The sequence below is a fragment of the Sardina pilchardus genome, chromosome 9 (assembly GCF_963854185.1).
Source record: "Sardina pilchardus chromosome 9, fSarPil1.1, whole genome shotgun sequence".
In the NCBI taxonomy this organism is placed as follows: Eukaryota; Metazoa; Chordata; class Actinopteri; order Clupeiformes; family Clupeidae; genus Sardina; species Sardina pilchardus.
In genome coordinates this window covers 7,126,206-7,198,294 of record NC_085002.1, presented here as the reverse complement: position 1 = coordinate 7,198,294, position 72,089 = coordinate 7,126,206, and the positions used below count along the sequence as shown (strand labels likewise).

Below are 72,089 nucleotides of genomic sequence, written 5' to 3'. Positions count from 1 at the left end.
CCATGGCCAGCTAGCACTGCTCTTCTATGCCCACATCCACCATTGAAGTGCCCTTGAGCAAGGCACCTAACCCCTCACTGCTCCCCTAGCACCATTGTAGCAAGACAGCTCACTACTCCGGCTTAGTGTGTAAATTCCTCACAAGTATACCTGGCCTGGAAGCCTGATATAAGCCTTTTTGTCTAGTTTTAAGGCACATTATGATTTTTCAGTGGCTACACTTTATTGTTTTTGCATGACCACAAATACGTCAGCTGCGTTACCTGTCTGTTTTTATTTCGGCACCCATGCAGGTTAGGGCGTGCACACTGCGTGGCACACAGACACGGCTCGAGGCACGCTGAAAACGTGTACGTACTTGAAATAAGACTGGTGCCTATTTTTCACGCGTCACAAGTGTTTCCATTCAAAACAGACAATTTTCAATCCAACTCATGCAAATAGTGATGAGCCAATTGTCTTTCAGATTCCCTCGCCACGCAATAGGATAGCGCTAAACAAATCATCTTCTTGTTTTCAAGTACCAGGATGCTTAATGGTCGCAACTTCTGGTTGCATGTCAGTCATTATGGGCCGCCCACCTACTCTATACACAATGTGATTGGTCCGGTGATTTAGCCAAAGCCCAGCTCTACAGAGAGTTGCTAGACTGACCCGGGCAGCAAATTAGATTTGCTGCCGCAAGGGGTGTCTAGATTTCTAGGCTATTTAACTTAGACTAGACACTAGCTGGGTAGACTGAGACCCATGTCTATATCACTGGGCTATTAATGCATGGGCCTACGTTATAATATCTATTTAAGGACATGTAAAAGATAGGCCTGTGACAGAACTGTACGCTCAAATTCAAAATAAACTTTTGAAGCCTACCTCAATAGCCTAAAGCATTTTTGCAACGGTAATTGTGTTGCATATACCTATGCATATACCATATTTATCTGATTTGTTTTGACTTGTTTTATTTCTTATTTTATTATTTGTGTTATTTTAATTTATTGTATTACTTTTATCCTGTTTATTTTTTCTACTGTTCTACTGTTGTCATTATTGTTGTGTTGTACAGCACTTTGGAAACCCTGTGTTTGCTTAAATTGTGCTATATAAATAAAGTGGATTGGATTGGATTGGAGTGGAATCAAATATCTATGCGCATTACACATTTTATTGCGCATTTCACGTGTTTCCAACCGGGATTTCTTATTCGAATAGTTGAAATGTGCATTAGATAGTTGGATGGAAACACAACAGTGAGGGCAGACTGGCCGCAGCAGTGGCGCATCAGAGACGTTGCTGGTCTGAATGCATAATACATACAGTATATTGTCTGGTTTGAATCAATGCACACATAAAATGCTGTTTTAGACTTTGCCACTCAGATAACTGCAAAACTTCATGGTTAAAGAGGCAGGCATTCCCCTGGTCAAAAATCTAAATATTTGTTATATCTGGTCATTGCACAACTTGGAGAATGGGAATCACAGCAATTGGCTTTAAAATAACAAAACAAGTTTTTTTTTCTACTCCGCACCCACCTGTGACGGTCACACCTGGAGACCAAAAAAAGTTGAGAAACAAAACATACTGCCGAGCAGCAAAAACGAAAGGAAAGGGGAGAAGTAGTATCACAATGGAGGAACATAACTGATGGAGTAGGGTTACACATGAAGAAAGAAATGTCTTGTCATGATGAGATTAATCTCAACTTCAAACTCGAAATTTGGAGAGGGAAGTTGAAATATAATGTTGACTTTAATCTCAACGAGTCAAGGTTAAAGAATGATGAGACGTGTTGAGAATAAAGTTGAAATATTATGTGATATTTTACAACTTAAAAACATGACTAAAACAATGTTAAGCCATTTTTGAGAGGAAAGGTTCGGGACTGTTCCACTGTCAGGAACTCAAAAACAGGACCCAAGCGCAAGACTCAATATAACAGACACATTTATTAATCCCAAAACTACAGACTTAAGCACAGATACGAGCAGACAAAGCGGCGAACCGGCAAAGGACTTGGGTGGGACCTACAAAGGGATAAACACCGCCGGTGACGGTTTAGGGTGAAACTCGTGTGTGTTCACGCACATGGTACAATAAAATATAAGCATTATGAAAAGAAGCATGGGAGTGTGGTTTTTCCTGTTATTTTGATAGTCCTGCAGAAATGCAGTTTCCGTCTAACCAAGTGCAAAAAAGTGCAATGTGATACACAAGTAGACAGGTGGTGCATACAGTATAAGAAATATAGTGCTGTGTATAGTATACAGTTGGTTTACAGAAGGTGGTTTAATAAATCAAATATATTTTATGTGCAGTGTAGCAATACGAGCAAAACAAATATGTCTGTCATCTGAACAATGAACAGCATGTAGATATGTGCAATGTAGTACCATTAGTAGCCTAGTAAGGACTAGAAAAGCACTCCGAGAACGCAGACCTCTGCCAAGCGAAAACATAACCGCTTCCTGGATCCAGACGGTAATACGGATCACTCCCAAAATGTAATTGTTTCTTCCGTGGGTCATTTCAGACCTTCCAGAATTTCGTCAAAATCCATCCATAACTTTTTGAGCTATCTTGCAGACAGACAGACAGACAGACAGACAAACCCCTATGAAAACATCCTGGCAGAGCTAATAAGATGCAGTGTATACAGAATATAGCATAAAAAGAATAAATATGGATATTCAGTACCATATATAGACAATTATGCATATGTGCTATAAGGTCGAAAATAAGTTGCATCTTACTTTAAAATGACATTTAAAAATCTGGTTGGGTGTGGTAGAACTTGGTAGGCTATCAATTTGTTTTAAAACAATTCACACGTGTGATTAAATGTTTATTCCTTTGTAGTGATTTGTTGAACAAATGTTGAAATAGCACGTCATCACAGAACAAATTCATGGTTGGCAGCACATATGCTTATGACATGTGTGGGCATGCACATTTTTCAGGAAGAACTTTCATTGTGGTCATGGGTTATTAATAGATCATGTTCATGTTTGCAATCTGAGTGAGTGAGTCAGGGTTGTCATTACTCCACAAGTACTGACAATCCTGGCAGAGATTGTGAAATATTGGATAGATAGATAGATAGATAGATAGATAGATACTTTGTTGATCCCCAAGGGGAAATTCAAGACAAATATCAAAAGATATTATGACAATAATATAAAACAATAATACTTTGTTGCACATCTTCTAGCTTTTATGGCGGCTTGGCTTCTCTGAGGCATATCCATTCATATATCCAACCTTTTGGTGTATTAGCTGGTGTACTACCAACATTACCCTTATGGTAGGCAAGGTAGGCAGCTCTGTCAGCAAGATATGCATCAGCACGTGGTGAAAGCAACACCTTAGATTGTGATTCTGATGATAGAGTTTTGGTTTTAAGGCTAAATTTAGCCTTGACTTGGTTACACAAAAGAGATGACACTTAAGTTACCATGGGGATTTATTCTGTGCATCTAGCCTGGCCTCGACCAGCTGGCTTAATTCTAATTTTAAATGTGTTGTCTTATTGGTTCAGACCTCCATGTGATTTGTTTTTTAAAGAAATGTAATTTTCATTGTGCCCATTAGTTTTTTGGGGTTTTTTTGGTCATTCAGAATTGCCTGTAGAGGCGTTTTGGTAGCATTGTACGAGGTAAGCCCATTAAAAAAGCATGAAAATAAAGTTTACAAATTATATTCTTTTCATCTCATGTACCCCTTAGAAGCAGCTTGCGTATCACCGGAGGTACCCGTACCAGTTTGGGAATCCCTGTGATAGATGCCTGAGCCATAAAAACATAAACTGACGACACGAGACGCACATTGACATGTTTGGGAGAGTTTCAATTGTACGGGAGGGAGGATGAAGGAGTAGTGAGGACCTTTAAGATGAGAGATATTTGCTTCCAGAATGCTAACATTTGGGCCTTCCCAATATATACATACCGTACATATTGCATAAATAACCCATAATGACAAAACATAGTAATTTGCATAATATAGTGTGATGTTTTCTGGAAGTAAAGATAAAATCTGTGAACAAATTTGAAATGTATTAATTGGTGATTAGGGTTTTTGGAACTGTCCTGCAGATCTTCTCAATATCTCCATATGAATCTATTCCTCATTCAAAGAAGATAGATCCCTACCATTGGAGAAGATACATATGAGGTTCAGAAATAAGTCTGTTAAAGCAACACTAAAGAGTTTTTTGTATACCTTAAAATAATGTTTCCAAAATCATTTCAGCGGTTCATCAACTTGTAACAGGGTGAACAGCACTTCTGCTTTCACTTCGCGGCCCTCTATCGGCTATAACGGCACTATGTAACTTCACGAGGTGGGGTACAGTATCTGTAGTTCGATAAAATGAGACATCAGAAACTACAAATTTGACTTGCTTCGATGTCGCAAAACATCATACTTTCATAAAATCATGCAACATATTCTACCTTGTCTGTTATTTGCTGAATAGACAAATAGCGTGTGTGCGACAGAGGAAAAGTGCTTTAGTGTTGCTTTAAGTTTAGATACTGTAAGGATCGGAAGTGACGTCTTTACAATACCATCTTGTCCGGTGAAGTTAAAAGGTTATTTTGGAAGTGCTAATCCTCATGGGATACCATAGATGGTCATGTAAAGGCTAAATTTGCCTTTCATGTTGTTCTACAGTTGTGTATGACTTTAAACAGTGTGGGTTTCAACATAAGCATTCATTCTAGATCATTCAGCTCGAATGCTAATGTGTTGACAAGCACACCAATTTTGCCTACAGCCTACCTTGTTCTTGCCCATCTGAAATAACTCCTCTAGCCTTACTGCCTCCATCCTTTCTGGTATTGTTGTTTTCGAAAATGATATCCAATGACCTTGAAGTCTTGAGTTAATGAATTAGCTTCACATCGTGTAGTGGTAACCAGCAACAAAGTAACCTACACATTTTGTAATCCTAGCCTGCGTGCACTGTCATTCTTTTTCCTGCCCCAAAAAGGTCTTCATGCTTATAGTTCTGGCTTAAAGGTTGGGTACGGAATTAGCAAAACGGACGGCAGAGTTTGAACATATACAACCTCAAGTCCCGCCCTCCATGCACGAGCGACAATTCAAATGCGCAGCGCGAGAGCGAGCCAGGCTAAATGAAATGCCAGCCTGGCGTCTACAGCACTATGAGCTCTAGTCTCCATACAATCACTCACATCAACTTCCCCAATTACATTCTTTATTCACCTCCAAAGGGTTGTAGTACATATGGTTCAGTAGCCATAGGTGTGTATATTTGAACAGAATCTGGTTTGTTCTTACCAGGGCGATTATCTCCTGAAATATCCAAGTTTAGTGCTGGCCCGTTGGTTCGCCTATTCCACCGTAGCTCCAAGCTGTTAAGTTTCGATTTCATGTTTACAGCACTCTTTGTGTCACGGTAAAATGTAATTTTTGCTACATAGCTTATTTATTGCGTGGGTGATTGAGTTTCCGTAGATATCCGCTGCCTTAGTTAGTTTGTATAGAAATGAAGTGACACATACAACAAGAGGGGAACATGTACGTGCAGCAGCAGCAGGCAGTTGGTTTCGTTTCAGCACTGACTCGCGGTCACCAGCTTTCGAAAGGGTCGCGCGCGGTGGGGAGGAGGAAGAGGAGTAAGACGTTAGATTGACGAACGAGCTGTGAAATGATGGTATGGGGTGAGGAATTCTATTGGCTGGAGTTTTTCGAGCCCTGCCCGTTCCGCAGATGATTGACGTGTTTAATTTACATTTCAGTGCTTCCAACTTAGTGGCTATAAGTGGGTTAGGAATAGGATTTCAAGTGATTTTGCAAAAATGGCCAACAAAGCTCATTCCATACCCTACCTTTAAGTTGATTTTGTTTTACAGAAAAATGAGAATAGAATAGAATAGAATAGAATAGAATAGCCTTTATTGTCATTGTATGTTGTACAACGAGATTTGAATGCCACTCCTCTGGTGCAATCTGCATGCAATATAAATATAACATTTTTAAAAAAATATAACATTTTTAAAACATTTTAAAATAAATATTAACAGTATGCGGCAGTTTGTATGATCAATATGATCAGTATATGTATATGTGTCCCAATGTATGAGTGAGTGTGCAGGTAATCTATTTTTGTTTCATGTTATTTGTCTCTGTGATGGCTCTGGGGAAGAAGCTGTCCCTGAGCCTGCTTGTCCTGGCTCTATGTGACCTGTACCGCCTGCCGGAGGGTAACAGGTCAAACAGGTGGTTTGCGGGGTGGGAGGAGTCCTTGATGATATTTCCAGCTCTGCTGCGGTAGCGAGAGCTGGCAATAGCTTCCAGGCTAGGCAGAGAGCAGCCGGTGATCTTCTGGGCTGTGTTGATGACCCTTTGCAGCGCTCTCCTGTCTGCTGCAGAACACCCTGCAAACCACGCTGTGATGCAGTAAGTCAGGATGCTCTCTATGGTGGCGTTGTAGAAGGTCACTAGCAGCCTCTCCTCCAGGTTGTTCCTCCTGAGCACTCTCAGGAAATGGAGACGCTGCTGAGCCTTCTTCACCACCGCCGTGGTGTTGACAGTCCAGGAGAGGTCGTCGGAGATCTGCACGCCCAGGAACCTGATGGAGTGGACTCTTTCCACTAAGTCCCCATTTATGTGCAGTGGGGACGGGGCTGCTCTGCCCTTTCTGAAGTCCAGAATAATTTCCTTGGTTTTGGTGGTGTTCAGTTTGAGGTTGTTAACTGAACACCATGCTGTCAGTCTGTTGACCTCATCTCTGTAGTCAGACTCGTCTCCAGCTGATATGAGCCCGACTACGGTGGTATCATCCGCAAACTTTATGATGCTGTTTGAGAGATGGGTCGGGGAGCAGTCGTGGGTGTAGAGAGTGAAGAGGAGGGGACTCAATACACATCCTTGTGGGGAGCCGGTGCTGAGTGTGATGGTGCTGGATAGGTGTGGGCCGAGTCTGACAGACTGTGGACGATCAGACAGGAAGTCCTTGATCCAGAGGCAAATGGGGTCGGAGAGGCCCAGGTGTGAGAGCTTCTGGACCAGGATCTCCGGCAGGATGTAGTTGAAGGCTGAGCTGAAGTCCAGGAAGAGCATTCTGACATAGCTCTCCCGGTGCTCCAGGTGACTCAGCGCGGTGTGGAGCGCTATGGTGATAGCGTCCTCTGTGGATCGGTTTGCCCTGTAGGCAAACTGGTGTGGGTCCAGTGTGGGAGGCAGACAAGCCTTGATGTGCTGTGAGACCAGTCTCTCAAAGCACTTCATGACTACAGGCGTGAGTGCAACAGGTCTGTAGTCATTGAGGTTGTCCGCTGCTGTCTTCTTGGGAACGGGTATTAATGTAGATGTTTTGAGGCAGGGTGGGATGATGGCCTGCTCCAGAGATAGGCTAGGCTGCTGTCATGTCACTGTGCAGCGTTCAAGAGTTAGGATAGGCCAACTTGGTGTGAATACACACTTGAGCATTGTGGACTTGGAGGTGCTCAGATGCAGCTCTGGGGGGATCTTCCAAGTTTGGTGACAAACCTGGGTAAGTTAAAGGAACCGTATGTACTGTAGGATTTTTGGGTATAACTTAGAGTAAGAGGTAAACGTCCTATAATAACAAGGCATAATATGGCATTGTTTTGCTAGTAGAATGAATCCATTCCGCTCTTCTATTAGGAGGTTTACTACTCAGGTTTATCACTAAACCACGTACTTGGAATACCCCCCAGATGACAACATTATGTACATACCTACAGTAAACCAAAAGCCATGTGTGGCCTAAATAACGCCATCCGTGACCGTGATGCCCTGAGTAAACGCACGTATAGCCTACAACTCCCTGCATACAATCCATAGACAGTAAAAGATACAATCTGAGGAATGAGAAATGGCGGCAACACAAGTATCTCCATGGAGAAAGTGGCTCTGTTAGCCTTCTCAAGTCATAACTTGTTGTCAATGTAGTGGGAGGTGTCAACCCACCTTGTTGAGTCAGAGAAAAGGGAGAACCTGGTGAATAAAATCATGCTGAGGCAGCGTGAGCATTGTAAAGTCTTGAGGATTTTGAGAGGCAACATCAGTAAACATTATAGGCTAGCCTACAGATTGACTGGTAGCTGATTCTGAGATGAGGATGTTTTTCTCAGACTGCTGTGAACACCACTCTGCTTTAAGGGTAATCTTTCTTTCTTTCTTTCTTTCTTTCTTTCTTTCTTTCTTTCTTTCTTTCTGTCTTTCTTTCCTTTATTCCCTCCTTTAACCAATGTCTCCTTTGATAGGTGTGCATGTTGCTGATAGTTTCTAACACTCTGGGTGAAAACCTGCCATGCAATGACTGTGAGAAAGGTGAGTGCCAATTTCAAGCCACTTACCTTTCTATGCTTCTGGTCATTTCAAACGTTACCTAAAAGAACATTTGTCAATAATGGCAATGCGTGTTGAGGGTTTACCACCTTGTGTCTCCTGTAGGTCTTTTCATAAAAAGAACCTGCATCGCGACCAAATACGAAATTCAAGGAACCCAATGTGAGCTGTGCTCAAAGTGTGATGGTAAGTTTGTCTTCTTCTTCTTCTTCTTTCTCCCTGGTAAAGCATAGCAGTAGACTTAAGCCTACGCACGCAGACTGCATTACATGTGTCGTAATAGTGACGCTGGTAAGATGATTGATTTTGTCCAAAATCTGTCCGAGGGAAACCAATTATTAACTGGTGTTCCGATCTTGAGACATTGGTGCCATGGCTCACATGAGGAGACATGCAAAGTAATGTAAACTTGCCAAATGATGTTCGGATATGAATAAGTAGTCTTAAGTCTATGTACTCTTCGTTCTTTGTGTTTCATAATGTTGTTCTCCACACTGTATTTTTAGTCTGAGAGCTCAGACCAGTTGCACATTTTGATTTTGTTATTTATCATAAAGGCTGGCTAAAAACCGGAATGCGTCAACATTGTGTTACGTTTTTATGTGTCGGATGCCGGTGGGGGTACACAAGTCCTGATTTGATACTGTCTATTGGATGAAAAGACTTAATTTGCAATATTTTGGAAACCACCCTTTGTTTTCCTCATTCACTGGTTATGGCTACACTCTGCTACCTCTACAATTACACCACAAATTTCAAAGCTCAGTTTGAGTTTTCTGTTGAACATTTGATAGGCTATGTATCCTTTCCTTTCTATTTTCTGAAGACAACGTCAGACAAATATTGTATCCTTTGTTGTAAAAATAAATTAGTTTGTCTTCATTTCAACAGTCCTTTCTGAATGCCTTCACAGGAGAGGGCCAGAGAATATTGGCAAACTGCACCCGTGATTCTGATACACGGTGTGGCTGTGAAGAGGGCTATGTCCAAACAACAAATTCTAGTTGTCAAAAAGGTGAAACTCATCAATTGTTTGTTTTTGCCTTTTTAAGCGATTGCTAAGTGGACAATGTATGCAATGCGATGCAACATAACGATTGATCAATGGAAAGATTGCCCTTTATAAAGTATGGTCGAGATGGTGTTTTTGTGCTGCATTTATAAGTAACTGATGTCAGTATTCAATAATACCAACAAACATAATGCCAAACTCTATACTTACTTTCTGTGTTTAATATTAAGGTTTAATTTTAAGCTGTGACCTAAGCAATGGTGATTTGACCTGTACTGTATCCATTGTGTGATGAAGTTTAGTGCATGTTGGACTTGTCACATGAATTGTGCAATAACGCACAGCTGATGTGTTTTTTCTTTTCTTTTTAAAGAGATGACTGCTCCAACAAGTACAGTCGTAACACCCATGTTGACGCAGCGTAGCATATACATGTAAGTCTTTTACAGTGTCTACCTACCACTACTTATGGCATCATCTGTTTCTAAAGATTGCTTATAAATAGTGATTGCACAAATGTGTTACATTTTCTTGTTTGGTTCTTAGGATTGCTGCTGTTCCTGTCATCATTGTCTTTTTAATAGTTTTGGCTGTGTCTGTGCTGTTTGGTGCACGTGTTTCATTAAAATCAGGTAAACAAATCTGAACATCCTTTGCAGAATCCTAGTTCAATATTTTACTTTATTGCTCTTTAGCAACTGTACAACTTTTGAATGGTAACATTTTAGCTTGTTGCAACCTAAAACCAACCTAACCTTTTTATTATGATTTTAGGTGAGAAATTGCTGGAGAATTCGGCCACGGCCACATCTGATATCATTTGACAACAGTCAACTCTTCTCTACCTCTGGACATTAATCTCCATCTCTGTTACTTTTTCATTCCTGTCATTTTTTTAAAAAAACGTGTTGGTCTGTGAGCATCTTTGTTTTGTTATCACTTTCATTTTCTCCATGTTGACATGTGCATACTTTGCAGCTAGTGCAATGTGAACATGCAATTGAAAAGTCATCCTAACATGTTTTTTTTTTTGTATTCATGTTTTAACGTGTAGCCAGTTTATTGGTTTAACTGCGAAAGCCACGGAGTCTTAACTATAGAAAAGATTTTTAGAAAAATACTTTTTTATTTTTTATGATGCTATGTGTCATTTAGTTTTTTTTTATGAAAAATAGTGGCCTGTACAAGACTGGAGTTTTTGTAAGTCTAGACAGTAAGTCACGTTTGAGTTCTACTCATTTAAACAACTGAATCTGGTTGTAAGTATCTGGTCATTCGATTAGCTTATTATCCATTTGACTTGTAAGCAACAGTAAGTCCAAGTTTTCAAATAAAACCAATTGGAGTTGTAACGTACTGTGCAGTATGTTTTGCATACTTAAAAATGTCTTCTGTTTCTAAAAAGAAAGTGTCAGTGGTAGCCTGAGTCTACAGTACTGTGACATGTCAATGTGATATGTTTAGGCTATACTGTAGGCTCACATTTTTTTTTTAAACAAACAAACAAACAAACAAAAAAAACATTGTAGTTAGTGCTTAAGTTGATTAGCAAAATGTGAAATGCAGCACTTGTTTTAAAAATATATTTTTGTTACTTTTTTCATGCATTTTATTTAATTTAGTGAAGCTCAGTGTTTTTATTTTCATAAGAAAAGTTTGAAAACATCTCATTAAAATGTTGGGAATGCCTTTGTTGTCCAGTGTCCACATTGACTGCCATGCATCAATTGAATTGGAGATATGCATATAGTCGCTGTCCGATGAAAACGTGTCTCCACTTCTGATGATTTTGACTTTTTAGTCTGAATAGAGTGTGCACCTTTTCCTCTGTCTAGTTGGCTTTGGGTATCTAAATGACCTATGAAAATTAGGGCTGTGAAAATTAACACGTTAATCGCGGCTATTCATTTTGAAATTCATATTGTTTTGCAAAATATTAAAAGAATTAACACATTTTGTTTACTTTCTTTGTGGAGGGCCGACATCACATAACGGTCGGAAGCCATGAAACCTGTAGCCGCCAGCCTGATAGATAGATAGCTTAAAATGGAGACGAACGGTGAGGGACTGGTTGGCGGAAAGTTTCGATTTAAAAAGTTGCTGGTTGGAACTATTATTAAAAACACAGTGGTATTTACAATTTGCAAAGTGAAATTTATTTTCCAAGCTCAACATCTTTGAGATATCATCTCAATTTGAAACATCCTCTCCAAAATCCTGGCATTGCACACCAGTCCACAATTCCAGAATTGTGTGGGCCAATAACTAAACCTGTGAGTGGCACAGCAGATGTTTTTCTAGTGCTAATAAACTTCTTGGTGCATAAACAAATGGCTCTTTACTGGCCCCAGTGTTCTTTCTAAACGTAGTTCTTTATGATGCAGTATTGTAATAGAAATCCTTTGTGGTTACTCATTGATTTGGTGATTTAATTTGTATTTAATATGCCCTTTAAGAAGCTTTAGTCTGTGTTTGTGTCGGATGTGCATGTGGAATGAATGTTGTGCAAAAATGCGAGTGGGTGCAAAGGTACAGAAAGTACAGTGTCAGGATGGTCCATGGGTTCCTGTCAACTGATCGCAGATGGGAAGAAAGAGTGGAGTCTTAGTAATCCTTTCGGCATTCTTAACCACTCTCTGCAGGCGACTGCGATCCGCAGCAGTATAGTGCTGTCGTACCACGCTGTGATGCAGCTGGTTAAGGTGCTCTCAGCAATGCAGCTGTAGAAGTTGCCGAGGATCTTGGGTGACATGCCAAACTTCCTCAGCCTCCTCAGGAAATATAGCCGTTGTTGGGCATTCTAACCGTTCACTGTCCAGGTGAGGTCTTCGCTGATGTGTACACCTAAGTATTTGAAACTGCTCACCCCCTCCACTTCAAGTTCCCGGATAAACAGTGGTTGATGGGGTCTCCTCTCCTTCCTAATGTCCACTATCATCTCCTTTGTCCTGTCTGTGTTGAGGGATATTGTCCTCACACCATTTGTTGGGCCGGTTTGCGTATTACAGGAGGTCCAGTGTGTCTGGTATGCTGCTCTGAATGTGGGTGTTGTTTAATCACGATTAATCACGATTAATTCATTTCAAAATGTAGTTATTTTTTTAAACCCTCCACTAGTAGCAGTGTTGAGTATTTAATTGTTCATAGGCTACTTCATTCAACTGCAGCTGAAGCTGCTACCAAAAGGCTGCTATGGATTGAACTAGCCACACAGTTTGAACTATGACATTGTTTGAAAATCACTTCAATGCTAAATAAAAGAATGTTTAAATAAGTAGGTATGCAGCGTTTTCTAGATAGGCAAGATATTAACTTCCTGAATTTTGTCAGAGGCATGAGACGTAGGCCTAAGAGTGGGTAAGAGTGCAGGGACGCTAAAGGATAAGGTTGGATAAGTGCAGTTGAGAAGTAATTGTAAGCTGAACGCAGCAGGTTAAAACAATGTACGCTAATGTTCTTAATCTTTTACATTTTTGTAAAACGTGAATAATTCTATGACAGAAGCAAGAGAATGATTATTAAATAGACAGTAAAGCCTACTGATCTTACCGATGTGCAATTATTTTGAAACTTTTTTTTTTCCATTTCCTGAAAAGTAACGATTTTGGACAAATGTGTTATTTATCAGACAGTGACATATGAATTTGAATAAACATTTTTATGAATAAAAGCCATTTTTTCAATAAAAGTCTTTTTCATTATGAAACATCCATTCATTGGCAATGGAGATGGAATTGTTGATTAAAACGTACAAAACGGTATGCATATTCAATTGTCTGTTAAGTTTAGAATGTGATTTAAATAGTCTTAATTTGTATGACTGATAATGATCAATGATTTAAACTCAATATAGATATCCTACACATAAATATAAAAAATGACCATGTTTATTTGTGCCCTATAAAGCCAAAGTGCAGTATCTGCAAAAATTCCAAACTGAAAAGCTGCCTTTTCCTTTTATTTTGCCAATTGTAAACATCAAATAGCAAATAACTTTCCATGATTGATGTGATGATGGGGAAGTGAGTTTCAAACGTGTTGTATTTTGACACCCATGGTGATCTTGGCAGATTTACAACAGATACTGCACTTTGCCTTTGGTGCAGTAAGATCAAATGGTCATGCAGTCATAATTTGTGCTGAGTAAACATTTTCGGGGAATAAATTATTACATTTTAATGTAAATAAAGGACATTTACAATATTTTCAGTCATGGCAAAACAATCTTCTATAGGCCTTTATCTGAACATTAGGAAGCCTATAGACAAGCTTTTTGATTAATGGGACAATGGTCTATCTATGTCATTATGAATGAATTATGTATTCAAAATGTTATCTCATTGCAAATGCAATTGTTAAAGGTGCACGGCCAGCCACATAAAAACGTTTTTTTACTTAGGCTATATTTTGTTTTTTCAATGTGATAGGTCCATAAGCTATGTGTTTGTTTTTTTTTTTTTTTGTTGTGAATGTGAAAATTAACTTCTACCACCTCTGTCAGCTCTAGCCTCTGAAAAGAATTAGCGGAGAAATCAGGCCAATTAAAAAAGATGGTCATGCTGACGTGGAAATGTCCGAGGTCATACTATTCATGAGCTCTCCCAGTTAAGACTGCACCCACAGAATTCATGTAGCCCATGTGACGGACTTGTGCCCTATGCAGCAATAGAGGCTCAACAATGCACTAGGAATTGCAATTGGAACATGCCACAACAGGATCTTTCAAAATTAGTTAATCTGTTAATATGAGCCCTAAGCTGTTTTAAGGGCATTTTCACTACCTCTAGTTAGAAGTATTTATCCTGGTCATTGTAAGTGCCATTCACACATGCTACATATTGTTTTTTTCACCACAGTCTAGGCTATCCAGATCTGCCACAATATCATGTATAAATACTTGCCTTGATTTGATTTAGATTTTTAAATAATAAAAAGTTGAAAAGCGTACTATACAAATTCTTACATTTTGATGTGTATCTCACCACAGCAAGCTCACATCTCGACAAAACTTACATGGTTATGTAGGCCTGCCTGTCCTGAACACGGCAATATAAGTACCATGGTGGAGGTACACTTTGGGGCTGAGCAATTTACAGAAATATGTGGTGTGTGCCTTCCAGAAATAAATGACAATTTTTATTTAGTGATGAAAAAATGACTTTTTGGCACTTTTTGCACTCCATATTTGTGACACTAGCTGATCTGACATGACTTGTTTGCGGTAGCACACATGACGTGCACAGATGATGATTCTCTATAATAGTTGTTTTAATGCATTGCAATGAACAAAGTAAAGACAAAAAGTGTTTATTTGTCAAACAAATTTGGATGCAATATGAGTCTTGAATTGGATACCATACAGGAGTGTGCTAGGATCTCAAAACCGTTTTATGAACGTGACTTGTCATAGAGAAACACATGATAACATTGGATTATGAACATAGGCCATTCCACACAAAAACACGAGGTAAGTGGAGCTAAATGAAGTTATTATTTTGCTGTCACTTCGTCTGTTTTATGGCCTAGAAGGTTGTATTTGGTATCTGTGGATAGCTCTAGCTCTCCTCTTTCATCTGACATGCGTGCCAAATCTTTTTGATCGCGATTTCACGAGGAAATCAAACGAGAGTAAAGGTAGCCAAAGCTATATGACATTATTATTTGTTTGTAACTTTGTCTGATTTTGTCATACGAAATGATCGATGTATTTGGTATCAATGCAAAGCTCTGCTTCTCCTCTTTCATTTGATATGCGTGTCATGTCTGTGCGATGCGTGGTCCGCGAGTAATTTAAGCGAGAGTTCTGGATGCGCCGGTGAACGCAGAGCAATATAGACTGTAAATATGATATACTTTGATTTAACTTCATCATTTTATTTTATTTTCATACTTGATCGTACAGACAAGTGTCTAGTATCGTTGGAAAGCCCCGGTTCTGCTCTTTCCTGCAATATAAGTTTCATCTCGCTGTGACTAATAATAGCGGAGCAATGTAACAAAGAAAATGTGTGCGTTTTTTGACGCACTTTGCGTCATAGGGTTAAGCCTGGAGCAGTATCATTGCTGCAGTCTACGGCCAGTGCCCAACTCAAAACGCTATTGTCAACTCAAGGAAATGCTACATGTTTCATGCACTCACTAGGCTACAGCAGGTGTTATGTTCATTTGGACAATGCTAGCGCTCGCTAACCAAGCTAAGTTCATGCCAGTTGATAACAGCTGTTGCCAAGCTGTCATGTTATGGACAAAACGAGACAGTGTCCACAGAATTCCTATAGCCTTCGTCTACAAGGATGGCTGAACATCAACTGGCTTGTGCGCTACACAGTAGGCTACGAATAGAGCTTCAACAATGCACATGTTGCCCAAGCAGATTCAAGCAGAGCTCGTTGAATATTAATGAGAACTGAGACAAATCAAGCTGAGTCTTCTTCAATACCATAGAATGGCTTGAAACAAAGAAGCCAAGGTAGAAGGTAGTACATGGTAGAACTTCAGACTACCACAAAGCCATGAAATATGTGTGGCAGGACACCTAAATATACTGGTATTTGAAGAGGGCTAAATAGAGTTACTGTTTCCTTTGGTTTCACACTGTGTTTTAGCAGGTAGGCTACTGCCAAATGAAAACCCCTATATCTCCAGGAAATTATGCAATGTGATTGTAATAGATTGATCAGAGGCATTGTGCAGATAACTATAACGGGGTGGGAACACTCTTTGATGATGCTGCCTGCCTTATGCAAGCAATGCTTACCCTGGATGGCTTTGATGGAGTCAGGAACCAGCGATGCATTGAGCAGTTTTCATCACCCTCAGTGCTTTTTGGTCGTGAATCGTGGGCAGAGCACTTGCAATTCCAAATTGTGACACAGTTGGTGAGCGATAGAAGTTCACCAGGATCGGAGAAGATAAGTTGACCTTTTCAACACTTGGTGTTGAGAGGTTGTTGTCAGTGCACCACAATGTTAGGTGCTGGACCTCCTCCCTGTAGGCTGCCTCATCTTTGTTGCTGATGAGACCAATCACCGTAGTGCCGTCTGCAAACTTGACAATGGTGTTAGAGCCATGTACAGATGTGCATTCAAGGACACAAAAGGATTGAAAGCAAAGGATACTGTTAAAAATCTTGGTGTATTAATCGACAGTGATCTAAATTTCAACAGCCACATGAAAATGATTACTAAATCAGCTTTTTACCACCTCAAAAATATTGCCAAACTGAGAGGGCTAATGTCAAAACATGATTTAGAAAAACTCATTCATGCATTTATCTCTAGCAGGGTTGATTACTGCAATGAACTGTTCACAGGCCTTCCTAAAAAGACTATCAAACAGCTTCAGGTGATTCAAAATGCAGCAGCTAGGGTTCTCACAAAAACTAAAGGAACTGATACATTACTCCAATTCTTAAATCTCTGCACTGGCTTCCAGTAAGTCACAGCATTGACTTTAAAGCACTACTTGTCTATAAATCAGTAAATGGAACAGGACCTAAATACCTATCAGATATGTTTCAGCAGTACACACCTTCTCGTCTTCTCAGGTCTCAGGAGAAAAACCTATTAGTAAAACCCGCTGTTAGAACTAAACATGGTGAAGCAGCTTTTAGCTGCTATGCAGCTCAGCTTTGGAACCAACTTCCGGATGACATTAAATTGAAAAGGCCAGCCAGTTTTAAATCTAGTCTTAAGACCAAATTGTTCTCAGATGCTTTCTGCAAAATGTCTTTTAATTATTCCACCTTGAGTCTTATGCTTTTAAATCTTTATTTTTAAATAATGTTATGCTTTCCTTTTAAGTTTTATTATGTTTTGGAAATTGAAACCTGATGTGTGTAATCCCTCAACATGCCGGAGAGTTGCACTCATGGTGAGTAGTACTGGTTTGTTCCTTTTAAGTACTACTTTCTGCCCTTGGTTGGGCAAAGGGAGATTCAGGTGAGGGGCTCCTGTCTTTCTTAACAGAATAGACAGTTTGTTTGGGGATAGTTTTTGTTGGGTGGTAGTCAGCGTCGGTGATGCTGAGCTATCGGCCCTGGACATTAAGGTCTCCCCAGTAAGAAAGGAAATATTGTGTGCACACACAGATGGGACTACGTCAACGAATCTCCAAAGAGTGGCAAGAGCTCTGGGTGTTTGAGAAGGATCATATCACTGGTTTGCTAAATTAAACTCTGGCAAAGTCTATCTGTATCTGTATCTGTAGACCTGTATCTGTCTTCTAATTTTTCCACCTTAAGTTCTTTACATTATTCTTTAATGCTTTCTTTTCCATTTTTTTTAAATTGATTTTATTATTACTACTATTATTATTATTATTACTCTTTGCCCATCTATGCTTTTATCTAGGCTACTATTCCTGTTTGTTTTTTGTTTATGTAAAGCACATTGAATGACCTCTGTGTATGAAATGCGCTATAAATAAACTTGACTTGGCTTGACTTGACTTGACTTGACTTGACTTGACTTCAAGGGTTAAGAGGGAGTAAAGAAGAGAGCTCAGTATACATTCAGAGTGATGGTTGCGGAGGTGTGATTATCACACTGAGATCTGTTGGTTAGGAAGTCCAGATCCAGTGTTCTTTATAGATCAGTGGGAATGAGCCGGAGAACCGAGGAAGGAAGGAAGGGAGGATAGATAAAAAAGACAAATGAGAAGAGTCCTTTGGGCCAGGACCAGCCTCTCAAAGCACAACCAGATGATGGGCGTGGTCCGGAAGTCTGGAATCAGTAAAAATTGGTCATATTATCCAATTGCGTGCAGTGAGAGGTTCAAATGAATGCTTGGTTCTGCCCCTCGAGTTGGGCCATTACATTATTCGTAATGTATTCAACTATTCATAATTCTTTCTAGATTACCAAGGTCTGGATTTTCAGGCTAGGGTGTGAGTGCAACTGGACAGAGGTCATTAAGGCTTGTTCACTTCAAATGACTTCCCCACCGCTGCACAACTCCAGCTCCCGTGTATCTGAGGACTCAGCAATGACGGAAAGTACAGTAGAGTGTCTCCATGGAGAAAGTGACTCTGTTTGACAACAGACAAGCCCAGAGTGCACGTTAGTGGGAGGCGTCAAGAAACCACCTGGCCACTCCCGCAGCAGCCATTCTGGTTTCGTCAGAGCTGCACATAAAGTGTGTTGTGAGCATTGCAAAGTCCTTCTATTGAGAGAAGTCGTCAGCTCACCAAGTAGCTATACAGATCGGCTGGTGGCTGATTCTGAAATGGGGAAGTTTATCCCGGACTGCTGTGAACATCACTCCGTATTGAAGGTAATCTTATGTCTTTTTCTTTCTTTCTTCTTTCTTTCTTGATTTTCATTTCTTTCGTTCCTTCATTTCCTACTTTAACCAATTTCTCCTTTGGCTAGGTGTGCATGTTGCTGTTGATAGTCTCTAAGACTCTGTGTGTGAGCCTGAAATGCAATGACTGTGACAAAGGTGAGTGATAGGTGGATCAGGGAAAGCAATTTCAAACCACTTACCTTTCTATGCTATTGGTGTTTTCAAACGTTTGCTTAAAGAACATTTGTCAATAATGGCAATGGGATGTAGTGAATGTTAATCACCATATTATCTGTGTCACCTGTAGGTTATTTCATTTCAAGAAACTGCACTCAGGTGTCCTCAAATGAATGGCTTGGGACCAAATGTCTGCCATGCTCAAAGTGTGGTACGTTTTCTAGTAAAACATAATGTAGCAACTTTGTGTACACAGACTATATTGCCATTGCATGTGTCCTACTGTGACTGACTATTGCCATTGCATGTGTCCTAATTGTGGCTACATTCTTCTCTACAATTACACCACAAGTTTCAAAGTTCAGTTAGTCATAATAGAATAGCTCATGAACATTGGCTGACCATTAACCCACACTGTATTTTGTTCGTATGTCTGTTGTACATTTGACAGGCTGTCTCTCTTCCATTTTCTGAAGACATTAGCCAAATTTTGTATCCTTTGTTGTAAAAATAAATAAGTTTGTCTTCATTTCAACAGTCCTTTCTGAATGCCTTCACAGGGGAAGGCGAGAAAATACTGGCAAACTGCACCCGTGTTTCTAACACTCTCTGTGGCTGGGAAGATGTCAAAACACCAAGTCCCACTTGTCAAAATGGTAATGTGAAACTCTCATCAGTTGTTTGTTTTTGCCTTTTTTAGCGATTGCTAAGCACATTGCAGTTCAATGCAATGCAACATAAACAAGGTAGTGATAGATCAATAGAAAGATTGCCCTTTAAGTATGGTAGGGATGTTGTTTTTGTGCTGCATTTGAGTAACTCATGACAGTGTTTGATAATACCAATAAGCATAATGCCAAACTCTACTTTATTTCTCTATTTGATATTAAGGTTTGATTTTAGGCTTAGGCCTGAACAATAGTGATGTGCCCTGTACCGTATTTGTTGTGTGTTGAAGTTTAGTGTGTGTTTTGGCTTGTCAAGTGAATTGTGCAATAGCACGCATAGTAAGCTGATGCATTCTTCTTTTTTCTTTCCTTTTTTTAAGTGACTACTTCAGCAGATCCAGTCGTAGTAACACCCAGGACGAACCTGCGTAGAATAGGCATGTAAGTCTTGTGCAGTGTCACTGAAGTAGAAGGACTTCAATGGCATCATCTTTTTATATGATTGGAATGAATCACAATTGAGTTAAAGATTGCTTAGTGATTGCAATGTGTTATATTTTCTTGTTTGGCTAGGATGGCTGCTGCTCCTGTCTTCCTTGCTGTCTTCTTAATAGTGTTGGCTGTGGCTGTACTGTTTGGTGCACGTGCTTCATTTAAATCAGGTAAATACAAATCTGAACATCCTACTGAATTCTGTTTGACATTTTCCTTTATCGCTCTTTAACAACTGTTAAGATAGATACATGTATAGATAGATAGATAGATAGATAGATAGATAGATAGATACTTTATTGATCCCCAAGGGGAAAATCAAGAAACATTAAACGGGTAATATTTTAGCCTTTCTCAACCTAAAATATATATTTTTAATCTTGATCATAGGTGGGAAATTGCTAAAGAATTCTTTCATCACAACATCGTGTCATCCTGACATCGTCTAACTTTTGACAGAACAACAAGGACCTTACAGTCAACTCTTCTCTATCTCTACCTCTGGATATACATCATATCTGTTCCTTGTGTTATCTTTTAAACGTGTTGATCTGTGAACATCTTTGGTTTGTTTTAAGAAATCACTTTCATTCTCTCCCTGCATACGTTGACTAGAACTTGTTATATAGGCACGTCTACTCTAGTTGTATTGACAGATGCAGTGGTACCTAGGCCTATATCTTATATAGTCTCCTCGGCACTAGTTATTAAACGTTATTCTAATGCTGTAGTCTGTAGTTGAAATGTTTCAATGTGATTTTTTTTTTTTTTTTTAATTAATTTTAAACATGAAGCCAGATTATTGGTTTAACTGTGAAAGCCTGCATGGAGTTTTAACTACAGAAAGAGTTTTTGAAAAAAAAAACTTGTTTTTTTGTGATGCTATGTATCATTTAGTTGTTATTTATGATAAATCGTGGCTAGATTTTTTCTAAGAAGTCTAAAAAGTTAGCCACATTTGAGTTGTTCTACTCATTTAAACAGCTGAATCTGGATGTAGCCTAAGTATCCGGTCATTCACATTCACAGGCAGTTTGCTTATTATCTTGTAAGCATCAGTAATTCCAGGTTTTCAAACGAAACCTAGTTGTAGCCTGTACTATTGTATGTTTTGCATACTCATGAAAATGGTGTTCTGTTTACTGAAAGAATGTGTCAGTAGTAGCCTATGTCTACTGTAAAATGTCAATGTCAGTTTATAGGCTATAGATCACATTTAAAAACCATTGACCAAAGTGATGTAGCCTCGTTGACAGGTGATTAGCAAAATGTGAAATGGAGCAATTGTTTTATTTTATTTTATTTTATTTGATCCTATTCTATTTCATTGTATTTCAGTTACTTTTTACATGTGTTAATTTATTTATTTTTTAAATAGCGTATTATTTCATTTAGTGTGGCTTAGTGTTTTTATTTTCATCATTTACGAAAGCCTGATGTCCAGTGTTCACATGGACTGTCATGCATCAAATGTGTATTAACATGCATAGTGAATTTGAATAAACATTTTAATAATAACACAGCCTGTGTTTTTCCTTTTTCGGTATTAAACATGCATTCATTTTTGACTGATCATCTGTAAAAAAAAAATAGGCCTAGGCCTACTTAATATTGGACTACCATGCAGTTGTCTCGTGCGAACAGTAGGTGGAACTAGCACCGCACTAATTCGGCTCTGATATCATTCTAGATCACGTTCACCTGTGGCTCAAAGGGCCAGGGTTGTCTAGTCCAGAAACCTTGAACTAAAAATTCAGAGTTGGTAAGTCTACTGTGTTAAGGACTGGGTCACAATAGCAACTCGGATTATTTTATTTAAGTAGATGAAACGCAGGGCCCATTTTTAGATTACAGTTGTTTAAGTCTGACATTTTGCTGTCCCGCCCATGTATCGAGCCCGAATCAAGGCGCGGGAGGCGAAATCAAAACTGTCATCATGTTAGCGACTGGTATGAACGTGTGAAAGATGGATAGCTATTCTACGCAACTTCGTCTACTTTGCGCTACTCCCTAGACTGTGAGGAAGAAGTGAATCCTACTGCTTCAACAATATTGTGCACCTGTTCAAGTAAGTTTACACAGTTCAACTCGACGGTGCTGAAAATGAATATTACATCAGTTAAATTGATTCTGGGGTAACATTAACAACTCGCCTCCTTTTGACATGCTGTGTGATGTTAGGAATATGGTAATGTTTTTGTGCTGTAAATGTCTGACTGATTGGATCGCAGTCATCGCATCCCGTCCTGTTTGAGCGTCCAGAGCACTTAATTTAACACTTAATCGAGTCATCGAAAATAAGGTAGGTTACGGTGTCTGCCATTTGCCGCTTAACGTTAGCAGCCTTATTAGCGAAGTTGCATTCTGCTGTTCACGCGAAACCTTTCGGCTTCAAGGACCTGCAACGTTAATGGGCTACTCTTTTTTAAACCGTGCAAATAGTTTTCTACCTTTGTTATACGTTGGTCGTCCTGGCAGTGGTCTGAAGTGTTGTTTGAATGCAAATCTCACACTATTTTATTCGATGACTCATTGTTCAGATGACAGGCATGATGTCAGGTCTTGGCCTTCCTTCCATAAACGTAGGCTAAGTGAAGCTTTTGTCCAAACAATGGTAGTCGTGCTTTACCCATATGGGTTACAGTCTATGGGTTTACCCCAGCAAATTGGCCATAGCATTTCTTTAATTGGCGTGATGGTTCAACCCTGTCAACCAGGTATCTGCGGTTACACCAAAAGTAAGTAAAAAGTTGTTCACAGCTATTTGATTTAATCAGTGTAACCTGTGTAGGTATGGCTGTTAGAAACCATGTATTCTGTTGGTGGGAGGGGTGGCTGTTTTGCCATCATATCGAAACACGGGACTGGAAACCTCAGCCATTATTGATATTCCACCCCCTGTAAGATTGCATTCATCAAAGGTTCTACACCTTTGCTACTAGCTAGCCCCCTTTCTTAGGCCATTTATTTATTTATTTATTTATCTATCACCAGGCTAAATAAGTACACCTCACTGATGTTGAGTCCAACCTGTCAGTGCTCCCCAGTCTTTTCCCAGTACTTGCTGAGCAAGTTCTTCTGGCAAAAAAGCTGAGACTCACCCTTCGAGGTATTGCACTACATACGCATCAACACACCCAGCCATGAAACACCTGGCGGGATGAATTGGAACTTGTCTGGTTATTGGTGCAAAGAGTGTCACATGAGCTCTCCTTCCTCCCATGTCGGGCTTGCTCCTCCCACCTCAGGTTCGGTAGAGGGGACACACTTATACACACTAAGAGTCGGATGACGTGCTTCTAGGAAGACAGGGGCTTCAGAGGTGCTTTATGATCAGATCGAAACTGGATTGGGGTTGATGCAATAGAAGACTAGCAAAGATATTGAGAAAGTGACTTCGCAGTGAAACTGACCCTAAGACCGTCGAGGTGAGTGAGCTAAAACTGGATTGACGCTTTGTTTGGTCATCCTGGTCCCCTTAAAATATGGCCTTTCACCTGGATGTAGGTCCAAGAGAAGAAGAAGTGCTTCTGAGTATTTGTTGACACACTTTTCTCTGCAAATGGTATCTTTAATGTAAATTCTGACATACTTTATGTGCTTCTTGATATTAGTGAAGCTTGTTCTTTCATTAATAACCTTCTCATGTCTGTATTGTGTCACGGAAGCACTCAGGTCTGAGTACACTCTCCTGTCAACAGGTGTGAGACACAGGCTACGCTGTGTGAGGGTGGGTGTCGAGGCACCTGATCTGCTGCCTTGGGGGAAGAGTCAGGTCACCTTTCAGAGAGAGAGCGAGAGAGCTTTGTATTGCTCAAGAATGCTGGCAACATTCAAGTACCCATTGAGTTGGAACAATGCCATCCTTATTTGTTGTGGTTGTCTGACATTCCCAAATCTAAAAAAAGAATGATTATCACTTTGAAATAAAAAAAAAAAAAAGAAAACAACTCTCGGTACTCTGGTGCCCCTTCTAACATGGTTTGTGGGCAGCTGAATAGTCTCTGGGAGAGAGGCGGGATTGTTCAAACGAACTGTGTTTGTATTTCCCCATCCATGGCTCTGTGCTAGATTTGCTGGTGCAATCAGCCAGAGTAATCGTAATGCTTTTGTTGTTGCAGTTGAGTTGACGATGACGTGGTTGAAATTGCACTCATGCCACAAAATGGTCTAGGATTGTTTTCGGTGTTTAAACTGACCCTGTCATCCCCTTCAGATAGTCAGAGAATTATTACTACTTGCGGAGGGCAAGCAATAATGAAGAGGCAGGAGGGGGCACATGTTTGAGTGAGTAAGAGCACAGGAGAGGTTCAGGAGCAACACACACACACACACACACACACACACACACACACACACACACACACACACACACACACACACACAGACACTCACTCACACCTTTGTGGAACACAGACTCCCACCTTAACCTTGTGAAATTCTGTGACCGTGTCATATCCCACTTTCCTTGTCCCTGACCTACACTGTAACTATTTCTAACAGCTGTTGTGGATACGCTTTCTGTTTCCATGGAAAACAGAACAAAGTGCAGGTTCAAAGGTTGTGGTTTGCTGTCCTTCATTGAATTCTGACCATAGCATGCATTTTCATTGAAATGAGAGAGGAGGCATCTATATGCTACAGTAAGTGGACACATTGAATAGGCTAATTGTCACAATCCATGTCCTCCTTCTGAAAACGGTGTATGGGGCATGGGGTAATATAATGTCCTGTGTATTAGCCGCATTGTGTATAAGCCACAGGACAGTGTTTTATGCAAGTTAAAATAAACAAAACCATATAAATACCATATGAACTGCCCCCCTGTGTTAACCTCATAGCTGAAGACATTTAGCAAAATCAATGTATAAGCTGCGGCTAATAGTTGGGAAATTATGACAACTATGCATATCTAAGAAAAATTGTGCGTCATTTTAGGTATACTGCTCTTTTTTCCCCAACAATCTCTGGTAGCCTATAAGTGACCTCACACCCTGTCTGCCACTCTCTGTGATTGAAATAACATAAGCCTAAAGCTTTGATAAGGCTATATGTTCAGCCTATTAAACAACTTAATATAGAAGACACACCATTATGTAGAAAGATGCGTTATATTAGATTTGCAGCGATGTGACTCAAAAACAGTCTTTGGTAGCATAAGTGACATGTCGTAGTGTCTGCCACTCGTTGTCTATCTGCTTGACATTCTGAAAAGTTGTTAAATTCGGGACCATTAGCCTATCGCTCGTTTCAATTTGGGACCTTGCAGTCGGAATTGTAGTTTGTTTATTCAAAGTCTCAAGTCTAAATGGGCCTGGGCTATTCAAAGTGCACATCATTTTTATGTCGTTTTGAATAGCCACGGCATAGCCTAACAGTGTCTGTTGACGTGTTGTTGCAAAATCCGCGGTATCACTTTGTGCAAGCAAACTTCATAGCTAGGGTATCTTTATTGTGGACAGCAGACATGATGATCATCCAAACATCTTGCACCTTGATCCGTGCTGTGCCCTGATTCAGTGCTGCCAAGAAAGACTGCGCTTACCCTCTCTGTCTCTGGTCCTGCACTGTACTGTGTGAGAGGGGCAGTTGCTTACAGTACACTCTCAAAACGAATGCGCTGTCCCTATCTGGACACAGAGACACTAGACACTGGACACTAGTGTGTTGAAAACAACACACTAGTGTGTTGTTTTCAACACAAGTTATGTTATTTTCAACGCATATTGGGTAACAACAAATAAAAAAAAGGATGGGGAACAAACTGTGCTGTTCCTAACTGGACAGAGATGTGTTGAAAGCAACATAAGTTATGTTGTTTTCAACATATTAGTTTTAAGAGCTCTTGGCCAACAAACAAGTAGAAACATTCTCATCGTTGGAGTAGACGAAGCAGGTAGGCTAATGTTTAATTGTTCTCTCAAGTGCTCCAACACATATTTTAAATGGATTATAGTGATATTGAACTGAAACTTGACTTAAAAACATTTTATATCGCTCAACTCAAATTGCAGTCGTTCAGCCCTTATGTCAAGCCTAAACATGATACCATCCATCCTGCACATAATACCATCCATCTTGCACATAATAATGGAAATTAAATGCTTACCCCGACGCCTGGCAGTTAAACCAACTTAAGTCAGTACCACTCCGACAAGTCTTAAACCACCCATCAAGGAAAAATAAATGAAGGCTTACCTTGAGATGAGTATTTAATTATACTAATTATATTAATAGTACAGTACAGTAGTACAGTGAGCGCAAAGGAAGGAATTTCACACACTTTTTATTGGGGGCTGCAGGTGTAGTCCCTCTCTGTTGTGCCTTGTATGGGGTAGAGAATGTTGTGGTCACTGGTTTCCGAGGAGTTGTGATTCCTCATTAAGAAACAGGCCTACATGCCAGAACCTAAGGTGGCCCTCAGCCCTAACAGGGGGGCTACACCAGATGCGTAACTGAAGCGTTCCGTTCGCGACGCCTATGTTGCAGCCGGTCGTAGCAGTTAATAATCACTGTAGTCAATGGAAGTAGCTACACCAGACGCAACAGTGGCGTGTACATTCGAAAAAAATAGACCCATCTTCTAAAATGGGTTTTACGCGTCGCGAACGGAACGCTTCAGTTACGCATCTGGTGTAGCCCCCCTGTAAGGTGGCCCTCAGCTCAATGTGCTGTATTGGAGGCTCCAGCAGCAGAGCAGGCGTCTTCAGTTTAATCCTGATGTGCTTTGGGTGGATCCTAACTTAACTTAAGCTCTGTAGCTACAGAGCACAGTCTTGCCACACCGCCTCCACCCTGACATTAGTGGCATTTGAACCCTCATCGCCGTCTTCTCGTCGTTTTGGCCCCTTCGCTGTTGTAATAAATCTATACGAATGAAAAAGAGAGAAATTAGGTGGCTTTTAAAGGCTTGTTTCTTTCTTTTACATGGAACCCTTTTTTTCTAAGTGAACATGAATTCTGGTAATTCATTGTCAATTAGAATTCACATTATCACACAGTGGTTAGTCACAATAGATTATCACCTGTGTTTGAACCTGTGGAACTGCTTGCTTAATTAATCCATTAACTAGATGTGCCAAATAGAAGATACCATGCGAAATATGACCTCTGCTCAGTCCTGTACATTCTGTCACCTGTCTCACACACTTGTCAATTTGTCTTCATCTCCTACTCCAGCCCCTACTCTTGCAATGTTTCTGCGTAAATGAGTGTGTCTGTGTGAGTGTGTGTATGCTTGTGTAGCTGATATGGCCCCCCATGAATGGAATTCTACCAAACTTGCCATGCATTCAGAGGGTGTCCTAATGGTCACTTCAAATTTCATGCAGCTTTGAACCTGTCAGCCAAAGATACCTGCGATTTCAACGCCTCGTTTTTGGATTTTCATTTCTAACTAAGGTGGTGCTACACCTCGAGAGTGGATATGGGATGCAATGACGTGGCCCCTGGAGTCTAACACACCAAAATAATTTGGTTCTCGACATATTCACAGAAAGCTGTGTACGGCCTGCCCTCCTTTCGGCGTGCCCCGAAAGATCGAAACAAAAAACAATGGTTCCGTGTCATCCTCGTGGGGCTTCATGCCCACCAAGTTTTGTGCTGCCCGGTCTTTCAGTGTCCCGGGACAAAAAGAGATTAGATTCAACTCTATTGTCATTGTGCAGAGTACAAGTACAGCGACAGTGAAATGCAGTTTGCACTTTGCATCTTACCAGAAGTGCAATGTGATATACAAAGTATAGACAGGTGGTGCATAGACATGACCGACTATATAGTACAGTGTAGACCATAGTATACAGTTGGTTTTCAGAAGGTGGTTTAGTTTAGTGTAAATTAAATATAAATATGTGCAGTATATTAGCAGTAACATTATAAGAGCAGTAAGAATAATAGATACTGTATGCAGTATTACAGAATATATTATAATAAAACAGAATAAATATGGATATTTAGTATGAACCATATAGACAGACCAGTACAGTATGTACAGCTGTGTGCAGTGTTGGTAACAGTAGTGTTGGTAACAGTTACCCATTGCAGAATGAGTAAGTAAATGTGCAGGATGAGTAGAATGGACAGCAGAAAAACATGGCTATTGTAAAATAAAAGATTGGGAAGGGCAAAAGTGTGGCCCTAGCCTAATTATGAGAACCCTCAGGCAAGTGGTTATCCTCTTTGCCTCAGCACTGCTCTGGGCCAGTTGGCATTTTCAAAAATGACTTCATCTGTCTTTTTTCTGCTCCTTGACAACATGTACACAACTCGGGCCATAACATCAATCATTGCATGTTGACGTCAGCCTTCTTGGAATCTCAGCCCTTTCCTGTCACACACGTCTCACCTGGTTGGGTGAGATCTGTGACATCTGGCAGATTATTTGGCTCTAATCTCCAAGAGTTTCTTTTTTTCTTTTTCTTTTTTTCCCCCTTTTATGTTTGATTTTGACCCCACCTGTCCCTTATCGCTGATCTCATGCCTGTACAGTATGTGTGCCAATGTCTTACGTGACATTCAACCTGTCTTTCCGGTAGACTTTAAACTTCCTGTAGACCTTGTCTCCAGTTTGTTATTTTGTGCACCTCTTTGATACTTTCAGTCTCTATCTGATAGCTCTCTCTCTCTCTCTCTCTCTCTCTCTCTCTCTCTCTCTCTCTCTCTCTCTCTCGTGTCTGTGTCTGTGTCTGTTGTCTGTCTGTCTACTCTCTCAACCCCAGCAGTGTGTTCCCTTGAGTTTCACAGACTCCAAGTCCATTCATAGTTCATCTCATTATGATGCCTTGAAATAATAGCACATTTGGGTGAATAGGTAGGTACATAGATGTGAGTGTATGTGAGCGAGAGAGAGAGGGAGAGCGAGAGAGAGATGACGTAAGCTTTTGCTACTCTTCACACTCACTCGCCCATGTCACAGGCTGTGAATATTACTGCCATTAATCCAAGTCCCGGCCCCCTGCACAAACACAGTAATGCACTGTGGGCAGACACAGTCAGAGCTAAAGCTTTTGTATGTGGTTTTTTGTTCGTGTTTGTCTTGGCTTTTCCTAGGAAGTCCGCTCCCTTGTTCTCCACAACATCGTCATTATCTGCTTTTGCTTTGTCAGTGCTTTTGATAGTCTCAGCTGTGTATGGCTTTCAGTAAGTGAAGGAGTGTAGAATAGTTGAGGGCGTGTGTTTGGTCATACCTACATTGTTTTGGGTCGTCGTCGTCCCCCCCCCAGCCATGGTTTCCATGGCGATGTGTGTGCTGAGGTGTATTCTTTGTCATCTTATCAGCATAGCGACTGCATGTCCACTAGTAGTGTACGCTCTCTCTGTCTGTCTCTCCCGCACACATACACGTACACATAAACACAACACACATAAGCACAAGCGACTCTGACTTGATCTCCTCCATCTGTAGGGACTGCGGATAATCTTACGCTGCAGAGAGGCTGATTACAGGTTGTCAGAAAAAAGTACAGGTCTACGCATGCCTGCTTTCCCCTGATGCCATCACTTCTGTCTGTGTGGAGGCTGCAGCGGCTCAGTCCCACACACACACTCAAAGCCTCCAGGGCAGTAGCCCTCTCTGTAAGGCACACACATTTGTGCCCCCAAAGTGGCATACAGGATGTGCGTGTTTGTGCGTGGATGGGAGGTGAGGGATGGGTCATGGAAGTATGCTAAACATACCTTCTACACTGGTGACCGCATCTGTGCCAACACTGCATATCACTTGAAAACAAACTCAGGCCAGCAGCCATGTTAGACCTACAGTACATATATTGAAGTGCCTCACAATGTGTGGCAGACACACACAGTACGTATAAACGCATACATAGAATCCAGTTTGTAAAACCCACATCCAGGTCATATTTAAAGATGCATTTATTTTTGTTCGCCGAAGACTCATGCTTTGTTTTAGGGTAGCCAGTTCTAATCTACATTCCACATGATCACAGTAGATTGGGCGTGCTGAACCTTGCCCAGCTGTAGGATGTTTCACGGAAGGGATGGCAAAGAAAGAAACGGGTCTTTGGTTCCCCAGTCTCTCACCGAACGTTGAGGGAAAAGTAGGCCGGGTGCTGAAGTTCAGCTGATTGGTTATAGAGTGAGGAAATGACCAGCGACACTCTGTAAGCTCACAGGCCTTGTTCACTAGAGTGCAGGCAGCATGCTGAGGCCAGCTAATGAAATATCTTAATAAAATACTGGGTTATCAATCACGGATTGTCATGGTAAATGTGTTTATTTTCATTTTGTTTTTATTTAACAAAAGCATGTTTGTGCACTGTGCAGTGAGCTGAGGCTCGATGGCAGGAGTGACTTGAGAATAATTAACCAGAGCACAATTATCTCTTTCAGCCCCTCTCGCAGGTGTGTGTGTGTGTGTCAGTCCGAGGGAGCAGGTGATTATCATTCAGGCCAGTGATCATCAGCGATCACACAGAGAGAGAGAGAGAGAGAGAGAGAGAGAGAGAGAGAGAGTGAAGAGAACAGTGTTGACTCTTAAAGGGCCGGTGTCCTTTTACGCGGACACAGCATTCGTGGGTGTCATCCTAGCCGACAAGACTCGCAGCCCAAGTGCTCTGGGTGTTCCTGCTTGGAACCCTGGAACAGAGAAGAAGCAAAGGGGGAGGGGAAAACGAAAGAGGAAGAGTGACAAGAGATGGAGAGTGTAAGAAAGAGCAGAGGAAGAGTGAGAAAGACAGAGGGAGGGAGAATGAAAGTAGGATTAACTATGTAACTATGTGGTACTCCCTCCCACTGATTCTGTTTGGTGTCACTGAACCCTGCCGCATTTGAGCTGAATAAGACCTGTCAAATATGCTAAAGGAAAAGTGTGGCACTGATGGTGATTATTGAGACTATTCCCTATCAGCCCAGATGGTTATTGATGGAAAACATGGACTCGTATGGGTATGGCTTTGACATCTAGCTTACTTTCTTAGAACAAGTAGTGCTGTGCTTGGTAGGATTTGAGGAAGTTTAGTCTAGTGTACTGCAGTCTATTGTAAATTATACACTAATCCAGCGAAACACGGAAGTAACACAGCGCCGCCATTACTGCGTGGCTGGCTGCTAAGAAATTAGCCCCAGGCGGCTGTTGCAGAGGTTAGCTGTCATTAATACACGTCTTAATACCTTATGTTGTTAATAAATTACCTTCATTGGTAAGTTTTGGTACAGTCTGACATCATTGATCCAATGTTCCCTTTCACCTGACATTTTCTTTCATGAGCGGGATCTCTTGTTAGACATTTTCTGACAGGATGCTTTCATTGAAAAGCACAGGCAAGTGTCACTCGTCACACTCGCAGGCACACAGTAATGGTGATATTCAAGATGGCAGCGCCCATAAAGTTCGCGCTGGATTAGTGTATATGTACTGTATGGGAGTTTGGATCATGTTGTCTTTCCTTGTTTGTGGCTATGTTTACATGAACAGTGGTGTATGATATGGCCTGTGCTTTGGGTGCTTCCCTTCACAAAGCTCCTGTGAGCCCAGAGGGTGGCAGCTGTACTCTTGGGTGAGCAGCTCTGTGAGAACTGAATAGGAATGAGGAGAATACTGTGGTGTAGTGGCCTATTGTCATATAGCAGTAGGGGGTAGGCCTGTCCCTGTCCTGCCCCCCCCCCCCCCCCCCCAATCCACTATAAGACTTATGAGGTTATTTATTTATTTGTTTGTTTGATGCCTGTAAGCTTTTGTTTCTCCATTGCACCCACACACACACACACACACACACACACACACACACACACACCAAGGAATAGTGCTGGATGGGTAAAGCCACGGGCACCCATGGGTAAAGACTGTATCCCGTTTGAGAAAGACTGTCCTGTCCTCAACTGTGAACACACCAATGTGTGTTTGTTCACTTTAGCAGGAGAAGTGAATCGAGAGCAAAGCTAAGTGCAAAATATAGATTTATTGACGGTTTCTACGCTCTCGGCCTCCACAGCGACTGCCACCGCAAGTTTCCATTGTTGTGCTTGCACTCTGCCAACATAGGCATGTGTTTTGAAGCCGGAGAGCTGTGCTATGTGTGTACTAGAATTGATTATGTTTTGTAGGCTATTTCATGTTTTTGAGTTGGTTTGTGTCGAACCTTTACGCTTGACTTTATTGTGTGAAATAGCTGGTGAAAAATGCTGAAAATGGGGGAAGTCTCAAAAGAAGTTCTAAGGGAACATTGTTTGGTTTATTTGATCCCAAAAATCTGACTGGCTGCTGCTTTCTTCCCTGTGCTGTCTGCAGTCGTGTGTCCTGAGATCCTGTGGTCCTGAGCCAAAATGGACGACACTCCCTTCAGCCGCAGACAGTGGGCGTCGCAGTCGCTACGCGTCACCGCCCGAGAGCTCTCGTTGGTCGGAGGCCGCGGGAAGAACACTGCCATCGCCGAGCGCTTCTCAAAGTGAGTGATGCTACTGGCTTGTCCACACACACACACACACACACACACACACACACACACACACACTAGCAAATCCATACCAGCAGAAAGACTTTTGCAATGATCCTCTCTTCGGGACCTTTCACACCCATAATGTGCACCAAATTAAAGTGTCCCTCCCAGAACGTCACACTCCACACAACTGCTCATTTGGCCCCATTGGCACCTAGAGCAAAGCCTTTGATGCTTAGCCCTTTATGATTAAAATGTCTGAGAGCACATATCTGTGCCTAATATGTCATTACTTGAGAGTAGGGCTGGGGCGTTAAGGCTCTGATGTCTCATACTTTAGCTGTGTGTGTATGATAAGGCGTCACAAAGGACAGGCGGCTCGTGCCTTCACATCTTTATCAAAACACACACCTGTGCAGAGGGTCTTGCATAATGGATGCCACACCTAAAACAAACATACTTAGCACACGCACCTAGGTTATCACATCCTTACACTGTATGTACATACCGGTATTCACATCTGTGAGTAATTGACAGTTTGAACTCATTTGAAAGGCCACTCAGACTGATCCATATACACACTATTCAAAAAAATGCATACACGCCTACACACACAACATTCAAAAAGGGGGGAATTAAATATGGAGAGTGTTAGAAGATGAAACCAGAGAAGGACAGAAACAGAAATGAAGGAGTGGGGTGTGGGGGTGCTGCCGTGTGTGTGAGAGAGAGAGAGAGAGGGAAGGAGAGAGCAAGAAGTGAGGAGACATTCGAGATGCTCATCGGTGCGTTCGCCCTCTTTTCCAGACATCATTTTTCCTTCAGTCTGGCCAGCTGGATTAGCCGCTTGCTTTAGTGGGGAAAAAGCTCATCCTGACTGTTAATATTTACCCTCAGTGAGGAGCCGCACAAACCAAGGGTCCGCCGAGCTCCGGAGCTAGGACCAATCATTCATTAAAATGTCCTACTTGCACCATCGGCCTTGGCCATAAACACATGCTAATTTGCATCTTAATGCATCACTTTTATTTTGTAAGCAGTCTATTTTGGTGTAATTTGAATATTCTTTCTAAAAATGTATTATTTTACAACTCTTGCCATCTTATTTATACTCTTTCTCCAACTTGCACTCTCCCTCTCTCTCTCTCTCTCCCTCTCTCTCCCTGCCCCCTCTCCCCTCTCTCTCTCCATCTCCCTGCTGCTCTGCTCTCCACTTTCAGTAACACACGGTGATCGTTGAAGCTTTTTATTACGACCCAAGGGAAATGGCTCCTCTGGCATATTATACACCAGCTCAAAGCATTCCATGCGTAAATAGCCATGAACTCAAGCACAATGGGCCTTAGTGAATACTGTCGTATTATGCAAACCACTCAACCCACCACTGGGCCAGGGTGGCGCTAACACCTGATACAGAGTCCTAATTTGCTATTTGTGGCAGAAGTCGTATAGCAAATGCAAATGTTTCTTTCGTTCATGTTTTAAGGTGGTGGTAGCGTAGTGCAGCTAAGGTGCTGGGCTAGAATGCGAGTGCCTGAAAAGTTGTGCACTCATTTCCCAGCTGACACACTGGTGCCCTTGAGCAGGGCGCGTATCCCCGCGTTGCTCTGGGGAGGATGGCCCTTGTGATGTGATAGGTGACATGGAAGTGGCTTTGGACGGAGGCGTCTAAATGAGCACATTTCAATGTAAATGTTGAAGGGATTTGAGGGATTTGAGACTTTAGTACACTTTATGGTCTGTGCAGACTACACGATTTCAGCCCGATTTTGCCACGATTGTGTCGTGGCCGACACATTTCCATTGTCAGGTCGGAATATTCTAAGTCGGGAACGACGTTCGAAGGAGGAAGCGTCTTGTAATCTGACATGTTGAACGACCCGCAATTTGTTGTCTGCGACATTCTACGACGTTACGACCAAAAGTCTAGCATGTCAGAATTTTTGGGGAATCTCCTACGACTCCCGTGTTGACACTACTGTGACGACACACGACGAGAAGGCTACGATAGATGATCTTGTAATGTGGCCACTCTTGCGGCCACGACACTGCACGATTTTGTGGTTCTCTGATCGCCTAGTCTGACATGGTCAATCGTAAAAGATAATCGTGAAAGACAAAAAAGTCGTGTAGTCTGTACAGGCCATTAGGGACACTGATGTTCTGATCCTCCGCTAGTCAGGAGGGTTTAGTGTTTTTTTCATGACCTTAGCTCTTTTTTTTGTGTGTGCAGTCAGCAGTCTTTCGGTAAGGTTCCTGTTGGTCCGGCTCTGCCTGTTACCTGCCTGCTAGGGAGAGGGGAGGGGGGGCAGGGAAGTCTAGTGGACAGCTCAACCGTGACCACCTCTCCCACAGGCACAGGCACAGGCACAGGCACAGGCACAGGCACAGGCACAGGCACAGGCGCGCCGCCAATGTGACTGCACAGACAGCAGGCAATGTGAGCAACATCACTGGGGAATGCTGCCCTCCACCTCTGTTTGGATGAGCTTAAGGGGCGAATGTAGTCTTTAGTGGGATCTTCTTCTGGTGATTATTACGTACATCCCCTGCAAAAAAAGCCCACACACACATGTGACTGGGTCACTAGCTCAAGGGCTCTTGCAGCAGGCCTGTGTTCTCCTGGTCACACACATTCCACTCCAGTCATGGAGCTGGATATTATACGCATGCAGACGGACTAACTGGCAGTTTTGTAATTGATGGGGAAATGTCTGTTCCACTGACACATGCACAGAGTGAGGGTTGAGGGGTGCAAGGTTTGAAATGTTAAAGCGTAGGTTGCGCTCGAGCGCCCTGGGCTCACAAACAGGACATTCTTGAGGAGCTTATTTAGGCCTCAGAAGGGGAAGATGTTATTAAATGTGTCGTTCCTCAGAATCTCTCTCTCTCTCTCTCTCTCTCTGTCTCTCATTCTGTCTGTCTTTTCCTGTCTCTCTCAACCCCCCTCTTTCCTCTATGTCTGCCTGTTTTTTTACTCTCTCTCTCTCTCTCTCTCTCTCTCTCTCTCTCTCTCTCTCTCTCTCTGTCTCTCTTTCAGTCTAACTCTGTTTTCCTCTCTCTCGCTCTCTGTACTTTTTTTTTTTCTTTTTAAGTATATGAGCCCCACACAGCAGGAGTCAAACCTACATGGGCAACACATAAAACAACAAACTGCTTGAATGTTGTTTGGGGGGCCACTGAGTTGGAGTCTCTGGCTGGAGCCTCCGCTCCCAGCTCGTAGGCCATACATCACTGTCACGTCCATCCCAGTGTCCGTTGCTCCTTCTTTTCACCCAGGAACTCCATTCAGGCGCTGATTTATTCGTGGCTGTCCCCCTTTTCTCTTCTCTTGCCCAGTTCCATCTTGGATTTTTCCACTCTTCTCTCTTCTCTCCTCTCTTCTTCTCTTCTAGTACTTTGATGTACTTTCCTCATCCTGTTATACTTTCGTTTGGTTGTCAAATTTGACTATTTTAGGCAAAGCAGGGATATTATTCTCAGGAATAAAACACATATTTGACTACATTCAAATGTGCTTGGTTTCTGAAAGAGTGATATTTCAATTCTAGTTGTGGCCAGAGGAGGGCGCTCTTGTTTTAGCTTGCAAATTGGTGTGCTTCCTTTCATCTGCTCTAATTGTTGTCAGATTTTCTTTCAACTCACATTACTGAGGCAATGCATCACATTGCGAATACACATTGTTATTGTCAACACAGGCATCATTGTTTGTGACTGCTTTAGTCGCCGTTGTGTCATAGGAACTGAGACACTGCCACATTTGGGGTGTCATGGATTACATACAATATTATACAACACTCCTACACACCCTAAATGACAGTGTTTTTATGCTTTGAACTTTCAAATAGTTACTCTATCCTTGTTTGTTCTTGCTCTCTCTCTCTCTCTCTCTCTCTCTCTCTCTCTCTCTCTCTCTCTCTCTCTCTCTCTCTCTCTCTCTCTCTCTCTCTCTCTCTCTCTCTCTCTCAGGTACCAGAAGGCTGCAGAGGAGGCCAATGCGGATAAGAAAAAGCCGGTAAGTAGCCCCTTAACATCCCCCTCGTGTCTCGCTGTTGCCATCTCTCCACACTCGGTGGCGCACCTCTCTTCACTCCAGCAGGCCCCAGCAGGAGAGTAAGGGGTGAAGTAATGAGACAAACAGAGACTGACCTTTGACCTCATCCCATCTTTTGCATAAGCGTTGTGTCAGATGCAAATCTGCTTTGCAAAAGCTATCCTCTGTTATTCAAATAGAAGCACGGTCTGATAAACTCCGTCCGGCTTAATCAAAATAGCTCGGAAATGGTACGCTTTTGGGAATCCTAACAGAAAAGAATGCTTGTGGGCATGTTGCAACAGGTAAGACGAGTTGCTAGTAGCAACGCTTGTTTGATTTGTTTTTGATGTGCGCATGGACAGTTGTGAGAAATGTGACGAGAGGGACAACTTGCGCAAGTTTTATTTTCGATCTGTCTTCTGGGAAAGCCCTGTGGGAGTTTGGGCACGTACCAGCAGAAAGTGTACAGAGACCCACATGTACCCCCCCCCCCCCCCCCACACACACACACACACACACACACACACACACACACACATACACACACACACACTGGCCTGTAAGGCCACTTACTTCAATTGGTTGACACTCATTCTATAATCCTTATTTAGCTAGGCGTCTAATCTGAAGCTAATTCCTACCAGTGTGTTCTGTATGTGTGGCGTGTGTGTGTGCCTGTGGTAGCGTCCTTGTGTCTTTGTGTCTGTCCGTAGCACATGTAGCAGTACTTTTTATGTAGCATTTATGAGTTAATGTCGTGTAGACAGGCTTCAGGGCCCCTTTGTTCTCAGCGTGTGTGTAAGATCCCTGTAGTTTTAAGGACCTCTGTCGTCTCGGGTGTTGGACACGGGTAATGTCTTGTGGACTTGTGGTGTTGTGGAGGTCTGGCTGTAGCTAGCCGTACAGTAGTTGCTTACATGGTAGCTTTCTGTGCTTTCATGCCTTACTTCTGGGTTGTTGTCAAAACTCTGTGTGTATGCACGTGTGTGTGTATGTGTGTGAAAGAGAGACTGAGTGTGTGACTCCGTGAAGTCACCTGTGTCTTAAACCTCATTCTGTATTCACAAACACATGACGGAAAAGTTTCAAGAAGGCGCCAAAAAAGCAACGTGCCATGCATAAATACAAGGTAATATTCTCTTTATTCCCAGTTTTCATTCTCAGTGACTAGGCCTGTGACTATATGTGTGCTGAGGAGCAAGAGCAGACTGTGACATAAGATTTCTTTAAGAAACTGAATGCTTGAGTGTTACTAGTTATATAGTGCAGTATTCGGGACAACATGTTTGCACTATTGCCAGGCAGTTGACTTGGAATTGTTTTATTGATCATGAAATGGTGGCATTGTAACTTGGTTCTGACTGACACCAGCAGAGAAGGCTGCATAGAAAAGTTACGAGTGTTCAGTCGTGTGAAATCGCTGCACTTAAAACGGAGGAAGTTAGAAGACTAAAGTGTCATTATACCATTGATGATCTAACATGGATACATATGAATGATGGTGCACAACAGGATGTAGATATGTTGTTTCTCAATTGTAGTTCTATTTTACTTATGCTGATGATGTGGTGAAGGCCTTGTACTGTAGCTGCTTTGTATCGTGATCATGCAGTGCATGATTGACAGCTGCGCTAGTTATCCGGTGGGGTCCTTTAGACTTTAAGTATAAGGGAATGGGGATTCATATAACATTTGATACGGATTTATGAGGATCATACAAAACTTTATGACTCACATGTGATTCTCACACTGCACAGTCCCATACAATTGAAACTCTGCAAACCAAAAAAACTGCAGGCAAAGCGAGACACGGCCATGGGACCGATTTGAGACTGCTGAAGCAAACGTGCATGGGACGGTCTTTAGCACTTACAGCGTAGTTGGCACTGGGCGAAACAGGACTTCAAAATGACCCATCCTCTGCCATTTCACATTGACCATGGCACGATGAAGTTTTTGGGAGCCCTGCCCCTCAAACAATGCCTGGTATTGTTTACTCGGGACAAGTGTGTTCCTGTTTATGAGGCACACAGGCCTGCCGAGGAGTGCAGAGCTCTGTGTGATTAGCGTAAGATTTGCGAGGGTGTCCTCGTATTCATCCCCCAGGCTGTGGGTGACGGTCTGGTGTGTTGTAGAAGTTACAGCACGTTGCGGGAAATCATCACCAGACCGGTTTGCTCAGCGGTGGATTTGAAGAAAGAGGCAAAAGAGTTGAGGCGTTTTGTCGACCTGTCTGCAGTCTGACCTCATGTGGTGTAGCTTTCCAGTAAGAGGGAAGACGAGCGAGTGAGGAAAGGCTTCGTTATTTTAACAAAGACGGGATGTGTGATTGTGTGGGGGAGAGAAACAGATGGAAAGAGTGAAGAAATAAAGTTGGAGAAAAGAGGAAGCAGGAAGAACTGATGAAAACGGGGTATGACAGAGGCAAAAGTGTGTGTGTGTGTGTGTGTGTGTGTGTGTGTGTGTGTGTGTGTGTGTGTGTGTGTGTGTGTGTGTGTGTGTGTGTGTGTGTGTGTGTGTGTGTGTGTGTGTGTGTGTGTGTGTGTGTGTGTGTGTGTGTGTGTGTGTGTGTGTGTGTGTGTGTGTGTGTGTGTGTGTGTGTGTGTGTGTGTGTGTGTGTGTGTGTGTGTGTGTGTGGAAGGGAGAGAGCAGGAAAAGGACATGAGGGGGAAAAAAAAGAGAAAATGATGTCACTCGCTGTATCATCTGGAGTCAGTAGGTCAAGTGTTGAGGTTGCTTCGTCTTAAAGAGACAGCGCCGCAGATAACTGGATTACTCCGAGTTAGAGAGCAGGCGCCTGGCCCAGCTGAGTCACATCAGTGGACGCGGGAGTGGCGCGGACTTGGGTAATGCCAGAAAAGCTTCAACTCCTATTGCCCTCCCGCGTTCAGCTTTCACAGCTCATCTGCGCTGATTAACCGAGTTAACGTCACGCTAAATGACCATCATGGGCCCAAAGAGTTAGCTGTTTTTGTTAAGTTTCAGGAAATGAACGCCAGTCTCCAAAAAGTCACTTTTAAACAAACTAGTGAGTGGTACGGTAACTTCATCAAAATCGAACATGGCTAATAGAGCACAGCTTGTTTTTAGTTGGGTTTTTTTGCCTTCTTTTCAGTCAGTGAGTAGTCTTGTGCCTTCATTTTACATGAACACTGTGGCCATGAATGTTGCCGTGCTTGTTTGCGGATAATGTCTGCAGTCTGCATGCCTTTGCCCTCTATCATGAGACTGACTCAAGGGAAACCTTCGAGAACTGGAAGAGACATGACCTTGGTATTTTTCACCCAAACACATGATTAGGGTCCTTAAAATCACCATCATTTCAGCACACTCAGCACGTCTCTTTTTAATCAGTGTCCTGTGTTTGGTCAGAGTTGTGCGTGTCCATGGAGGCCAAGCTGTGCCGGTGTGGGGCTCATGCCCCGCTAGTCTGCGTGCCTTTGGCGTCTGTCATGAGCGCTGGCTGAGTGGGGGCAGCCTTGCGGTCTACATGGGAGTGTTGCGTGTCGGGCAGGAGAGGGTTAAACTTTTCTCCTAAATGTATCATTTCCTGCCTCCTGCTTGCATAGAAATTTCTTTCTCTCCCCCCCAGCCCCCTCCCCCCCCTGCTCCTCACCACCACCACCCGCTACCCTCTCCTCTGTTCGTTGTCCACTCTGCGACCCCCCCCCACACACACACGGACACACACACTCACACATGCGCGTGCACACACACACACACACACACACACACCAGCCCCCCCCCCCCAGTCCTGTGCTTCTGCTCCACGCAAACTCTGTTACATTTATTTTCTTCTCCCCTCCTTGGTTTGTTCTCTCCCACTCACTTCTGTGCTCACTCCCTCTCTCTCTCTCTCACACACACACACACACACACACATACACACTCACTCTCTCTCTTACTCACACACACACACACACACACACCCTCCCTCCCTCAGCCCTCTACTGGGGGTGGGCTGGTTCCTACATGTAGACTTCTTTTCCCTCTCCCTGCCTGATCTGCCGAACATCTGGTGGGACTTTATCACTTCCACACTGGCCAGCACGAGGACTGCAGCAGAGAGACGGAGGAGAGACAGAGCCACCGAGAGAGAGGGAGTGAAAGAAAGAAAGAAAGAAAAGAAAAGAAAGGCAGAAAGAAAGAGACAGAGCTCTCCACCCGCCTCACCCTGCTCCCACACAGGTTCTCCCTTCTCCTCCTCCTCCGCCACTTTTTACTTCAGTCGCTCTTTCTCTCTCCTCAGAGCGTTTCACTCTGAAGCTCTTGAGTGGATGTGTGTGTGTGTGTGTGTGTGTATGTGTGTCCCTCGGCTTCTGTCCACCTCTGTCGTCCACTCGCGCTCTCGCTCTCTCTCTCTCTCTCTTCTCCTTCCTCTGTTCTCCGTCCTCACCTCTGCTGCTGACTGTGGTGTCTTGTTGGAGGTAGAGGGGGGGGAGTGGGGACAGAGGGTAGTGCAGAGGGGTGTTGAGGAAGCGGATGTGCTTTGGGTTTGCTGAATGACCATCTGTCTATTGTTTGGATGTGAGATTGAAACCAGTGTACTTCACAGCAGCTTAGAAACTCCGCTAGCCCGTGTTTCTGTGTTTGGCGATACTGTGCTTGGTTCCTAGTACATGGATTTGATTGTAACCACTGCTCAAGAAACATCCTGTCAAGAACTTTTGGCTGAGCATACTCAGCAACTGCCAAGAAGTCTTTTTTTTTGTTACAGAGGTGTGTGTGTGTGTGTGTGTGTGTGTGTGTGTGTGTTTGTGTGTGTGTGTTGTGTGTGTTGTGTGTGTTGTGTGTGTTGTGTGTGTGTGTGTGTGTGTGTAAATGAGTGAGAGGGTGTTGGCTCTGGTCAGGTTTCAGTGAGCAGCTGAGTGTAATGGAGAGTAGCTTTGTCTCTCTGATGTGGGGTCCAGTTGGTGTCATGTGTTAAAGGACCCTCTCCCCCATTAAAGCGGGGCCTCAGGGTGGACAGTTAAGAAGAAAGTAAGAGGCTTCCCTCGCTACCATATACCATGTCAGCCATCTGGGTTGCGTTGGTAGAGCAGCAACACTGCACTAGCAACTCTCCACACTTCACCAGGGCCTAGAACTCCTAGGTTAAATCAGCTGGCTTAATGACTGGGTGGAGAGAACACATGTGGAAGAGCTTTTCCTTTATGGGCCAACGCAGCTCTTCCCTGGCCATGCTGTTTCAGCAGGGAGCACCTTTCATCTTCCGCTGCCTCTACACTGGAGTCCTACGTTAGCCTAACCGCTCAACACCGCACTGTGTACAACTACACTGAGGTCAAAAGCGAGGTCCACTTAGGTATGCTGTGTTGATTTTCACTCACTGTCATTTCAGTGTGACTGGAGTTTTGGAGCACTATGCCCAATTGAACATTGGTATGGCCCACTGACCAATTGCCCTGCTGTGATGATGTCTGACAAATCGATCGATGACTAATCAATATGAAATCATGTCTGGTCTGTCTCGTCACATTGTGTCCAGTGGCGTTGCCGCAGGTCGTCTGGCAGCCATGTTCAACGGCGATATTGTTCTCGTGCATTTCTGAGCTTCCTCGTTCGGGGAATGAATGGCGCAAGGCAGAAGCGGCAGAAGAATGGTCCCTTCTATTCTCCGCGCGCGGTAAACACGCCCGTGACGTTGTTGAGCAATGCGGCCGTCCGCGTGTCGAGTCGTGTTCCGTCTGCGCGCGCCAGCGCTCTCTCTCTCTCTCTCTCTCTCTCTCTCTCTCTCTCTCTCTCTCTCTCTCTCTCTCTCTCTCTCTCTCTCTCTCTCTCTCTCTCTCTCTCTCTGCGCGCCTGGCTCGGGCTCGCGACGGCTGCTCGGCCCCCGGGCTACTTTCTCTCCCCCTGCCGCGGGACAACTAATCTTTATCCCTGGGTTGACCCCCAGACGAGAGCAGGCAGACAGACAGAAAGACACTGAGGCAGCCGGCTGCGCCGCCGAGCATCTTTTCCAAATTGCGGACTCCCCCCGGACCGGGCCCTCCGCCACGGCTGTCCAGCTTTCCCCTCCCGCGCCTGCCAAACAGTGCTCTGCATCTGTTGACTTGCAGATGGGCCGGTAGTCCTCTTGATCGGGGCCCAAGTCTGCGGAGTGATGGACTGCACGCAGGGGTTTTCTGGGACTGCAGTGGTCTCTTGACATGCTGACGTGTACTTACTGTAAGACTGGAATGGCAGGAGCCCGTGGTGCAGAGCTGTCGCTGGGGTTCATTTATTTTTTTTGGTATTCCATTGTATGCTTTTGAATGTTTTTAGTTTTAGTTTTTCTTGCAAATTTTGTAAATGATCTCCCTAGCTTGACTTCTGTCTGTGCTTGTCTACTACAGTATTCAAATGATGAACATGAGCAACAGGGGTGGATTTGAATTTCACTGCTTTTGGGATAGTTGTTTATATCTCTTTGCATCTCTCTCTTTCTCTCTCCCTCTCTCTCTCTCACTCTTTCTCCATCTCCCTTTCTCTCCCTCTCTCTTTCTCCCCACAGCAGCCTGAGAGCCGGCCCTCCACCTTGCGTTCGGGGAACCTGAGCGTGCTCAAGAAGCGCTGGGAGCAGTCCCGCCAGCAGGAGGCGTCGTCCGCTCCGCCCGCCGCCGCCGCGCCACCCGCCTCCGCGCCCCGCATGCGCCTCGTCTCCACGGAGACGGCCCCGCCCAAACCCAGCGCCTCCGCCCAGGCTGAGCCCGCCCCCGCCCCGGCGCCCAAACTCCCAGCGTCCTCGGCGTCGTCCACAGCGTCCACCGCCGAGCCGCCCCGCCAGAGCAGCCTCCGGCGCTCCTGCTCCCTCAGAACCCCACCCAGGGCCGCCAGAAAGGAGGAGAAGGCAGGAGGAGCAGCAGCAGCAGGAGGAGCAGGTGGAGGAGCGTCAGGTGGAGGGAGCAGAGTGATGGAGCGCGCCGTGGAGAGGCAGTTTGAGGAGGTGCAGGAGGAGCAGGAGGAGGAGAGGAGTGGGGGAGGAGGAGGAGGAGGAGGAGGAGACTCGTGTACCAGCCCCGTCAGCCCCCAGGAGAAGCCCAGCATCCCCATGGGCAACCTGAAGAAGATGTTTGAGAAAGGGGAGAGCAAGGTGAGGGAGTCGTGTGTTGTGTGTGTGTGTGTGTGTGTGTGTGTGTGTGTTGTGTCTGTGTTGTGTCTGTGTTGTGTGTGTGTGTGGTGTGTGTGTGGTGTGTGTGTGGTGTGTGTGTGGTGTGTGTGTGTTGTGTGTGTGTGGTGTGTGTGTGGTGTGTGTTTGTTGTGTGTGTGTTGTGTGTGTGTTGTGTGTAAGTTGTGTGTGCTTTGTGAGTGTGCTGTGTGTCGTGTGTGTGTTGTGTGTAAGTTGTGTGTGCTTTGTGAGTGTGCTGGCTTACATATATACACACACACACACACACACACACTGCTTTATGTGTCCCATTGGATGAAGATGTTTGCCTGAAGATGTTTAAAGGGGGGGGGGGGGGGGGCAGTGTGATGGATGTCTCAGATGTTTGTGTGCATACACACACACACACAATCAATTACTGATTATAAAACAGCTGGGAAAGCAAAGCCAGAGAGATTTAACTCTGTTGAGATCCCCTTTCCCCCGATCTTTTGCCTCTTTGTATCTCTCGTCTGTCCTCTCGTACTCCTCTCTCCCGTCGTCACTCTTTCCATTGGGTCGTTTTGACCCAGCGGCCGGCTTCCTCTCCCATCCCGAGCTCAGTGAGGTGTAGAGGTGAGGGTCTGGTATGTGGTGGGGCCCAGTGGTCCGGTAGCGTGATGTTGCCTGTGAGAGGGAAGTCATGCTGGAAGTCATATGCTTCTGGACCTTGTGCACATTCCCTCTGAAGTCTGCTTTCCCAAAAGACTGTCCTGTCCCGTTCATTACACTTCAGTTCATGTGAACATAGAGCTCACACACACAAACACACACTCACACACACACACACACACACACACACACACATATATTCTGACTCCATCTTCCTCCCTCTTCAGACGAGTTTCTATTAACCCCGAAAATGCACAAATCTACATAACGAAATGAATTTAAGCAAGTAGTGGAAACACCTGATTTTCAGGGGGAAAAAAACAAATATGGCAAAGAAGTTTATACATGCGCATGAGGATGCATTAAATATACTTTTTTGTAAAATATACAGTATATATAGATAGAAAAGAGAGATGGAAACGTGTTGGGTTTTTTTTTTTTTTCATTTATTGAGTTGCAAGACCCTATATACACATTCAGACAGGTGGCTCATTTTGTGTGGTCTTCTGAGGACATAGGCTTATTTGTACAGTTGTTTCAACATGAACATACTGTATCAGTGCAAGTTTACAACAAGCAATGGCAAGCGTTTGTGGACCATGCCCTCCTGGAACGGTCATATGTTGTCGTTGCCAAGTATGAAAGAGTTCGTTTTTGATATTTTTTCCTCCCTTCATATTCGGTCATCTTCAATTTATGATTACCACTTTTGGTGGATGCAATTGAAGTTAAACTGATAAGTTAATCAGATTTTGGGAGAGACGTTGTCACTTTTATCTGGAAGGACGAGATAAAACCCACGAGAAGATAAATGAGAAGCTAAAACCCACATTTTAATCACATTGCATCACTTAGCGGAAACCTCAACCATTCACAATGGTGTTCTTATCCAACTTGTTGCGTTTTTTTTGTTTCTCAAATCCTCAGACACACATGAACTGTCTGTCTCTCTCTTTCATCGTTTTTCCATGTACACACACACACACACACACACACACACATAGATAGAAGCTGTCCAGATAAGAGGCTGTAGTACCACAGGAGCAGGGTACTGGGTACTGGCAGATCCAGAGATATCAGAGAGGAGGGAGGACCAGGGTTGTTTATGATCCTCCTCTCCTGCCTTAATAAACAGCCACAGCCTGCCCGATCACTCAGCATTCCTCCTCTCTATATCTCTTACCTTTTCTTCTTCTCTCCCTGTCTTTGCTATCTCTTCCTCCCCCTGTCCAGCTCCATCACTCTTTCTCTACCTCTGCCCTCTTCCTCTCTGTCTCGCTCCAAGAGAGAGAGAGAGAGAGACAGAGAGCGATGTATTCTTCAGTCCGACATTTCATTTTTTTTCTTCTGATCCATCTTGTTTCTCTCTTTCTACCCCTCCCTCCTCTTACCCCATCCCCCTCTCCTTTTTTTCTTTTCTTGTCCTCTTCTCTCTCTGTCTCTCTCTCTCTCTCTCTCTCTCTCTCCCTCTCTCCTCCGTGCTCGAGGTCAGGAATGTGTATTCCCACGAGCGTCTCTGTCAGAGACCCACCTTTGGAATGTCTGGAGACATTCCTCCACCTCAGACGGAGATGCTCTGAACTGAAGCGGTAGCGCTTGGGAACGCCGTCGGCCGGCTCATTAAGGCTGGCCCCCTGATTTAGCCGTCCGTTACAGGAATCACCTCGGAGGGGACAAGGCAGCCTAGTGCCCTGCTGTCCTCACACAGTGCAACAGCAGCGATTACATGGTGGTGACCGCACATGTGAGACCATTGTTATATCGAAGCAATAAGCTCCGAGAGGCCGTGGTTTACACTGATTTCAGAACAGCTAAGAGGCGTTGGTTGTTGCCACTTTAACTTTTTTTGCTAGTTGTGGTAGCGCATTACTATAGAACGAAGAGCGGTCAAGGTGTGTGTTTATGTTGGATTTTACAACGGCATCGAACGCGATTCAGCCAATCATAATGTAGGACCGGAACTATCCGTTTTAGAATTACAAGTAAAATTCTTCAGATAGAGGACCGGAAAAGAGGTTCCAAAAAACACTTGATTGAAAAGAAGAGGCACTAAGTCTGGTCAGTTGTGAAATGAGTCATAGCAGAGCGTTTCATTGTGTGTTTGCCTCGTCCCGTGTCTCTTTTCAATGTGGATTTGGCTCCTGGAGATCCTGCAGAGTGCTGTTGATCAGATCTGCTGGTAAGTGTGCTGCTGCTGCTGCTGCTGCTGCTGCTGCTGCTGACTGCCAGCTCATGATGGGGTGCTGAGTGTCCTCAGCTGCGGTTGCCATAGCACACACAGAGGCCGGCACGGCAGGAGCGGTCTTTTGGAATTCCTGTAAAGATAAGTGTGTGTGTGTGTGTGTGTGTGTGTGACTGTGTGTGTCAGACAATGTGGCCTTGTGTCCATCATAGTAACACAGTTGTTCCAAGTCATTTCCTGCCCCATCTGAACCTGCTGAATCAGGATAAAAGAAATGGGAGAGGCAGACATGGAGAGAGAAAGAAGGAAGGGATGTAAGGAGTGAAGGGAAGTGTGTGTGTGTGTGTGTGTGTGTGTGTGTGTGTGTGTGTGTGTGTTGACAGGGTCCCGCTGTTGTCTCTGTTTGTTTATTTTTGTTGTAGTTGTTGTTTTGCTCCTCTCAGGACCGAGGCTTGAGCTGGAGAGGTTATTGTCTGAGGAGGTCTGTGAACTGCCATGTTCTTCCCCCTCTGAGTGAGAGACGGGCGGGGGGGCTGGGGTGATGGACTTTGGCCTGAGACCAGCATTCAGCTAGCATGCACGCACACAGGCAGACACACACACACACACACACACTCACTCTCTCTCTCTCTCTCACACACACATAGACACACACACACACACACACACACACACACACACACACACACACACAGCATGCACCGTTGCGTGCACACACACACTCACAAATACATCCCTGTGTCCTGTGTGTGTCAGCTGACTTCTCCCTCAGCTCACAGGAAATAAGGTGGGGCTAATGATTGCAGCAGGGGGTTGGAAGGGTAGGCAGGATAAGCCTGGACTCTGGAGTACCCCTCCAGCTCAGCCACGCACACACACACACACACACACACACACTCTCTCTCTCTCTCTCTCTCTCTCTCTCTCTCTCTCTCTCTCTCTCTCTCTCTCTCTCTCTCTCTCTCTCAATCACACACACACGCATACACACACGCATACACTCTCTGTCTGTCTCGCGTTTTCATTTCTTAGTCACGCATATGGTGAAAGACGCATACTAAGGTGTGTGTTGTACCGCTAGTTCACATGAACAGCATTACTGTAGGAGAGTTTTCCGCACCAAGGGGGCCTCTATTCCACACATGCGGCAAATGTTTTTTTAAAGATGCACGCACACACACACACACACACACACACACACACACACACAGGCACTTACACAAACAAATTTCCAGTTACAGATGCCGAGGCCATTTTGTGGTCTCTTTTATGCACTCACACAAAACCTCTGTTTCTCATGTAGGCATACAGAAACACACGCTCACACACACATAACCACACACATCTCCTTCTTTTTCTCCCTCTTTCTCACTCGGTTTCTCTCTCTTTTACACTTTATGTCTCTCTTTTTCTCTGTCTATGTCTTCCTCTCTATGTCTCCCTCTCTCTCTCTCACACACACACACACACACACACACACACACACACACAGACACACACACAGACACAGACACACACATTCATACACACACACACACACACACACACAGAGTACTGCTCCCCTTGGCAGACACCTCCAGGCCAGCTGTGGCTGTATGTGTGTGTGTGTCCGTGTGTGTGTGTGTGGCTGGGCCCACTGGTGTCGTCTCGCTTAGATGATGTCATGAGAGAGGCATGCACAGGCTCCTTACCCCCCTCGGCCGCTGGAGGCCTGCAAAACACCCCCCTGACCACCCCCCCACACCCCCCCCGTCTCCTTTTTTTCCTCTTGCTCTTTATTCCTGTCTTTCTGTCTCAGCACACTTTTTCTCCTTTGCCTTCACTTTTCTCTCTCCCTCTCCAGTTTACTGATCCCTCTCTTTTAGCCTTTTCTTCATTGTGTCTTTTTGTCTTCATCTCTTTTTCTTTTTTGATTACCTGTTTTGTTTCCCCTTCCTCTTTTTGGCTCCTTGTCTTACTTGGCTTGGCTCTGTGTTCTACCCGCTTGTGTGGCTATTTAGCCCATTCTCAAATTGAGACTTTCTATTTGTTTCTAGATCATTCTCAATCCCCTTTTTTCACTCGTGCTGCTTATTTCCCTTGCTTTCTTTCCCTTCTCATGTGTCCACCTCTCCATCAAGTGAATTGGGTTGTCTCTTGTTTCTTTTGAAGGAGTACTCTTCGCTTATTGCAGTCACATGCTTGGCTCTAGATATTTGTTTGAAACTGAATACAGGTGGGGCTGTCTTGTGTTGGCAGACGCTTGGCTGGTCCTCCACCAGTCTACTTCCTCTAGCTCTCAGTGCCCACTTAACACACACTCACTCTTTTCTCACGTCTCTCTGTCTCTCTTTCTTTCTCTCTTTCTTTCTCTTTCTCTCTCTCAAACATGTTAACGTATACATATGCTCTCACACAAATAAAGATGAACCTATACATGACCAAACACATACCCAGTCTAGTTTTCCCTTTACACACACACACACACACAGTCTCTCTCTCACACACACACGCGCGCACACAGCACATCAGGGAAGACTCTGTGTGCCAGCCCACCAGTACATTCTTAACAAATGTCATGTTCAGTGAGGTGTTACCAGAACATTTTCTTCTTTTTAGCATGCACGTAGCTACACACACGCACACGCGTCAACTGTGTTTGCCTTGGCCTCACCTGTTCCAACCTGTCCCGCCATCGCCGCTCCAGAACCACCTCGATTCTGTTTTCCTTCCCAGCTCCTCCTTTCCTCTCCCCTTCTCTTCTCTCCTCTCCTCCTCCTGAGATGGAGATCCCTTGCTTTCCAGCGGTATGCGTACAAATCCCGTCACTTATTGCATTCCAGCCTTTACTATCACCACCTCAGCTGAGTAGGTGTTAGAGCTGCCCTTGTGCTAATGTATGCAATTAGCTAATTGGATTTCATTAGACGTCCATTCACAGAGAGCCAATAGAGGGTCATTGACACCCTTAAAGAAGCTTTGGCTAATTGGCAGTGTTGCTTCATGGGTAGGAACACTCCAGCCAGATGTCTGGGAGCACAGGGCTGCTGTTTTAATTGGAGATGTGCTCCAGCCAATCGGCCGTGTCCCAGATTAGCTCTGAGGGTGGGGGGGTCAGAGGGTGTTTGGTTATTGGGTCTGGTCAGCTGTTATTAGATGCCGTCTGTGGCTGTTTAGCTCATGTTCTTCACACACAATTGCATGTGCAAAATAGCACACATTCTCACATACTGTTGTCAACACCAAGCCAGCTGGAAATCACACTGACACCGTGTGTGTGTGTGTGTGGGTGTGGTGAGTCTGTGTATGGGTGGGGTGGGGTAGGATGGAGAAAAGAGGAAGCTTGATGAACTGACAAAAAGGATTCAGAGACAAAACTGAATCAGTCCATGAGGTGTGTGTGTGTGTGTGTGTGTGTGTGTGTGTGTGTTTATGACTGCTTAAGTCAGGCAAAGGCACAGCCTTAACCAGTTGAGCTTATTAGCAGATTATCTGACACACACTTTGTGCGTGTGTGTGTGTGTGTGTGTGTGGGTTGCCCATCTGTTTCGGTCACATTATCCCCCCTTTAAAACAACCCCCTGTTTTATCGCGTTGTAATTACCCTCAATGGCTCAATCCAATTTTTTAATCGCGCTGGTGGCAAAGGCCGCTGTTGACCTAACTCACTGAGTAATCCCTCGCCCTTGGCCCCGGGTTCGGCCTGTAAATGAAAAGCCCATTCCCTGAAGTGATCTGATGAATTAGAGCGTCTGTTTTTAGCTCCACACATCATGGCACTGGGGAACATGGAGCCTCCTTTTTCACTCTGTGACTCAACCCGGGGAGTGAAGCAATCTTTTGAGAGCCGGAGCCAAACGCCATAAAAAACATCAAGCCAGAAAAAAAAAGATCAGCAAAAGAAAGAAAAATGTCATCTCAAGCGACTGTATTGTTTTCTTTTTCGTCTGAAATCGGCCGGAGCTGTGCGTCAACTTTAAAAGGCAGCGAAAGCAAAACAAAACAAATCCATTTTAGATTTACTTCCTTTTTTCCTTGGACCAAAGCGCACACTGCATTCTTCAAAATCCCTTCGATTAAAACCACTCCTGCCGTCCCCTTGTAAAATCTCCGCTGCTGCCCTGCCCTGTTCGGAGGCTTCTCGGGGCAGTTATTTTGAGTCCAAACTTCTGTTGCTCTGATGAAATAAGTGGCAGTTAGGATAAAGGACCTGAGCTGTTGACACAACAAACATGGCTGGCTGCATACAGTTCAGCCTTTGTGTGTCGGTGGGGAACGGGTAATTTAGCCTCCCACAGACAGTTCATTGTAATGTAAAGCACAGTTAGGCCGCAAGCTCCTCCTGATTGTGTGTGGTTGTGTGTGTGTGGGGGGGAGGGGGGGTGGTGTACAGGTGGGGGTAGAAGAGAATAGAGAGGTGTGACCCTGATCTGAAAGGCAGAGGGACATTTGAGCTCTCTCCGATTGCAGAGGGGATGGAACAATAGACACTTCCTCAGGAAGAGACAGAAAGAGCGAGGAGAGGAGAGGAGAGGAGAGAGGGAGGCAGAGGTGGACAAGGAGAGGGCTGTGGCTGGATTGAAAGAGGAACACGTTGTCTCGTTTCTAGCGCGTGGCTGCGAATGGAGGTTTTGAAGGTGATCTTGGTGATCAGTGTGGGGTTTTGTCGAACTTCACGTCCACTGGTTGACGTGTGCTTGTGAGCGGGTTGGGGGACTCGTGGCGTGGCGCTGAGAGCTTCACTGTGATTGGTGTGGCTAGTGGTGTCTGGTCTAAGCCTTGTGGCCTTCTTCTTCCTTCTGTTGTCAGGGACGGACAGGAGTGAGCAGCTCCTCCTCAGAGGACATGGACTTACGGGTGGGAGACAGAGGTATGTGCTCCTCTCTCCTTTCTCTTTCTGTCTGTCTCTCTCTCTCTCTCTCTCTCTCTCTCTCTCTCAAATAGTGATTTAGTGGCATTAAAGTCCTTGTTGCCAAAGCTACAGGTTAATAGTCAACTTTACATTAATAATGGAAATGTATACAGATAAAATGAAATGATGAAAGGAAAAAATGAAATGGGATAAAAGTATAAATGACAATGTTCCTAAAAGGACAGCAATAGTACTATACTGTAGAAAAGAAAAGAGAGAACAGAAGTGTTCTCTCTATCTCTGTGCCCAGTCCCAGTGCAGGACCAATACAGACAGCACAGAGGAAGAGCTCTTTTCTCTTTCTTTGCACACACATGCACTCTTTTACAGCCTGCACAGTTTTACCACATGTGCTATACATACCTCGTCCTCTGTTATGATCGGAACGTGTGTGTGTGTGTGTGTGTGTGTGTGTGTGTGTGTGTGTGTGTGTGTGTGTGTGTGTGTGTCCTTCTGCAGGTCTGTCTTCACTAGAGACCACTTCTCTGCGTGACCGGATGGCCAAGTACGAGGCTGCAGTTTCTAAACAGAAGTCACCTACCCCTTCACGCACTGTAAGTATGCTCAGCATCAGCATTAACTGGGGCAACTCAAGGAAATCCTCTCCTCCAATTGAACGAGACTGTCTTTACCACAGTATGCAATGAAAACAGTACCTGCACATAGTAGGCCTAGTATTCCCTTCGTTTTCTTTGGTCTTAAAATCTCCTGACTTTTTTTTTTTTTAACGTTACCCATGATAGCCTGTCTTCCCGCCTGAAATGCACATGCGTTGTCGCGACTACATAAGATAATCTTACACACGGGAAGAGCCTTCTTCCCGTGTGTAAGATTATTTTATATAGTCGCGACAAGATCTTTTTTAAAATGTTGTTTTATTCTCAAAAAACATCAACACACTTTTGCATCACGTGAAGCAGAACTGTTGACTACCCAACATAATAAGCTATTTTAAATATAAAACATCCAATGCGCATCGCGCCGATGTGTCCGAACCCGAGTATAATTTCTAAATATTTGTCCGAACCTGACCCGACACATCGAGTGCTGGTCGGGTAACCACACTCTGTGTGTGTGTGTGTGATTGAGCGAATGAACAGCTGTGCTTTGTATGTAGGGGCATGGGTGGAGGTGTTTGTGTGTGAACGTGTGAAGGAGAGAGGAGAGGATGTTTATTCCCTCTCTCCTCACAGGAGGTGGCAGACTGTCTCCCCTCTCCGACTACCTGCCATAAAACGCCCACAATGCACTGGGCTCTCTCTCACCAGCTGATTCATGGAGACTCAAGTCGTGCTCTTAAATCTGACATCCTCACGGAGTAGCTCTCAGTGCCTTTCACACAGACCAAATCCCTTAAATACACGGACGCCAAGCCAAACTAAAGACAAGCTGAATTAAAATACGACACTAACGGCTTGGCTAGCAGTTACTTTACACCAGTTGTGTTTTGGGATTAAACAGTTATGTGAGCTGGTGATTTAGTAGCTTGTGTTTAGAGTTTCCCCCCGTTTCAGTATTTGAAACTTCATGCAGTTTATTTGAATTATATAAGTCAGAATGTTCTTGTCTTGTGGTCTTTCACTGGTCTATAATGATTTTTCACAGTTCATTTCTTCTTTTACGTAATAAAATCTTGTGCCATTATAAGCGCACTGTATTGCATTTGCACTCGCATACACAGGATCAGATAAATGAATCCATTTGAATGTCAGCCATCAGCAGAGTAAGATTTACTGCTGTCAGTGCAGATCCACTTCAACTCCTCGAGGTCTCTGCTGGCCAAGTCATCTTTCTGGCACCTCCGCCTGAGCTAGACAATTAAGCTCCAAAGAGAGCAGGACTGGCCTGCTGTGACGCCCCTGCCACTAGAGGCTAAAAGGAGGCTAAATCCACTGATTTAGGATCAGGCTTTAAGTGCTAACATGCTAAATCTCCCCTCTCCCTCCAGAACAGCCAATCAGAAGCGGAGAGCAGCAGTCCAACCACCGACCACAAGGAGAATGTGCCTCCTGGCAGTGTGGGAGTTGGAGTGGTCAGTACCTGTGTGTGTGTGTGTGTGTGTGTGTGTGTGTTTCTCTCCTGAGTAAAATAATCACATAGAAGGCAAATCATAAATGCTGCCCTGTGAGCTGAATTCTTCCTGCTCTGGATGTTACACCAAAGAACAACTTCTGTCCCCATAATGTGTTTTATGGCTAATGTTGTGGAGGCATTCTTTAGCAAAACAGCTTCTTTTTTAATGTCTCCCTCTTCCCGCTCTCTCTCTCTCTCTCTCTCTCACACACACAGAGCTTGTTCTCCGAGATCAATGGAGCCAAAACTAATGGTGAGTAGGGTTCCCACTTCCATATACAGAGATACACAACACATAGACACACACACACAAACTCTCTCACACACACATACAGTCATGTCTTGCCTATTAGCTGCATCGTGTATAAACTGCATGATGGAGTTTTATCCAAATTAAAACAGACAAAAGCATCTATTGACTGCTCCAGTCTACTAATCACCATGCCCAATAGCCCAGTGAATCATCATAATCAGATCAAAAGGAAGAAGGAAGAAAAAATAAGTATTTCTAAGTTAAGCCCGCCCCTGTGTTAGCTCATAGTTGAGGAGGTCAACAGGGTATCTGTGTCTTAGTTTCAACTAAATATCCTAGAACGCTTCTCTAAGATCTTTGGTTTCAACCAAATACCGACTCTCATAAACTGGGGTCAGAGTTCAGGAGAGGAGGGCTCTGGGTCCTATTGTGACCTCAGCGCACAAAAATGCCAGAGGGAGGTAGAGAGTTTCTCCTGAGACAGAACAAAAAAACTGTCGTCTCACCAAACATTAACCAGCGGAGCCGTATCCATGGCTGCCTCATCATAAAGATAAAAATAACTTTTGTCTATAGTTTGTTAAGACTGCTGAAATGATGAGATTGAAACCGGCTCTGATGTTGCATTTTTGGGGTTATGTCTCCCCCTGCTGTCACGTTGTTGTAATAGCAATTCATGTCTTTTTTCCCCTCTCTCCTCTGGGTTTGCTCTAGGGGTGCGAGTTGACACTCCAAGCTCCAGCAGTGGAAGCCCGGGCTCCGCAAACAGTGATGCACCCAAAGCAGCCAGAGTGAGTGCTCTGCCCACACAGCCAATCACAGCAGAGATACAGTAGATGAACTACACAAATTGGTGCAATGTCTCTTACTGTTGTTAGCTACAGCGCAATACAGCCACAACAATTTATTATTTTGAAACAAAGTGATTTGTAAGGGATATATCATTCTTGTAAGGGGTGCAATTTGTGTTTGTAATTGGAATTTGGTGGCTTTGTAATTAATGGAGTAATCGTCAGCTATGACTTCCAACCATTATGAAAATAACATAATTGATACAGTGGGGTAAATAAGTATTGAATGCAGCAATAATTCATTTTTCAGGAAATCCACACAAGTAAATAATTCACACCATTAAAGTCCATTAGTAATAAGTTATGTGTTTCATAAGTAAAGTTATGTGTTACTGTTCACAAGAGAGCCCCTGGAATCTTCGAGATTTGGACAAAGGCGTCTGCTAAATAACCATAACCATAACCATAACCATAAAGACTGTTTGGAAGAATGGGCCAGAATCACGTCTGAATACAATGGCCGATTCATTTCTTTTTATAGGAAGTGTCTTGAAGCTGTCATTACATGGCTTGTCCATGAAGTATTAAAGAAATTTAAGTTGCCATGTTCAGTACTTTTTTCCTGTAGCATACCACTTTATTACACATAACTTTATTTATGGACTTTAATGGTTGGATTTCTTGAGTTTCTACCCAAGTCTGGTGGAACGTTGGAAATATATTTACTGAAAAAAATGTTGCCGCATCCGATACTTAGTAAATATGTCTGTGTGTGTGTGTGTGCATCTTTGCATATATTTTTAATTGTTGAATTATATTTCACATTCAATTTTCAAATAAATTCACTACTAATTTCTTTTTGATTTTAGAAAAGTGGATGATGGGTGAATCCAAATTCATTCAGTAATCATGTGATCTCAACATTGACAAACAGCCCTTATTTGAATATGTGTGTGTGTGTGTGTGTGTGTGTTTGTCTGTGTGCGTGTGTGTGCACACGTACGCGCTTGCCCCACAGAAGTTCCAGCCGGCTGTGAGGGAGACGTGTGTGTCGTGCCTGAAGACGGTGTACCCTCTGGAGAGACTGGTGGCCAACCAGCAGATCTTCCACAACACCTGCTTCCGCTGCACCCACTGCAAGACCAAGCTCAGGTGAGCCGCTGCCCCTCAGACGTCCCCCAGCACCCCACGATGACCGTAGCAGAAGCAACCATTTTGTAAAGTCGGACCATTTCACGTGTGACAAGTAGTAAATGATCTCCTACAATAATTTCCTATGCATTGGCCGCGTTGTGTATAAGCAAGCAGTGTTTTATGCAAGTTAAAAGAAAACAAAATCGTATTAATACCATATTAACTGCCCCCGTGTATTAACGCCATAGCTGAAGAAATCGTGCAAAATCAATGTAGAAGCCGCGGCTAATAGTTTTTAGAAATGACAGAAATTACGGTATTCAGTCAACATTTCAAGTCAACAGACTTTTTTGAAGTATTCATTACATCTACTACATTGTATAGAACGTTTTACTGCCTATGTTCATCAAAAAAAACATACAGTAATTAAGGAAACTACAAGGAAATGTGACGTTTTTTGAAGATAAGCAGTTGAACAAAATAAATGTAGCCCCATAGACTTGCATTTATTTTGCACTTGCTTGTGACTGCCTCTAGAACTTTGTAATTTTATCTAAACTGGTTACAGTTAATCCAATCAATAGGGAGTGAACAGTCTCTCCTGTTCAGACTGATTCACAACTACAAAGTTGTAAACGCTGAGAAGTGTAGCTAGCATCAAAATGTCCAGTTGTTGCGTGTTCAGGTAGTTTTCTCAATCGTTGTGGTTAATCCCTTTGCATACCTTGACAAACTAGCCAACTCCACCATGCATCTGTTCCCAAAATGCACGTTCGGTCATCACAGTTTACAAACTGTAAAAGGGTGTGTACTGTAGGTGTTGCTTTGCTGTATTTTAACTGCTCCATTCCACCCTCTACTGGTCAGCCTGGGTAACTACGCCTCTCTGCACGGGAACGTCTACTGCAAGCCCCACTTCAGCCAGCTGTTCAAGGCCAAGGGCAACTACGACGAGGGCTTTGGCCACCGGCCCCACAAGGAGCTGTGGACACCGAAGGAGGGCGAGGAGGGCGAGGAGGAGACCGAGGAAGGCGGCAGCAGCGCGGAGCGTCCGAGAGAACCGCGCCCCACAGAGGCCCCGATCACCAGAGCAGCCCAGGCCTCCAGCGCCTCCACCTCCACCTCCAAGGCCACGACCGACACCAGCCCCGTGGTGGAGGAGTCCCCCTTGGCCAAGGTCATCGAGCTGACCGCCTCCCTGGAGACTCGGGCCCAGCGCGGGGGCTCCGCGGAGAGGCCGGCCGCCGCCGCCGGCGCTTCCCCGACCAGCTCCGCCGAGACCCGGAGGCTGAAGATCGCCTGGCCCCCGCCCTCCGAGGTCACCGGCGCAGGCCGGGGCGTGGAGGGAGAGCTGTCCGGCGCGGTCAAGCCCTTCAGGGCCAAGTGGCCGCCGGAGGGCGAGACGGCCGCGGCGGCGGCGGCGGCGGCCAGCCCCGAGCGGGCCGAGCTCAAGAGCCTGCGCCGCAGCTCCTCGCTGAAGGAGCGCTGCCGGCCGTTCTCGGTGGCGCCCAGCCCGAGCTCCGCGGCCAATCAGAAGACGGAGCCGCCCCAGCGACGGCCCCTGCGCCGCGCCCTGGAGAGGCGCAGCTCGCTCGAGGAGCTGCGGTCGGCGCGCGGCGAGCGCTTCGCCGAGCAGCAGCGGGACGAGCAGGAGCGCGAGGAGCGGGAGGAGAGGAAGACGAGCAGAAAGAGGGAGGAGGAGAGCGAGAAGAGGGGGGAGAAGACGGCGACGAAAGCCACAGGGCCGCGCAAGGACGCCGGGGACGTGAACGGCAATCTCTCCGACGACGAGGAGGAGGACGAGGGGCGTCCGTCGGCGAGACGAGAGGAAGAGGAGGACCGGAAGAGGCCGACGTCCCAGAACCCCCCGAGGGATGAGGAGGAAGAGGAGGCGGAGGAGGAAGAGGAGGCGGAGGAGGTGGAGTCTCTGCCCAGCCGCCGCAGCGCGTCCCCGGAGGTGTCCACGTCGCTGTCCCCCGGCGCCGGCACCGGCATCAAGACGGACCGCTCGTCACAGGACGTGGGCTTCTGGGACGGCGAGGAGGCCGAGGACGAGCTCACCGTGGAGGAGCGGATCAAGAAGAACCGCTACTACGACGACACGGACGAGGAGGAGCTCGTCTGAGTCGAGCAGAGACTCCCTCCATGTCTCTCTCTCTCTCTCTTTCTCTCTCTCTCTCTCTCTCTCTCTCTCTCTCTCTCTTCTATCACTGAGAATCAGTCAAATGTCCTTTTCATGAGGCACACACATAAAAAAAATGACAAAAACATTATCAGTAGTGTTTCATATGGTACCAATACATTCCACTTTTCTTTACCTGTAACGCTTTTTATGTTTGTTGTTTTTGTTTGTTTGTTGGATTGGATGCAGAGACGATTCACCGAGTTGTTCCGCTGTTTCCTGTCGCGTGTCCTGCCTCAGAAGTGATGTTTAGCCTTTTTCACATGTCTATGCCTGTTCTTTAAAACCAAGCTGTTCCCAGAGAGTGTAACAAATACTTAACATTGTAACGTTGTCACAACTAAAACATCAGCTTTGTTAGTGATCCATTTTAAAGGGAGATTTGATGGAGAGTAAGGCAAGAAATTCATTGCTTGGTACATTTTTTTTGTATATTTTCTATGTTTCAGGCTGAATAAAATCCTAACAGGCATATATTACTGGATAGCCATTATGTTATTGCACATGATTAAATCGCACTAAAGGGACATCACCTAATAATGAACTGGACCCACAAAAATCTTGTTAGTTGTCATGAGTGACACCAAGATGTTCTAGAAGAGAGTGATGGCGGTGAGAGAAAGTGATAAAGAAAGATGGAGAAGTGTCCCATTTCTAGATCCCCTTTCAGATGGAGGCAGAGGGCAGGAATGGCCCTAGTTGGAGGCTGTGTGTTGAAAGCTTAACTGAAACACTATGGTTTGTCCCTGAATGGTTTCTGGCTGCAAACGCAAATGGGGAAATGCATTGTCCCAGCTCAGGGCACCAATCAGATCAGCAGTGATTTGAAAATGGACACAATGCAATGAGAACTTTTTCCAGTTTCAGATTAACACCTTCCAGTGGAAAGATTGTATTGCACACTTGGACCAGGGTGATTTCTGGCAGCCTTAAGGAAAAGCCACTAATGGCGGTGCAACTAGATACTCTCGTAACGTTTGGCTCTGTTTGCTTGGACTACCAGTTCAGTGTGTGTGTGTGTGTGTACATCAACACTTTCAGCAGGACACTATGCAAGGCACTTGATCAGTTTACCTCACCTCAACTGTAACTGGAAAAGCGAGTCGAGCTGACTCCCGCTTGCCCTGCCTTTGAGAGGCTCGGGTGAGACCACAAAAGAAAAATGATTTGTTAATCCGGTTGGGATTGGGATTTGGGAGTGGTGTGTTGCCAGTTCTGTCACCCCTGTTGGATTGCAAGGGGGGGTGCGATGGTCCAGGCCACTCTCCTAGAATAGACTGTGAAGTCAGTTAGTACTTTCTGCTGCAAGTGTACCACTCAAACCACTTCAATCAAATGAAATGTATCACTCACCCTGTTACTTGACCTATCAAGCCCTATGCAGAGGGGTGGAAGCAGTGTAATGTGCATGATCTGGCAACCACTATGCTAATTCCTGATTATCTATCTCCATGCACACAAAGCTTCAGGTTGATTTAAGTGTAGTTTGCTTTTTAAATGAGATCAATTAAGATGAGTTTTAATATCATTTATTACTGGAAATTGTTTGATGCAACTGGTGGGACTGTTTGTGTGTTTGTGTGTGTGTGTGTGTGTGTGTGTGTGTGTGTGTGTGTGTGTGTGTGTGTGTCTTTTTTTTTTTGTTATAGTCTTAAGTGCTGCCCATTAAACACAAACAAGAATTGGAAAGAAACACTTTTGTAATGGATTTAAGCTAATTATGTGATTTTTACCCTTTTATGAAAATACATTTTATATTTGTTTTCTTTATGAGAGGACCAAAAAGACTATGTTTTTTGGAATTTTGAATGTTTATGGTGACCAAAGTGTAATGTTATTTCAGAAATTTAATAAATACCCTATTATTGATAGTATTCATTGTCCCTCTTTATTCTACCTTGAAGCCAATCTCACCTGCACATTGAAGGGTTGTTTTCAAGTAGCGAGGTGGCTTAATTCTCTTATTCCAAGATACTAGTATAGGGCGGAAGTCAACAGCACACTTTGCGTGACCTTCTGAGAGAGTGTTACAGCCACAGATAGTGAACCATACACCATCACAAAGAGTTTATGTGGGTGCTATCAGCTTCTGCGTGAGCTTATGCCTCTTATGTCTCTAGTCTTCTGCGGACTGATGGAAGCCATAGTTAATGATGGTGTTCCAGTCAGACTAGCACATCCCTAAAAGGAGATCCAGGAGGACATGTTCCAGGCTTGGTTGCTAAAACTGGAAGCTGGAATTTGACGTCTCTTATATATTCAGCTAATTTACATCCCACATTTTATTTGAGATGTGTGATGGATGCAGTGAATTATATTGATGTATCCACATTAGGGCAGCAACCAATGATGCATCTTTCACCTAGACATTATGCCAGTGATACATTTTCAATTTGACCCATAGTATTTTGAGGGAAAAAAGTTCCTCTTTTTTTTGAATACGAGAAAAATGTTTCTTTATCTTATATTACATATGCGTAGGACAGTTCAAAAGAAGTGATACAGATGCGTTTAATGTATCAACTTTGTTAAAGGGATATTCCACCATTTGGGGAATCACACTTATTTCCCACCTCCCCTTGAGTTAAATAATTGATTTGACCTTTCTCCAGTTCATCCAGCCGTTCTCTGAGTCTGGATACCAGTTTAAATACATACTTTGGATGGTATCATCACTATTCCTCATTCAGGCATCATCTCATTTCCTCCTTCAGTTACAGTTCCTTGAATAGATCATCTATTCACATATCTATTTCAGATCCCCATCTGTGAACAGAACTTGAAAAGTTTCAAAACTACTTGGCTGACAGGCTATTGAACCTTCAATCTGAGACCTTTCCATGGTGGCAGTCCTGGAAGCTACAAGGTGACACAGTATTTGTGTCTGTTTATGCAGGCCCATATCAACCCCCAAGAAAATACTCCTTGCCCAGAGGTTTAAAAATATATATGGATGGCTTTTTGTGCTCTGGCACATGAACTCCCAAAAATTTCTGGAAATGTCTGCAACAATATCTCTAGCTGGCTCTTACAAATGTCCCAGGGTTTTTTTTTTCGAAAAGCAAGGTTTTGAGGAATGGTGGGGCCAGGGAGTGCTGTTTGAGGCAGAATTCTCATATGTTTGGCCAGCAGGTGGCATTGTTGAGCCATCCCCTCCACTCAGCCATCACTGCTTTTGAGGAACCGAGTGATAAAATCCGCCCGGAGCTCGGCTGTGCTGAGTGTTTTCTCTCCTGCGGTCAGGTTGCCGGAGCGAACTGGCTTGATCGAGAGCTGACTTTGTCAAAGGTGATATAGACAGACAGAGAACTGAGGAAGTGCAGCTTCACACTGTGATAATTTCTCTTTCCTTTCCATCACAAACATAAACCTTTGGGAAGAGCAAAAATTGATGGAGTGAGGAAACCACCTCACAGTTTCCTGTGAAATTTAGAGAGGATTTGTCCTCAGCTGTACTGTGTGCCCTACCAGCCAACCTTCAGGAACTTTGGAGAATAACAATGGTTCAAATCAGACAGAAAACAGAAAAGGCTGGTGTGAGAATGGACACTTTTGATCATTTCTACATCAAACGGGGGTAACAAGAGCTCACATGGAAAAAATCATCAGACATGAAAATAATTAGGTTGTCAGGCGTGGTTCGGTGAGTAAAAATGAAAACAAAAAGACTACTGATAAGAAATGGGGTCTACTAATAAGTCTCGTCTACCACAAAACATAACCCGGCAGTGTGCAGTCATTTCTGTGCAAAGCACCCACGGCCATCTTTTTTCACCACTGTCCTGTTAAGTGAGGCTGATTTTATCATGTTGGAATGGATAGGGTGCTGAAGATTGGTGTCACTGTAAAGGTCCCACAGATCTCTATATCAGTAGCATTGCCTCTCCCTCTGTCTGGCTCGGACTTGCTTTTGTTATTTCAGCAGAGTATGGGAGAGGGAGTCCCGCAGGGCTCTATTCTGGAACCACGACTAATCTGTTTTATGACTATCAACCCAGGTCAGTATTTCAGAGTTCCATTTTGCACCGATGAAACTGATGGTTTTATGGGGCAGACAAATCCTCTCAAACTCTTCCAGTCTCATGAAATGAAATAATGTGTGCCTAGAATCAGGAACCTCGTTGTTTATGGGCTCGCTCTCTCAGTTGCCTGTCTCATTCCCTGACCACCCACCTTATGTCTTGTTGCCGCTTTCTAAGTCTGAAACTCTATCTTCTCCAAGTTCCCCCCGAGTTTAATAAAAAAGTCTGTGAACTACGAGATGTTTTTCTCAATATCTAATCCCTCTCAGATCAGACGAGGAAGAGGGGAGGGAGTCCATGTGATAATTTGATGTAGTTTCACAGCAGTTAAACAGCATTATCCAGCAGTACTTTAGCAGCTGTCAGTCAATAGTGAGAGTAAGGGAACATCTATCTCACAGGTACAAAGTGACATCCCCTTGAATGTGGCAGGATGAATACAGACACATTGTCAAAATGAGTTATTCATTCAAATTCAGTGTAAGCCCTTAGTAGACAATGAGTCCATTACAATACTGTAATGTAAATGTACATTGAAAACAACTTACACCACCAAAGATCAGCTGCTTCAAGATGCATACTGTTAACGTGTGTGCACACACAATCAGATTCCACTCATTTGTATACTCCTGAGGCAGCATGCTGATTGGCTGGAATTGTTTATAATTTATTCCTATCCAGTTTGTTTAGGGGTCAAATAATTAAAGGGTTATTTTGTTTTATTTGGATGGCTACAGGACTATGCAAGTCAAAAGGTGTATTGGATTAGATTCATGGACTGTACCTTAGCTTGAACATTGAAAAAGATGTTCAGCAGTGAGGAATAACATTTGCTGATTATTTTTTTATTCTTATTGGAGTGCTGCCCTCTCCAAATCAAATAGCAGTCATCCAGGTCACTGGGCAACCAGACTCGGCTGGATCAGACGAGAGCTTAAAAATGGATTCTCAATTTTTTAAAGCTCATCACCTACACGTACATGCTGCCGTTACACTGTCAAACACTCTCCCAACACCAGACCATAGTCAGAGTGGACTAGAAAACCTTCCAAAAAGTGGTTTTCAGATATTTTACCTGGTTTGCTGCTTTTGCTGCGGAACAAGTGTTCTTTAGCAAGTTTTTACATTATGTTACACTGTTAAGTGCGTGTGTGTGTCTGAAATTCAGTGCTGATGTGGAGGTCAAAAGAGCAATTCAGAGAACAAGTACACACTGATGGAAACAGACAGTGGTAAACATCAACATCATCTGAATAGGACAAATATTTCTCTGTGTGGATGCGGTAGTGTGTCACTTTGGATAAAATATAAAACTTTAATGTGCATTCGTATGTAGCCCTCACAAACAAACAGGCTATGAAGTTCCACCAATGAGTGTCTGTGGCTGATGTTTGATGAAGATTTGTGACTAAATGGTTTTAGAACCAAGCTTCAGAAGTGCCTCCCATAATTCAAAATAGTCATACAAAGTGAGGGATGAAATAGATGAGTGATGATTGAAGCGTTCGTTTGTCGACCCTGAATGAGGTGATGGTGTCCAGAAAATCTAGAAAGACAAGACATGTTTACTTACTCTCTAGGTCCCTCTAGACCTTGAAGTCCAGACAGCCCGTCTAGTCAGAAACAGATGAATTGTGAGTTCATCTTTGTTTTTCATTTCTTTTTTATTCGAGTGCGCTGGTGATTCAGAGCCTTTTTTTGGGTGGTCCCGACTTGAGTGGGGAGGTTACCTCTGCACAAAGATGGCATTGTTCAATGGCACAGAAGTGGAGAAAATGAACAGCGTAAATATTGATATATTCATAGATAGTGGTGTGACTGTACAGTATCGATGATCAGTCTGAGGAGGAACACAAAGACTGGTGTTCTGATTCATCCCTCAGCTGGGGATTTCCATAGTGTAGACACTACCCGGTAATGATTATCATAAGGGAAGTCACAGTTCATCATCTCATTTAGCCTAAAGCGTGACCAGTTTCACTGGAGGTGAACTTGAATGGCCCATTACCACTCACTCACTGGCTCTGACAGCCAAAGAGGATTCGTTTTTTTGGTGGGGTAACTTGCGCCAGCTCTTGAAACCAGTCAGATTGGATTTAAGTGGGTTTTGACGTCAGAGTCATAACAGCCAGCTTAAGTTGTGAAAGAGTTAAACCATCGAGTCAATCGAGCATTGTTTACTCAGTTGGGGTGGAAGAGAGCTTCTTTTCGTAAGCAACAATGAAGCTGAGCCATACCACAAAAACATCAGCGATAGCACAATAAGCCTGTGTAACTGACCCAACAGTAAATCTGTGGAAGCATATGGCGTGGTGCAATAACAGGCTTATGGGCATTTATGAACAAGGTGAGAGTGGCTTTGCTGATGTGGACCACCACGCCATGAAACAGGTCTCCATGTAATTATCACGACACTCACCCACTTCTCTTTCTCTTTCTTTCTCTCTCTCTCTTCTTTCCAATTCACCTTTCCACGGCATGTCCTACGGCTCTTTGATCGTCTGTCGTTTCTCTGTTCGGTGCTACTCTTTGAATGAAGCTTTGAATGTAAAGCTCTATGTCCAACAAATCCTGAAGCAACAAAGATTCCCTGTGCAGCTGAGAGCTTTATTTTCCATGAGTATTGTTAATCAGCCAACCTCAACATCTCCCAAACCAACCCTCAGACTACAGATCCAAGTGTTGAGGGGAAAAGCAACTGATGTACGGTACACGTTTCAACACCATCTATCACAAAGATGCAATGTAATTTGACCAAACGTGCCACAAACCAGGTCATGTGGTCCAGTTCGCCACAATGATAATGTCCTGATTATTTAATCGATGTGTTCTTGGTTCCAAACCTAAACTCATTCACCGCTTTACTGTGGGATCCGCGGATGCGTGCCAGACAAACTCACCACAACTGAGTCTGCAGTGCATTTCACAGTTAGTTCGACAGCCTACACCAACAGGAGGCCTGCTTGTGTCGCCCATATTTTATTTAAGGAAGTGAGCAAGAGTTGAGTCATGCCCACCAGGGTTTCCCATCACCGGGGTTGGCGTGGACTGGCGTGCCACACACACACACACACACACACACACCTAACAGTATGGCAGTCATTAGGAACAAAGACGCCCATTGTGAACGGGTGATACCATCCCAACAGGCACACATTAGGGAGGGGTGTGTCATTATTCATCCCCTATGTGGCAGGGGGAGAGAGGGGAGATAGATGGGAACGGGGATAGCGAGAGGGAGGTGGGTGGTGTGCGGGACGAGATGGGGGCGTTAAACACGCGGGCATGAATGTGCCAGTGGTGGTGACGGCACCCTCCAGGCTCAGGCTCAGCCTTCATCACCAGCGGCGGTGGGGGGGGGGGGGGGGGGGGGGGGGGGGGGGGGGGCTGAGTGGAAGATGATGATGAGAAGTGGCCACAAAATGGGAAGACGACACCGAGACAAGAGAGTGTGTGATAAGAGGAGGCTTTCAAGTCCGTCAGTTCCAGTATGAAAGGGTGATTCACTCCCATGCTTTATGGACTTAAACTTAGTTACCTCATGTAAGGGTAAATTGTTTTTTTCTTATTTTCTTTTTTTGCAGATGACACTTATGCTAGTGCTTTGGCACTGCGAGACATTAGTGAGGATGTTTTGGTTGGTAGAGTGCTGTGGATTCAAACCTCAGGAATGAGTGCCAATAAGATTTATGAATCACAGACTAATCTAATTTGGTAGGACCTTGCATAGTCATAATTGTTACAGGGCCACAAAGATGTATCCCCAGGGCACTAAACATCCTTATCATAATGAATATTCCGAGGTAAAAGGTGTGTGTGTGTGCGTGTGTGTGTGTGTGTGTGTGTGTGTGTGTGTGTGCTTTGATTCATGCAGATGTGTGTGTGTGTGTGTGCGTATGTGTGTCTGCGTGTGTGTCTGTGTGTGTGTATGTGCGTGCGTGCGTGTGTGCGTGCGTGTGTGTGCGTGTGTTTTTGCATACATGCAACTATTTTAATCCATACATCTATTCGTTTGTGACTAATGAATGTGACTATGATTGACCAGCAGGATATTTCAATAACACTCAATGCTCACAACTGAACTGTAACGTCTCTCTTTGTGTTTGTGTGAGCACACACTGCTCTGCTGCAGTCTTTGTCTCAGGGAGCCATCTCATGAGCACGAGCCCTGCGGCACGTCTCACTGTGCTGCGGCACAAGGTTACGAGCATTAGATGACTACGAGCACTATACTGTAGGAATGCCATCATGTTTACGGTATAGACTAGAGGCTTTCAACACTGTCTAGCCACTTCATCACATCGATTAAAATTAAAAAAAAAAAAAAGTTTTTTTTATCAGATGGAAATTATGGCCTACAACAGAGGATTTCATCAGCTTCAGACACTGTTGGAGAAGAATGGTATTTTAGTGTCTCCCAAGACGAACTGGTCCTTAAATCAAAGGTAGACATAATAGGGGTGTAACAGACACAGGCACGCCCAGCCCCAGCCATAAAGGGGGTCCAGGAGATTCAATTGTATCATATGAGTCATGATAATGATGGACAACCTTAGGCACAAGAGGAGAGGTGCAAAACACCAAGAGAAAGCCCACTTCAGCTCAAAATACATCTGAGTCAGAGGCTGGCAACTCCTGTGTCAGCACATTCACTGGGTCATTGTCAGTGCAGTGCAATAGTAAAAAGAACATCCACAATTTGACTGAGTTAATTATTAATGGGGAAGCAGGGTGTGGGGGGGGGGGGGGGGATGCTGCTATTTCTTGCGCTTGGACTGACAAGACACACCTGCATATACAGCAAGATGTGCACAACTGCTCAATCTGTTGATAACATGCAGACTTTGAAATTAATATTCTTATGGTGTGGGGAAATAATGTGGTCAAAAACACTTAACTAAGAGTGTCAAGTCAGCGGGCGCGTTCGATCTTGCAGCGCTGCACAGATCTGGCTGACTCTTACAATACAAACATGTCTTATGTTGTGCTGGATATACACAACGCTAGAAGAATTACGCTAGAATGTACATAATTGGCTCTCAATCAAATGTTTGAACTTGTTGACTCCTGGAAATAGACCCCAGGCTGTTTTTACTCCGGAGTTAAGCGTTAATGTTAGTGTTAAGAGTGCCAAACACCCGATAGCCACTTGTTTTCCTTCCCTAATGAGAGAGGCCACTTTTGTGTTTTGTAACATGCACTTCTTATAACATGTGTACTAATGATCTGTAGGTGTAGAAAAATGCATTATATAGACAACATAAGTATGTGATACAGTATGTGATATTGTGATGTACTGTAAGTTGTTACACTGCACTTTGCAGATACATTGGAACAAGGAGCCTGTGAAATAAAGTGTTACTGCTCATTGTATAATACTTGTATAACACTGATGTACTCAGTTATTAAACTGTACATGACTTGGTTCAATTTTCATATCAATAATTTATATGTAATTCTTTGCTCTGTTTATTAATAGAAAGGAAAATGCTTTTTATGGCATCACCAACCTTTGACTAAGCCCCCTTCTTGCCACATCCAGGAATGAAGCAAAATTGAGTTAGACTGAGGTAGAGCCATAATATTGTTATTGGATGTTACCGGACCCCTGAGTCCAGGTGCCGCAATTACCCATTTCTTTCCTGAAGTCATGTGTTGAAACGGCGGTCTTGGGCATTTTGGACACACTTCTAAATTTGACTCTGTGTACTTTGTACCTGGAGTGTTAAAGATGTCGGAGTAGCCTCAGCAGGTCACTCTCGCAATGCCCTTCTCGTTGTTTAATTTGGCAAATGCATGAACGCAAATGTGTCTTTTGTAACCATTTCACTCCAAACCCCCAAGTCCCATTTAGGAGCAGTTAGTCTGTGCCAAAGTGTCACTTTTCCTAATTACAAAAAGCAACAGTGAGAGGTGGGAAAAAGCTAAGTGGAAAATGCAATCTGTCATAATGATGTGATCTTATCACAGGGTGAGGAGATGCTATTGGACAAGACCATGTGACTGCTGTGCATCTGTTCATCATATTGCGGGAACTGAACATTGAATACAACACCGACAAACTGACACATGGCAACAAAGTCAGAACGCCATGTGGAAACGTTTGCTTCTCAGAGAGATAGGCATCTGTTTGCATTGGGTCTCCTTCTTCAACAAACATTAGGATAATCACTCCGACAAAACAAAGCAGTCCGCCATGGACTCTCCACGAGTGCTTCCCAAATGAGCCACAGGCTGACTAGTAAATAAGCTTGTCCTTAACTTTAAGTATTTCTCAGAAGCAAACCCCTCTTTTTCATTGTCTGAATGTACGTGTTGGAATATCCTGTGGTACGCTTGGCCATCTGTCCTGCATTAAATGTTCTAACAAATGTGTATTTTTAAGAGGATGGCACCAACTGATGAGTCTGTGCATCTCTCTCTCTCTCTCTCTCTCTCTCTCTCTCTCCGTCCTCTAGTAGTCTTTTCTTCTATTATTTGGGATGGGGATGCTCGTGTGAATCACCTCGGTTAGAATGAACCTGCTGCTCATATATCACACAGATGAAAGGCTGTCCTGTATCCTGTGTCAGTTGAGCGCTGATTTCCAATTGATCTTACTAAAGCTGGCATTTCCTTTTTGACAGCCTGCCAGAGCTCAGCTCTGCTTCTACGTCCGTTTGGATACCAATGGTTTTCCTCCTTGGTAACACTATTACAACTCACAGTAATTGACACCAGAGACATGGAAAACCTCACACATCAGAACAGCCGATAATTAGATGTCGTAGGTTGGGCATGCATTCCAATCATGCTATGTTTGCCCATGGAGGTATAAACAAGATTTCTTTAAATATGGCTGCTATTTGTTGATAACTTCATGGATAAAAACTAACACACCCAGCTCTAAATCATTGTCAAAGTCTTTATATCTTCGTGGAAAAACACTGGCAAGCAAGTTAGCAAGCATGCTAACCTATCATTATCACCTTGGCCTCACTGCATCACTAGAACACAAGCTACACTTCTCCTCTGAGAACGGCAGGGGAATACAGTATGTCAGCCAACTGTCTGGCTAATACTTTCCCAGGTGTGGATCGAGATGCACGGCAATCACTGGTGGTGTTTCTGTAGAGCCAAAAAGGTCTCCTTTGGTGGTGAAAACCACCGACAAAATGGAGGCATGTAAGGGCATAGGCTTTCGGTAATCACAGCAGAGATGGTGGGCCTATGATCATGAGCATGGAGTCGTGAGAAATATTGTAGAACCTAGCGAAAGGCCTCTCGACATACCATCCACCAAGAAACATCCTACTGTATGCCAGGCAGAAAATGTTGAGGAAAATAAATCTAATGGGCTAAATTGAATGAATTCCTGGACAATGTCAAAGCCTTTTCAGCTCAAGTCGTGAATTAAGGGAGAGGCCAGGAACGCAAAGTACTTTAGTGTTGTTAAAAAAGAATAAGAGTTTTCAACCCAATTATTTTTCTTTTCTCTTTATTCACTGCCCCAAAATACCAGATGTTTTGTGTTTTGCATATAAATGCAACGTTTGAAAATTTGAGCATGGTGTGAACTCTCACGAGAGCCGCGGTTATGTTTCATGTGCCAGACAACTTTGGAGAGACGGCCCTATTCCTAGAAAGTTACAGGGTGTCCAGAATAAAATCTGTCTCCAGTCAGCCAATACGTCAGAATGGAGAATCTTGTGTGACTACACTGAATTGGCAACGCGATCTCTAAACTTGTGGTATCCAAGACTACAAGTCTACACAAATCACAGACTATGCTTCATTTTAAACTTGGAGACATATTGTTATGCTGGTAGGGTAACAAAGAGGAAGTGCATACACATAATAAATGTAGTTCATGTCTTTTGCTCGAGGTTTAAGGACTCACACTATGATCAGATTTATCTAGGTTGCAGTTCATACCTTGGTACACCACAGACATTCCCTGGAAATTATAATTGAATTTAAAGTTATGATGGCCTCAGTAGCCAAAAGGTCATTAGGAGACATGTCTTGGTCAAAGCGGAGGTATTATTATTTTTTTTTAAAGAAAACTATGTCCGTTAATCCTGCACAGAGTTCAAGGTGATTATTGTCTCCTTGTTGGTGGTAGTCAGGGATGTGACACCTCTTCCCTGAGAATGTCACTGGCTGCAGCAACTTGTCTCCTGAAACTCTACACCAAGAACTGAACTTCCACGGCTTCTTTCACATCATTAGGGCCTGGGAAGAACAACACCGTTTCTCAGAAGACTCTTCTTGACCTGCAGGGTCATCTTCATGCACCATAAAGAGCCAAGAGAGCATTTGCGTGTGTGTGTGCGTGTGTGTGTGTGTGTGTGTGTGTGAAGCAGATGCTTCCTAATGGCCGGAGGATCTGCTTCAGTGGCATGAGCTACCCTTTGCAGGATTTTGCCATGAAAGATGGTAAGCGGGTAGCCTGGAAGTTGACTCGAATTTACCCCACCCACAAAATTGGCGGGCATAATCAAATCCAAATGCAGTGATACCAGACTCTAGAACTGAAGAAAGAGTTCCCCAGGAGTCTGCTAATCCACCAGATATTTTGCACTTGACACCCCTTTTCAAAGGTGTTTAGACAGAGTATAGGTAAATATTCATTTAAAGGCTTCCTAAGAAGTAGAGGCTGAGATTCCAGTGTGTGTGTGTGTGTGTGTGTGTGTGTTTGGATGGGGGGTGGCGGTTAGCCTAAAGGGGGGAAAGATATTCATTGTGGATGTTGATGTACTCAACATGACCTAGGCCTCGTCCTCTGCCAAGATTCAAGCAGACACCCACCACACACTGTAAATTACATGTGAGGAAAGAATAACCATTATTATTATTATTATTATATGGCAATCTGTCAACGCCTCACTTTTCTTTTTCTCCTGCTCTCTGGGCAATTAGTTACACGCAGAGCCTCTCCATCTGTCTGTCTCATTCTTTCTCTCTCTTTTACCTTCTCTCTCTCATTCTCTCTCTCTATCTATCTATCTCTCGCTCTTTATCTCTATCCTGCGCACTCACTCTCTCAACTTGATTTATTTTTATCTCGGCTCATTTGCTGTATAGACTTGATTTATTTCAGTGTCATTTTTTTAAAAGTTGACGGTTTACGCACAGCCGTCCAGACCGGGGGGGGGGGGGACTGATAGTTGCCATGGAGGACGGTGGGATGCTGCACACAGCTGCTCCCCTCCTCATCCTTCACAGTCAGAAACACGGGAAGGCTGCCTGACGCACCAGCTTGTAGCCGAGTTGAAAACGTTTTCCAGAGCGCCTTCAACACCGCCGAGGTGAAAGTGTCAACGGATCACTAAAGCTTTTCCCTTTGCAATTGTAACTCCGGAGAAAAGGTGTGGACAGGCCTGAGACTTGTTTTGTTGACCTGTTGTCCCAGCAACAGGTGTGTCACCTGAGAGTGAGTGAGTGCGTGCGCCGTGACGGTGCTTCTCCCCGACCTACCGAGGTCGGCCTTAAACGCCGAGCGGCGGCTGCCAATTTCTGGCGCCCGCGGCAGTTTGCCAACCCGCGTGCCACCCAGGTGCAGCCCATTTATGGACCCGTGGCTTGACCTTTGTGAACTTCCCTTCGCCTTTTTAAACGGTTTGTTGCGCATCGCCGCTTCAAACTGGCACCATCACTTTCAACTAAGCCGTGCTTAACCTTTGATTCCAAACACACACAAGTGAAAAGGAAAACATGTCATTATGCGATTATGGCCACTGCATATTTGAACTTGAGTTCAAATGGCTCTCGCATAAAAAGCGAAACATTTCAGTATTTCCATCTTTGTTCATGAGAAGATGCACAGAACAGGAGGCTTGAAGGTGGCGCAGGGTCAACATGTCTAAACGGATTAGTTTCATAATGATGTTGTGGTCTCTCTTTCTCTGTCTCTTTCTCTCGTGTGTGTGTGTGTGTGTGTATGTGTCTGTGTGTTTGCTTGTGGGTGTGCGTCTGACTGTGTGCGAGTGCGTGCATGTGTATTTGTGTATGCGTGTGTAGGCGTGGTCAAATGTACATGCTGGCGAGCATACCACGGTGTCTTCCATCCGTGGCGATGCCAACCGTCCTGTTGTGATGTCTCTAAGGTGTAACCCTGAATCCGTCCATCACTAAGCCAATGCCACAATGTCAGTCCACTGGTCCTAATCACTTTTTTTTTCTTTTCTTTTTTCATAAATGGAGTACTAAGAGACTACAGTGTATGAGTGAGAGTGGTGTGATAGAGTGGACGAGGAGAGAGTTAGTGTGGAGATGATGGCACTTGCGTCGGTCCATTACTAAGCCCGTGAGTCAGAGGCTGACTGTTATCAAGGACAGATGAGAGTGAGAGTTTATTGTTGTTCCCACATCTGTTTGCCTCTTCAACAGGTGATACTAAAGATGAGAGAACGCAGCCGTCACCTGCATTACTCAAAAAA

General features: G+C 44.0%; 1 protein-coding gene across 5 annotated transcripts; it reads left to right on the top strand.

Annotated features, from left to right (window-relative positions):
* The first annotated feature begins 21,766 nt into the window (after window positions 1-21,766).
* Window positions 21,767-59,520, top strand: LOC134092561 (LIM domain and actin-binding protein 1-like). Of its 5 annotated transcripts, none has more exons than XM_062545492.1 (11): window positions 21,767-22,042; window positions 32,219-32,375; window positions 36,336-36,381; window positions 42,896-43,474; window positions 51,111-51,171; window positions 51,673-51,767; window positions 53,162-53,245; window positions 53,503-53,539; window positions 54,254-54,330; window positions 55,349-55,482; window positions 56,332-59,520. In XM_062545492.1, exons 2-11 carry the CDS (start codon window positions 32,254-32,256, stop codon window positions 57,587-57,589), a joined length of 2,493 nt encoding a protein of 830 aa, XP_062401476.1. In that variant the 5' UTR covers window positions 21,767-22,042; window positions 32,219-32,253; the 3' UTR covers window positions 57,590-59,520. The 5 variants fall into 5 exon arrangements, with proteins under 5 accessions (XP_062401476.1, XP_062401477.1, XP_062401475.1 ...); XM_062545493.1 differs by lacking the exon at window positions 21,767-22,042 and adding an exon at window positions 23,244-23,402 and having other exon boundaries at window positions 42,899-43,474; XM_062545491.1 differs by lacking the exon at window positions 21,767-22,042 and adding an exon at window positions 23,244-23,402.
* The last annotated feature ends 12,569 nt before the right edge of the window (window positions 59,521-72,089 follow it).

What these genes read in the sequence shown, in the direction of transcription:
- LOC134092561 (XM_062545492.1), top strand. Translation starts at nt 32,254, where the DNA reads ATGGACGACACTCCCTTCAGCCGCAGACAGTGGGCGTCGCAGTCGCTA. An exon ending in ATCGCCGAGCGCTTCTCAAA is followed by an intron (nt 32,376 to 36,335) that starts GTGAGTGATGCT and finishes TCTCTCTCTCAG; the next exon opens with GTACCAGAAGGCTGCAGAGG. An exon ending in CAATGGAGCCAAAACTAATG is followed by an intron (nt 53,540 to 54,253) that starts GTGAGTAGGGTT and finishes GGTTTGCTCTAG; the next exon opens with GGGTGCGAGTTGACACTCCA.